The 72089-nt window shown below is 24.4% G+C and overlaps 1 protein-coding gene across 3 annotated transcripts; it reads right to left on the bottom strand.

Moving 5' to 3' along the window:
* Window positions 1-44203: 44203 nt before the first annotated feature.
* LOC145837848 (phosphatidate phosphatase LPIN1-like) lies at window positions 44204-64572 on the bottom strand. Of its 3 annotated transcripts, none has more exons than XM_082945308.1 (20): window positions 64462-64572; window positions 64104-64210; window positions 63490-63662; window positions 60717-60875; window positions 60133-60225; window positions 57268-57324; window positions 56836-56915; window positions 56077-56266; window positions 53663-53715; window positions 53274-53407; window positions 52112-52233; window positions 51315-51382; window positions 49664-49830; window positions 48892-49061; window positions 48643-48760; window positions 47525-47760; window positions 47091-47243; window positions 46570-46681; window positions 46227-46330; window positions 44204-45645 (listed from the first exon to the last, which is right to left on the bottom strand). In XM_082945308.1, the coding sequence occupies exons 1-20, from the start codon at window positions 64532-64534 to the stop codon at window positions 45489-45491; spliced, it is 2526 nt and encodes an 841-aa protein (XP_082801434.1). In that variant the 5' UTR covers window positions 64535-64572; the 3' UTR covers window positions 44204-45488. The 3 variants fall into 3 exon arrangements, with proteins under 3 accessions (XP_082801434.1, XP_082801435.1, XP_082801436.1); XM_082945309.1 differs by having other exon boundaries at window positions 51315-51379; XM_082945310.1 differs by lacking the exon at window positions 60133-60225.
* Window positions 64573-72089: the final 7517 nt, after the last annotated feature.

The raw sequence follows: 72089 nt of genomic DNA, 5'->3' as shown, positions 1-72089 counted from the left end.
TCTATAACTTCATCAAATATTCAAAATAAACCTTGTGTTTATTATTAGATTAACTAAAAAAACATAGTCAAGTTTTTAAAACAAAGAACTTAGAATGAACCAATTTTTTTTGATTTACTAAGATTATACCACTGTGTTTAAAAACTTAACTATCATCTTAAAAATATTATGCTAACACTTCGAAAACTATGTCATATTACTACGATCTTTTTAGGTAAAGCAAAGAAGTATAACGGATATATACGTGACTAATTTAGCAATCACTGATTTTATATTCCTTCTGATGTTACCTTTTTGGATAAGTGATTTTTATATGAGTAGATTGTGAGTTTTTAATTTTATGTATATGTATTTGAAAAACTCGGAAAAAAAGAGTTTTACTTAAAGTACGTGAGCCTAAATGTCTTCTAAACATATAAAATATTTTATTATGAATAACATAACAAAATTTAGTATTTAATTTTTAATATTTAATGATTTTCTGCTAAGGAAATTTACTTTAATACTATTGATGTTATAAAACAGGAAATTCAAACAAATTATATATTTATTTAACGCTGTGCCATGCTGCTCTGAGAAATAAATAACTTAAATTAAATATTTATGAGCTTCACTGTATTATGAATTAGCGTAGTCTATATTAAGATTTCGTTGAAGAAAAACTAAATTTCTAATTGTTAAACTAAAATTCTTAATTTTATATAAATACAAAATAAAAACAATAATTAAAAACGAATAGTAGTTTGCAAAATTATCGTTATTTTTATTTTAGAAAAAAAATATCCCATGAACTTAATTTTTATATATATATTTTTTTGTCTTATATTTGTTTTATTTCATTTTTCAAAAATTTAATTTTTTTTATAATACAAAGTAATTATGGTTTTAATATTGCAAAGCTGGATATTTGGAGACTTTATGTGTAAACTAGTCAGTACAATTACTCTAATGCACATGTACCTTGGAAACTTACTGGTTTCTATTATGGCAGTAGATAGAGTCACGGCTGTTGTATTTTATAACAATTATGGTTCGCTTAGGTTTGTATACTAAAAATAAATGTATACAATTAAACTTTTTCTAAATACTTAATAGTAAGTATTAAAATAGTTAGTTTTGATATACAGAATATTGCTCATTAGTTAAATTTATAATTAGTTTTTTTGTTATGAAATTTAATTTCAAAAATTTTAATTAATTTAAAAGAAAACAAAAGATTTATGATTAACTTGTAATTTTGGTTTATATAAAAACTATTTACAAAGTAAATAATAAAGTTATAAAAATTTTTAAAGTTATACAGATGTTCATTTTTTGTTATAATATAAATCAAGATTATTATTTTGATGATTGTGCTCAATAAGCTTTTAAGTTTAAAAAACACTTTTTTTTCATTTACCGAGAAACTTACTTATTTTTCAGGTCAAAAAACCAAGCAAAAGTTTTTATTTTTGTTGCTTGGATATTATCTGTCGGAATGTCTTTACCTGGAGGTATAAACTGTGGTGTCGATTCTCAAGCAAATAGTAAGTAGTATATATTATATAATTATCATACGCATATTTATACGTTTTATATACTTCATGCATCGATAAATTTTTTTAAACTTAAGTATTTTTTTAGGCATTTAACCATCGATTGTTGTATCTAAATTAATCAAAAGTTTTTACTGATCACAACTAAAGTTCTATTTATTGCAATAATAGGTTTAAAAAATTTGTAGATTCGAAAAAAAAATGTCTTTTTATAAATGTTAATTTATTTATCAATTTACAAAATCTGTTAATCGTCTGAAACTAATTTTTTCTAATATTATAAGCATTTATATGAAACAGATACATTTCAAGTATGTAGGTTTTCATTTGGCCCGGATGAAGCTATGTTTAAAGTACAAGAGCTGTTAAGGTTTGAATCAATTTATAGTATAATAAAATATTTTGTTGTAAAGTATTGAATTTATTAATGCATATATTCTTGCATATTGTTGAAAGCTATTTATAAAAGTTTAATGACAAGGACGTAGTTTTAACGTTTTACTTTTCTGATTTTTTATATTGTCATCTATCAGATTTGTATTTGAGTAACTATTTCAAATAGAAATCCGATTTATTACGAATAAATAAGAATACCATAATTCATTTTACCAGGTAATGAAATATTAAGTTATGAAAAACTAAATTTTTAAATTTATATTTTTATTGCGATAACAAAATTAATTATAATTTCTGTAAAGGGTGCAGCTCAAAATATATAAATTTAGATAAAAAACTTTGCTTTTAAAAAGTTTTTATGAAAACTGAAAAAGTATGCAAAAGTTAATTGATTTATGAACAAGATAAACTTCATTAAAAACTAAAAAAGCTTAGAACGAAAATAAGAAACATGAGATAAAGAAAAACAAGAAGCATTATCACAATAAATAAAATCAATCAAGATTGTTTAAACTTTATTGTTAAACATTCTGTTCTTAATTTTGCTAACTTCTAAAACCGAGAAATAAAGCTTGTAATTATTAAAAATTTAAGTAAATAAACTATAATGTCACTCTTAATGTTTTTCGACTTATGTACTTTTTGATTTTTATAAATTTTTAGATAAGTTATTAGTTTTACTTATACTACTTTTTATAAATAGATTTTAAAAACTGATAAAAAATAGAACCTAATAATATACATTTTAGAAATCTATAAGTATTATAGTTTTTTTGTGTATTATTAAAAATTACAAATCTATTTTTTAAATTATTCAAGCTTCCAAAACGCATAAACTTTTTTAATTGTTCCTTATAACTAGAAATTTACGTTCCAGGTACTTAAATACTTTAAAATATTAATTATTCTTTATGTTGATCTAAATATAAGAAATATAACTAACACGAGAATTCAATTTATTTTAAAGTAATTTTAGAATTAAACATCTAGTTTTATTTATAAAATAATTGAAATTAGTGATAACTAATTAAAACTTGAACTAAATTAAGAAGAAATTTGTCTTAAATTAAATTATATATTAATTCCTTACAAAACTTTTGTGATACTTTAGAATTAAATTCCTAAAACTAAGCAATAGGAAAACTAAAAACATAAGGTTAAAAATACTTTGCCGTATTACCTATTTGATATTTTTTGTTTATTAAAGTAATTATAATCGTTAGCTACTTGTCGTATTTTAAAAGTGAAAATTTAGAACATTTTTGTGAAAATTAAACTGATATACGTTAAACAATTGCAACTTATAAATTTAAACAGGCTTGTTCCAGGGTTTCTGATTCCTCTTGTAATAAATTGTATTTGCAGTGTATGTATTGTAGTTTACCTGAAAAATAAGAAAACTTTGGGACAGCAAACTAAAATAAGACAGGTAGTTTTAATACTATTAAAATTAATTTTATTTTAAAGGATTATCAGATATTTATATTTGAAATATAAATTTAATTATATTAGTATTACTTTATTTGCTTAAAATTTATATATAAATAAAACTACAATATGCTTTATAACAAAATTTATGTTTTAGTTTTTATTGTTTAATATATTAAACACAACTTATATTTAGTAATTAAATTTAAAATAACAAGCAGCAAACAAAACTTTTTTATTTGCTTAAGTCTAATATATATATTTTTTAATATAAAATAGTAACTATGCTAAAGTTTTTTTTCAAGTTTTATAACAAAATTTATAACTCATTTAATGTGCTAAAAGCTATTGAAACAATTTATTATGTACTTTATGAATTCTAAACAAAACTGTGTAATTGTTGTTATTTTTCGAACAACTTAAAAATTGTTTTCATTTCTTCTGCTTTTTTAAGTTTACTATTTTAAAAATTAGGTTTAAACATTTAACAAGTATAGGGTGAGAGTAAAAGATTTGAAAGTAGTCAAAACTTAACATAACTAAATTATAATTGAAAATTATCAAATAAAAACAAGTTATGAGTAAACTAAGCCGAAAAAATAAACAATATTAAGCTTAAGTGTTTTTACTTTTATAAAGTTCGTTTTATCTAGTTGTTTAGGTAGTTTTGAACACTACAAATGTTTAACGTTTTAAACTGTAAACAATGCTTTACAGAAAAAAGCAACTAAAACTGTGATGCTAATTGTTTTGTTCTATATTATTTGCTGGTTACCAAATCAAATCACACATTTTATGCATTTCTTACTACTAAAAGGATATATTAGTAAGTTTCTCTTATAAGATAATATGTATATCTTCTTTAATTTTTTTTGTTAAGATTTCATAAAGTTATATTTATATTTTAGTTTAGTTAAACAGCTTATTTTACTAAAGTTTTAAAAAGTTGTTTTTAATAATGTTTTAAATGAACTTATTCAAGGTTTATTATTAAAATGAAAGTATAGTTCAAATTATTCAAATAAAATTTAATAAATGACAAAAAGTTAACTAAAGCTTTAAACAGTAAATTATTTAAACCTGCTACATTTAAAAGAAAAACCCATATTCTAGGTCTTCAAGAAACTGAAACGAAGATTTTGTATTTAGCTCATATGTGTTGTGTTTGCCTTCTGTATACTCATTCTTGCATAAACCCTATATTATATGCTCTTATTCGTGAAGATATAAAAGTTAAAGTTTGTTTTTTTCTTGTGTTTTAACTCGAAGAAAAAAATAATTACATTCTTTTATACTCTTAAAAATAATATATTGAAAAGTAGTTTAAATTTATTAATTCAATCTTTGAAATTAAGTTTATTAATTTTTGAAAGACAAAAGAAATACTAAAAAAAAAACACATTCACTATTTTACATAATATAATGTTTGATAAGTAAGAAATGACCAACATACTCGTAAAAATCGATATGAATATTCAACTTATTTAGCTACATCGGAAACACAATCAATTTTCGTGCACAAAGTTCGTATGTGCGTACATTTAATTCATATAATGTTTTGTAATGTTTTTTCAGCAAACTTATTTAAAAGTTCTAAGAATTTTGAATGCATAATGTTTTGAAATAAAACTGTTTTATAAAAAAAAGTCTATTAATAAACAAGGTAGCATATAGTTACATAACATTAAAGCTTATAATTTTATGAAGAGCAACTTTATTGTACTTTTTGTTAAGTGTATAGTAAATTAATTCCATTTTTAAGAGAAAACATTGTTATTTGTAATTCAAAACACTTTTTTATAAACATAACATATTGTTTTTTTTAAGCTATATTATATACATGATTTTTTTTTCAACTTGATTTTTGTAAACCTTATAGTTGCACTGTGCGAAGGAATTTATGAGAAGATATCTAAAACATTTTGTAGTGGTTTAAGAATATTATTAATTTAAAAATATCAAATTAATTTTTTTTCCTTTTTTAGATTTTATATGTTTTGAGTTATAGAAAAACAGTTTTTAACGTAGTAAAACTTTACTATGATAAGTTTTTTATTATTTAGTAATACTAGTTTGTGTTAAAAGATGAAGCTTAATACAAAGTTTGGTTTAACTTGATTTCTTAAAAAAAAATTTTTTTTTAATTTTATTTACAACGTTGCACTATTTTATTTTACTAATTTTAGATCCTGAAACTTTTTGGTCTTTCAAAACGCGAACCAACCATGATATCACGTAAGAAAAGTATAAAAGCTTCGAAAAAGTTTGCTGATGAGTTGCAATTGAAACTTCTTATTGAAAACAAAATAAGTTTAAAACAACCAAAACCAAATGAGCTACAACCAAAGTAAATTAGTGAGGCATATACTTTTTAACAAAAAAAAATATTAACATTAGTTTAATTCTTAACCCAGCTTTTATACTTATTGGTTATTGGAAAAATAATATAAATAACACAAAAAACAATTTTGTGCAAATTAAGAATTTGATTGTAAATTGAATTATTTTAAATATATTATTAACTCTGTTGTTAACGAAGTACATTAAGGTTTTAAAATCAAAAACAGTTCACATGTAGTAAATGTTTTGCTACGTAACAAAAAAAAATCAGGACTATAATAAAGACTACTATTTTATATAAAACAGTTATAAACTTAACAAGTATTTTATTACAAATATAAAACTTTTTATTGTATTTTAAATGTCGTTTATTTGTAAATGTTAGTTTCTTTTGCTTTATAACAGGGGTCGGCAAACTGCGGCCCGAGTGCCAAATGTAGCCCTCAAAGCAAAAATCTGCGCCCCGCGAATTACTTCATAGTTAAAAACATACTTTTTAAATGAATAACAACTAAATGGTTGGAATAAAAACTTAGAATTAGGTTCTTTAGCTTAATTTATACTCTTTACTAGTTATTTATTAATGCCTTTTTTATCTTTTTTTTGGTCCGCGAATTACTAAAGGCTGCCGACCGCTGCTTTAAGAAGTAAAAAAAAAGTTGTTGCACAAAAAATCACTAGTTTGTTTAATAGTTTTAGATTAAAACTCTTAAACTACTTAAGTAAAATACTTGTTTCATTAAATTTTTAAGTTATATAGTTTATAAGTTGTCAGCAGTTACTAAAGCATAATTTTAAAACAGTATAACTAAAATGTGGTTATATTTTTAAAATAGTTTTTGCCTCTAAATATTCTTAATAATTGCTTTTTTTATTTTTTCAAATTGATGGCTGATTAATCCCTATTTGTTAAATATAAATTGTTTATAAGTTAGAAAAATTTACGTTTGTATCTTTATTTGCACCATAAAAATATTTAAAGTTTAAAAATAATACATTTATCGGTTTCTAAGTTAGACATTTAATAAGAAATTTGTTTGTATTTTTATTTATATAGTTATACATGTAAATATAATCTAATTTATCGAATTTGTAATATAAATAGACAATCAGTTCTGAATACTTTTATTCTTATACGATCATTAAAAACAAATTTTAAATACTCTAAACAGGTCACCACAATTTTGTCATACATTAACGACAAATTCAATTAACAACAACAAAACGTATTTAATCAAATAGAATGTCTACATGTATGCTGACTAAGAAATTGGTGAAAATTTCATAATTATTTAGAGTAAAAAATATTTAGTGACTTCTTTTTTCCGTTTCATTGACTATTTGAACATTCTTTTCATTTATGCTCTTTATAGTATTTTTTAGAATTTACTAAGCAAATACTTTTTTAGCTGAAAATATATCAGCGTCATAGCTTAAATAACGATTAAAAACAACTCATTAATAACAAAAAAAAGTTTCTAATATAATAAGTATCTAAAAAAACTACGTAACTTAAAATTGATAAGTTTAAAAAAAAAATAATTGGCAAAAAACAAAGAACTTTTGCAGCTTTAAACAGATACTGTTTTAAATATTTTAAATAAATACTAAGGTCTTTTCTAATTGATTTAAACTGTATACAACAGTATAATTTCTTTTTATATTTTAATTGAGTTTAATTTCTTTCTTCATTTAAACTTTTTCACTATTTCAATTTTTTTTCTATGAATAAACAATATTTTAAAATAATACAATAATAAATTCAATTCTATCAATTATAAAATACATAAATCAGTTTAAAATTTCAGCAACGTAATTTACCTTAATAATAAGTTTTTAACTGACCATCATTTAGTACTTTATTTTTTTTTTCAAAAGTTTCACAAAGGTTTTAGTAAATTGTGCTTTTTATAAAATTGTTAAAAAAGGTTTTTCAAAAACGCTAAATTTTTTATTTTATTTTTATGTGTTTTTTGTGTGATTTAGATTTTAGAAATTTATAAGTTGCTTAAACCTAAAGCTACAAAATGTTTACTTTAAAATTTTAAAATTTTAATGTTTTGTGTTTTTTTAAGTTAATTATTTTTAAGTTTCTAAACTAAAGTCAAAGAATTCTTACAAAAATTATAATAAATACCAAACAAAAACAAACTTGACATAAATAAAATTGATAACATTTTTATTGTAAAAAAATATTCTCTGATTTCTTATACTTATCTTGATTTGAAAAACAATTTAAATCAAATATTTAAACAATTAACTATAAGAAAAAAAAAACTTTTAATGCAAGGTGTCAATAAATAAGTAAAAATGTAAAAATGTGTAGTTTAAACAAAACTATTTATGAAAAAGCGTAAAAAACTTGGAGGACTAAAATTGCTGTAGATGTTTGCTGTTGTGTGTTGTTTGTTTATTACCTCATTGACTTTGTAAAACAATACTAAACCGAAAAAGTAAATATTTTACTTAAGCGTTTTAAAAACCAGGTTTTAATTTTTAAGATCTGCAAAATAAAATTAAAATGTTTCAAATTTTTTTTTTGTACAGAGAGGTACATAAAAAATTAGTAATAAAACGCTTCAAATTGTCATTCGTCGATTAATTTGGTTTAAAATTTATTTAAAACTAATTCTCATAAATTTATTTATTTTAAAACTAAAGACAAGGTTTATTTAAGAATCTTTGTCAAACTATTCTCATGTTTCTGTAAAAATAAAACCAATTTATTGATTTGTTTCAGAATTTAAAATAGATATCACAACAGTTTTTTAACTGTACTCTACGTGACCTATAAATTAATGCATTTGTTTAAGTTTCATAAATATACTAATAAAAAAAAAACAAAATTTGCAAGTAGATGCTTATTTTTAATTTTTTTTTAAACATTTATTATAACTGTTAAAATCAATACTTACTAATCTTTGTTTTAAACTAAGCATTAAAATTTAATGAGCTAGTTTTATTTACAATTTATCCGAACATTTTAAACATGAACATTTTTTATGTACTAATTTCAATGTTTTAGTAATTAAAACTACGTACGGTAAACCTTAATTGTTTGTTTTCTAAACTATTTATATCTTGTTTGTTCAATTTTTTATTGATCACATTTTAATCTCTTAACATTAAAATTATAAGAAATTGACTTTTTTTGTTTACGTTTCTTATAAAAATTTTTAAAGATAAAATAAACAGTTTTATTAAATTTGCTGGTAGCTGATTAAATATTCTAGTATTAACATTTTTTACGTTTTCAACAATAAAAACAAATGTGTTCTTATAAAAACTATAAACAGAGTTGATTTTTTAAACAAAAAAACTTTTATTGCTTAACTAAAACGTTATATAAACAATTGTTTAATTATTTATAGAAAAAAATTTACTAAATGGTTTATAAATAAAAACTTTAAAAAAAAACTATTTTTTATATCAACTAGTAACAGTGACGTTTCTTACTTTTTAGTATTTTAATTTCAAGCACAAAAGCAAACATTAATTCGTTTACTTTCCAAAAAAAATCATAACACTAATTTCAATCCTGATACGTGGGTAACTGTCAAATTTGCACGAGCGTCTAAAATTGCACAAAGGTAAAAAATACCACGAGGGCACAAAATTCCACGAAGATATTTTTGCACGAAGACACTTTTGCACGAATGGAATAAATTGCACGAATATATAATTGCATAAAAAGACAATTTTGCACGCAGACATTTTATTTCTATTTTAGAATTTTTTAATTAATTTTAATATTTTTTTACATTCACTGTTACCTTAACCCTTACCCGCGGTCGGAAGCTTTTTTTAATTTAGTTATTTTCATTTATTGTATTTTTTTTAATAATTTTTTTTGTTACTTAATTTTTTATTTTCAATTTTTTATCACTTTTACCTCTAACCCTTACCCTCGTTCAGTTACGTTTTTCTAATTTTGATTTCTTATTAGTTTATTTTTTGAAATTTATTCTTTTTAGTTTTTTTCTGTCTTTTTTTTACTCTCATGCAAAAATTACCCTCCGTACAAAATTGTAACTCGTGCAAAATTGAGACTCCATTCAAAATTGTCTCCGTGCAATTTTGCCCTCTTGTGCAAATTTGTCCTCATGCAAAAGTATCTTAGTGCAGTTTTGTGCGCTTGTGTATTTTTGTCCCCTCGTGCAATTCTGTACGCTCGTGCGAATTTGACAGCTACCAATGTATCACGATTAAAATTAATATTATGTTTTTTTTGGTAAACAAACAAATTAATGTTTACTTTCGTGCTAAAAATTAAAAAACAAAAAAACAACAAACATTACTGTTACTATTTGATAGAAAAATTAGTTTGTTTTTTTAAAGTACTTACTTACAAACTATTTAGTAAAATTTGACCCCTCGTGCAATTTATTAACCTCGTGCAATTCTGACCAATGCCCCTGATACATATACCCTATCTTAACTTTGACATCGGATTTAAAAAGATTAATAAGCGACTAAAAGAATAATTATCAGATCTAAACGTTTTCATACAACTTTACTAAGTATTTATCTATTTAAAGTGAAAGTTTTTAATAACTTCATTATTAATGCTTATTAGTATCGAACATAAAAACATAGAATTTTGTGGAGAAAAAAATTTGAGCTGTAATTAAAAGAAAAATTTAAAGATATTTATAAAAGTTAAACATAGTTATTTTCCTTTTTTTTAACTACTTATTTTTAAACATATTTACTCTTTTAAATCGTTTAGTTTAGCTTTTCGTTTTTTATAATTTTAAAGATGTTATTTTTCGTCAATAACGAGACGCTATGAAAATTTATTTGTTTGTAAATGTCAATATAAATTGAGCTTGTTTAGATGTGGTAAAAAAATGCAACAAATCGGTTTTAAAATTGAGCTGTCAACTTTTTATACGAAAATGCTTCTGTCTTTCTCGCACCTTTGATTTTTAAATAAATGAAGCTTGCACATTTATTATTACTTAAAATAAACTTTTAACAGAAACAAAAAAAATTAATAAAATCAAAATAATTGTATTCCTATTTTGTTTTTCTTATTTAACTTTGTTAAAATATCTCAAGAGTTTATTAAACCTATAGAAAAGAAATTTACAAATAACATTTTCTAACATTTACGTTACTAAAGCTTACTTACTTCTTTAGTTTTATAAAATTGAAGACTTTTATTTTCATATTTTGTATTTAATAGCGACTAATTTTGACTAGTTAATTTCGTGTTTTTGACTAGTTTTACCTAATTGTAATAAATGTTTAAAAATGTATTTCTTACTATTTTAAGTTTTTAATAAACAAATATTTTACTCCAATGAAAGTATAGGCTTCAGAAAAACTATTTCTTAAAATATTAAAATAATATGAAAAGGAGATGTTACTGCATTATTTTATAGTACTTACATTAAAGATTGATAAAAAATACAGTTAAAAGTTTAAAGAGATAAATAATAATTTTTTTAAACAATCTTTAAAAAAATCAAAAAGATTACTGTAGTTAGGTGTCAAACAACTAATTTATTTTTCAACTTAGACTTTTTCATTTTATGTGGAAAAAGTTAGTTGATTTATAAACATGATTTTTTTTTTGTTAAATTGAGTTGGTTATTTTGCTTCACAAATAATTGATTTTAATATTTTTTTTTCCATTTAAACACTTTAAAATCAATTTAATTTTACGTTTATTTAGAATAAAACGTTATTTGATTATAAGAAATAAATTTTTTAAAGTTCTTACAACTGAATTATCCAGCCTGTTGACTTTGCTTATAATTTTGATAAGTTTGGTTTAATAACCAAATTATTCACTTGTTATTATATTACCCATTAAGCATATTTTTAAAAATCTTAAAACAAAACCACAAAGCTTAAAGAAAAAATGACTGAAAAAATTATGTAATTACAGTCTTTAAAAACTTGTAACTAATTTATGCATATTTCTTAAAAAATAAAACAAAATAAATACTTAGTTTATAAATTGTAGGAATATGTATGTTTTTAAAAACATACTGCAACCCTATTGTTTAACTTTTTAACTTAAGCAAAAAAAAATTAAACAAATTAATTATTAAACAAATTTTATAATTTTTCTTATTAAATTAATATTAATATTTAAAAGGAACCGAAAAAAAGATCTTTTTTGTATGCTAACAAAATACTTAAGGTAACAAGTAGCAGTGCATATCAATTAATTTAAATTGTTTGTAAGAAATAGAGTTTTCATAACATTTTAAGACGCTCAACGACTTAAGACAGATTACTTATTTTTTGCTTCTTACAAGGCACCGCAAAAAAAACTCATTTATAATTGATACAACTAACTCAGTACATGTTTTTTAAAATAATTTAATAGCAAATAACATTATCGAATTATAATTTTGCATTTTTAGGAAGCTTAGCTGAAACTTTCAAAAAGCACAGAAGCTGACATTGAAAACATTTCTAAAATAAGAAATTAAATATTTTTACTTTACTCAACATTTTAGTTTTGATTCTTATTTATTAAGTCATATTTTAATACTTTATTACAAAATAACTTGGCCTTAAGTTTTGACACAATTTCGTACAGACTAGGAAACAAAACGAATTTTAAAATATTAATTATTTATATATCTAACTTTGACACACAAAACTCACTCATTGTCAGAAAATATTGATCATTTTTATAGTAGTTATCTGTTTTGCTTAAAACCGAACCAACTTGTATTTTTTTTAATTTTTTTTATTTCAAACAAAAAACTGAAACTTGTAATTTTTATAACTAAATCAATCTGTTGAATAAAAAACAGGTTGTTGAGAATTAGTAAAATTTAATGTTTTATGAAAAAAATTAAGCATGGAAAATAAATCGAAGTAGCAAACAATAATTTTAATATTTCTTTTCTTAACCATTTCTGACTAATTTTAAAATTACTTATCAGAAAATTATAGTTCACAAAATAACTCTTTCTAATTTGAATATACGTACAAAACGAATTGCGGCTTCAAAACTAAAGCTTCCACACTGAGTAGTTTGTGTTTAATCGTTTGTTTGTGTTTTTTAAACCACAAAAAATAACGTGAATTTAACTACTAGATATTGTACGTAATAAAGATATATAAAATTATCATTTACTTTTTTTTTTGTGGGAAGGTTTTTTAGTTATTATTTTGTATATAAAGCAAAAAATTTATTAGAAATTTTTTTCTACAGTGAATATTTAAAATTATAAGTAATGCAAATTTCGAAAAAATTTGCAATAGTTATCTAATTTTTTTTCTGAATCTGAATAAATTTTTCATACTTTCTGACTTAAGTAAAAACCTTAAAAAGTTTAATTATTACAAATAATGTTTTGTTATTAGAATATACTTAATACATCAAAAAAAAAAAAAAAAAGCATTTATAGGTTATTAGTTTGATAATAGTTTTTAAATCTAAATTATAAAAAACATAATGGAAGGTTGAAGAACTTGAACATTTTTTGCTAGTTTTTGTTTTAAATAATTTTATAATATGTACTTTTACTAGTTATTTTAGATTATCAAAAACAATTATTTTTGAACTTATAATAACTTGAGCTTTCGAATTGTAACAGTGATTGCATTTTGTCGTTTTTTTATATCTTGAATTTTTGAATTGCTTTGTATGTAAATGTCAGTCGGCTAATACTATAGTTTAGTATGGTAAAATAATATTACCACTCTTGTTAAGGTTTTACTTAAAATTTATCGTTTATGTACATAGATAACCATAAACAAATCTGAAAAAAATATTTTATTTCTTGCTGTTTACAAATTATTACAAAAGCGTTTTAGTATATGTTGGAACTATTTGTAATAACTATTTTAAAAGATAAAGCAAAAATTTAATTGAATCACGGCAGTGATATTTTCTGTTATTTTAAGTAAACTCTTTATTTATGAAAAAAATGACTTTTTTTTTCTTTTGAATCGAAACCAAATAAAATTTTTACAGAAGTTTGGTTGTATAACAGTTGTGAATTAATAAAAAAAATTTGAAGCATAAGAAATTTTTATTAAAGACACATTTAGAACGACTAGCTAAAACAAAAAGTTAAAAAGAGAAATAGGCAATTAGCATATTTATAAAAGTTTAGTGAATACTTTTCTTTTTGTCAGTGCATGTTAGTAGTTTATACAAAAAGTATAGGTTGGTAGATATTTTATGTTAAAGACAAATTTTAACCTATATTTTGTAAAACAATAAGAGCAAAAATTAACTTTACCATAAAAAATAATATATATCATTAATATTATTATATCAAGTAGTCTTAACACTTATCAAGAACGAACCAGGCTTTTAAGTTTATAATATTTTGGCTGTGTAAATGACATACTCATAATGTTTAAAACAAGGAAATTTAAACAGTTATACGAGCATTATTTCTTATAAACATTCCTAAAATTTCATTTACTAACTTTAAACTTTTAAAATAGTTTGTATATTCAAACTTTTATAAAACTTATGTAAACATTTTTGTAAAACTTTTTTATACGTTTAAAAACATTTCGAAAAAAAAATGAAACACATAAATCATACAAAAACATTTTATTTTTAATTTAATTACTCAAGAAACATTAAAATTTGATTAATTGATTTTACAATGCTTGCTACCATTTTATTAAACAATATATATTTCAACCTGTATTTTGTTCTGTAAATGTATGTCGAGTGACTATTGATATTGTAAACAATAACTTATACAAAAATTAAAAAGCTTAAATCATTATTTCAAAAACAATAAAACTTTTAAGTGTTACTTAAAACACATTCAAGTATTGGTCATAGTTAGAATCTCTAAGTGTCCATTATTAAAAAAACTTCATAAATAATCGAACAAGTTATTTATACATTTAAAAATGAGTAAGCAATGAATACCGTATCTTTATAAGCGGAGCATATGTTTTTCCGTAAGCTAAGGATTTGTAAAAATTTATCTTTTAAACTTTACGCAAAAACATGATCTAATTAAACACAAAACCCCCTGTTTATACACTTGGTTTTAAAATGATTTTTTTAGGAAATAAAATAATTGAAACTTAAATTTAACAAGCTGTTGACGTATGTTGATATAGCACATGTATATTTATATATTTAAAAAAAGGTTTCAAACTAGTGCTATTAGCCAATGCTCAGTAATTATTTAATAATTATGCTTCAACTTATAAATTAATAATAACTATTTTTATGCATTCTCTTACAGCTATCAACTAGCATAATTGTATGCCAATATTGATTTTAATAAAATATTAGATTAACCAAATTTAAGTAAAGATAAAATGTAAATTGAAGTAATTAATATTAAAATTGTTAAATTTTAACTGACAAACATTGTTTTTTTTTAATTGATTGCCCACTGAATCTAACAGCTTTGTTTTAGATCGCCTAAACGTTTTTAGAAAAAACAATTATTTTTAATTCAAGGTCACATTAAACTTACATAAGTAAGTAAACTTTAGTTTTAATTAATTAAAATTGTTATTTTGTTAATTAATGTGCTCTTTATTGGAATAAACATGTCTTACTTTATGAAAAATTACTTTATTTTGTAACAAAACTAAAAATACTTAGTTAGACAGTGTTTGTTAAAAACTTAAAAATTAAATGATTTAGTTACACAAAAAATAAATTTAAAACAAAAATATTAAAACAGTTTTCATCGAAAAGTGTGCGTTTTTTTTTAGAAAACTTTTTCTTACAGCTTTAAAACATGTATAATTCTTTTCTATACAACAACTGATTTTCAAGAGATTCAGCCATCAATTTATAAACATTTTGTACTAAACTTTAACATGAATTAAAAAAAAAAACATTTTGAACAGTTTGTAAGACCTGGCATTTACTAAGCTGAGAAAATACACAAAAATTAACCATGTATAGTTCATACTTTTATAATTACTTTGAAAATCATGTTGAAATATTAGTTTATTAAACGACAAAAAATGCTCAAAATTTCTGGTTCAAAACCTGGTGTACAAAAAAGCTTTTTCGTTATCAAGTTGCACACAACGGATGCCTTTTAACGTCTTGTCCAGGACAAGTTAAGTTTGGTATAACTAATCGTATAAAAGGATTTTATAAAAATAACTACGAGTTTATGTACACGAAGATTTAGAAATTGTATGGTTATAAACTTCAGTTTAATAACTGTAGTGGAATTTAAAACATATGTGATTTAAGTAAGATTGTTTTTTTACCAAATAATATGCACATTTTGTAGTAATAAAGTTTTAAATTATATTTTGCGTTTTTAATATATTTTTTTCCAGGTATTTTAGAATTCATTTAAAAACTATTTTCAGAAATTTTAATAAAGTCGAGCTCGTTCGATACGGTTAACAAATGAATCAAAACTTTTTAATTTTGAGTTTTCAAATAAATTTTCCGAAATACCATATGATGTATTAGTCTCTTCTATCAAAATTTTAAATTGTTCAAAACGGTTAGTATGTAGGTAAAAATGTTTAATAGTTTTAAGAAACAAACCAAAAATTAAAAAAGTTAAATTGAAATGAGCTACTTAAAAGTTAACACTTTGCTAGTTTGCTAAGTTAGATTTACTTTATTACCTTGTATTATAGTTATTGTTTGAAATAATCCCAATAAACAAAGCATGGTTAATCATGTTTAACTATGCATTATTTAAGCCTATTCTAACAAAATTTTATGTAAACTTTAAACAAAAACTATTAAATCAATAAAAATTAAGCATGATATGTTTAACTAATTGTTATTTGTTGAAATTTCTAAAAGTTTCGTAAATCTAACAAAAAACTTAAGTTTGCTAATAAACAGTATTAAGGAGTTGAATATTAACTGACGTTGTAAAATTTTCTTGTTGTATCATTTCACTCTGTATTTTATTAGTTTTTTATGTTTTGTTCACTTCATTACACATCAAAAGTCTGAATTTTTTGTGTGATTTTCATTTAAAAGGTTGATACAACAAACATAAACAATATTTTGTTTTTCAAATGTCAAAGAAAACGAACTTGAAACCTATGTAGTTTTTACTTTTTTAGTTTTTAATTTATGTTTCAATGTAACTATATAACTTTTGGTTAAAATTAACTGAATTGACGAAATAAATTTTAATTTAATGAATCAAAACAAGATAAATGGTATATAAGAATAAAATTAAACAAACATTTTCCTTAAAAAAAAAAAAAATTACAGTTGAATAACGTAGAACTAAATTAAAGCCTTAATCAATTATAATTTCTGATTATATCCACTTGTTATTTAATTGTGGAAAAACTTAGAATTACAAACCAAAAAAAATTTTCAAACGTTCGTCAAATATTTTTCTAACTTTTAAGAACAAATCCTCGTCAAAAGATGTTAGAAAACTACAATTTAAAAAAATTTTTAATTAGTTTGTTTAGAAATAAAAACAAACAGTTTATTTTAGTTCTGTTACTGTACTTTTTCAGTATATATATATATATATATATATACTCTCTTTTTACTTAGTACTAATTTAAATAATAAACATTAAACTTTAGTCTGAAAACTATAACAATAATTTTACAACTTAATTGTACATTTTTTGTTAAAACTAAATAAATTATATTTGTAGTGTTCTTTTATTAAACTAATAAACAAATGTTATTAATTTTACAACGACAAATGACTGCAACACAGTATTAAATGATGAGTATATTTTATTTATTTTCCAAAACGTTTAAAAAATATTCAGGTTAATAGACACTGAAAACTTACACATAGTAGTTAGACAATTATTTTAAATCAATAAAAGACTTAGCACACTGATGTTAGCAACTTATCTGTTGTTTGAAAAATTAATAAATCTTTAAAAATTGTACTGTGTTACACAAAACCAAGATAAATAATTACGAGCAGAAGAAAGAAAACCATAATTTTTTTGAATCTAATTTATTACTATCATTCTTGTTTTATTTTATAACTTTATTTACTATTAAAATATTGCTTTATTTACAGAATATACTACAATAATTTAGATACTAAAACTTATTAATATTTTAAGTTAAAAATGTAAAAAAGTACAGTAACTTTTATTCTAACATAATTGAAATAGAAAATAAACAAAAATAAATCCTTAAAGTTTAATGTTGACTGAGTTTTTTTAATTACTTTAATTGTTTGTTATAACTATTATAGTGTTTTATTTTTAAGTTTTAAGTCAACGAAAAAACTAAATTAAACATAATTTTTAAATTTGTCCGAATTTATTGTAAGTTTTTAGCTTTTAGTTTTAAGTCTCTAAAACATTTCTAAGAAATAAAATTTATTTTGTTTCTAAGTTTCAGTAATTCAACTTACGTAAGTAAATCGCAAACCTAAATTCTAGTTTTTACTTCACAACTTTAACTTTTATTTTGTATCATCTTATTCGAATATTTTTACTTTAGTTTTATTTATCCTTTATTTTGTTTAAACTGAAAAGTAAAATTGTAGCACGATTGAATAAATAAGGTGTTTTTTTCCTGTAAAATAGTATAAAATAATAATTTAAAATAAGGAAATTGCATAAACTCATTGAAAAAATATTTTATATTAATTTTCTAAACCTTTTTGTTTATTAAACAGCATTTTTTTGTTAACCCAGTAAAGTATTAAATTTATTTTGTAATATTATATTTAAAACATAGAAAAAAGAATTAATAAAGAAGAATGCATATTTTTCTAGAATTCATTTTATCAAATTAAAACTTAAACTTCTCTACTAACTATTTGAAAAAAAATAAAATTAATTAAGCTTGTGTAATTATTGAAAGTATTAATTCTTTATCTATTATTCATATTTTTGTTTTTTAAACAATAAAAAACTAAATACTAAAGAATACATTTTTTGTAGTAAAAATAAAAAGTGTTAGATTTAGCTTTAAACTATGTAAAAATCTACTACAATTGTTTACTAAATAAAAAAAATAATAAGTACGTTCGTCAAATATTGATAAATTATATATACATTTATACTAATAGTTTTTTTTTTAATTCTGGTTGATAGCGCCCGGCTATTTGAATTTGAGCTAAATATTCATTTCATTATATGTAAAGCAATAGGTTTACAATATTTTTAAATTTTTGTTAAACATTGTTTACAAACTTTAGTTTTACTGATGAGTATATGAGGTAATATATCTCATATACGAAACAGTCGTATAAACATATTGTTTTTTATATAATCAAATATTATATAGTATATATATTTTGCTGATAATTAAAATCAATTTTATTGCTTTTATGAAACGTAAATTATGGTAAGTTTAACTTAAATTTTTCAAAAAACTATTCAAAAACTCATCAAGTGGGCTCTGTGAAAAGTAATTAAGTTTATATAATCACATTATATAAATACATTTAAAAGTACCTATAACTTCTAAAAGTAAACCTGTTATTAGTGTGCTTAAAAACGATAATATTTTTTAGCAAATTTAAACTTAAATAAAATTAAACAACGAACAAACTTCTAAGACAATTTGAAATCTCTTTAAGCCTAATACGTGAAAGTTTTGAAATAGTATGTGACCTTTTTCATCGGTAATTTTAATTAAAAGTTTTATTTTTATTATTTTATTAAAAATTATTAAAAATTTGAACAACAATATTATTTTTACAGCTACAAACAAATAATTTTTACAGTTTAACTAATAATTGTAGATTTGTATATCTGTTAAAAGTTAAATTTAATTAAAAAACCTTTCTTTGTTGTCAGCACTTTTAAAATCTATTTGGATATTTATCATTAATATATCAAAATCACTTATACTGTAATCTATTGATAATAAATTTAAAAATTTACAATTTATTAAATAAATAAAAATTACATTTAAAGAATTTTTTATAAGTTTTAGCATTGCAAATAAATAATATTATCAAACTACTGATAACTTTAAGAAATATAGTCTGATTGTTTTGTATAATTAATCTAACGAAATGGACTTAAATGTTTAAGAAAGTAAATTGCTAATTTATAAACATCGACAAAAAATAAAATAATTACCTTTTAAAAAACATTGCGCTGAAATTTGGTTTGTCCTTTTAATTTTATTAAAATTGTGGTTGTCTAGAATTGGAGAACAAATAAAACAAATTGGTTTTCATATTAAATTGTCAAATGTTTTCTACAAAATAACAAACGGTGTATTTTTCCTTACTTGCCAATTTTTTCAAATTAAATGACGTATGTAAATTAATAAGTATTTACAATAAATTTAAAGTATTAAAACGTAAAACTAAAATAAGTTAGAAAAATCCTAAGCTGTTTTTTTTGTTTTATTAACACTTTTAATGTTATATATTTGTATTTTATTTTATAGAACTAATTAACAGCTTAGCAGCTTAATCTATAAACAATTTTTTCTTTTCAATAAATTATAAGTATATTTTAAATATTTTGCTCCTAATACATTTCTAGTAGTGACATAACATTAATTTATCCAAATTAATTTAAAAAATGAGTAATTAACAAATTTCAACTTAATGTTTTTATTTCGTTAATTTTTCCTAAAGTACAAAAAACTTAAATTTGTATGTTTTAATTTTAAACATCTAGTGCTGTAACTGTTTTTTTCAGTAATTTTGTATTTAAGTAAACTGTTCGTTGTTAAAAATTTAGTTTCTTTAACATTTAATCTTTTTTTAATGTACAAAAAAACAAGAGATTATGTAAACACACAAAAAATTGTTATTTCTGTAATATTAACAGATGTAGAATTGATCTCATTTGTCAGAAAAAAAACATTAAAGTATCAATTAGTACTTTAGATACTTCCAGTAATTAAGTTTATTGTACTTATTTTGAATCAATTTATACAATTAAGTTGTTTTTTATGATATGCAGTTATTATATGCAGTTTGTATATGTCACAAAATAATGGTCGTAATTTTCAATTAAGATGAATGTAATCTGTGTCACTATTGTTTATTAAACGACAAAAAAGTTCGCTAAAATTAGCTGGTTCAAATACCTGGTGTACAAAGAAAACATTTGGTTATAAAGTCGTACACCACGTTTATACAGTTTAACTTTATATGTCGAAATAAGTTGAATCACTATTAAATCTTTTACAGAGACTTAAATATCAAGTAAACAAGATTACTGTTGAAGAATCACTAAAATAATTGGACTTTTGTATTTACAAGACGTTTTGCAAATTCAACGCATTTCAAAATATATTTCTTACATGTCATGACGAAAGACCTCATTTATTATTAATAGGATTTGCTGTGGTTGAACTCTAGCTGAAATGAAAAAACAAATTACACTGTTAATTAAAAATACTTCATTTGTTTAAGTTTTTTAAATAATTTTTCTAAGATAAGCTTAGTGTAAACATTCTATAAACCAATTAAGTTAAAGTTTTTCTTTCTTTTAAACTGATTGTTATGTATATTTCTAACTCTTCTCTAGTGTTTTTACAACTATTCTTAAAAGTATTTTTTTAGTTTCAAAAACTATAATGTATAAAAAGTACTATATAATTTAAACTTAGCTAAAACAACTAATTAATTTAAGTTTGCTTAAGTATTAAAAAAAAGTAATAAAAAAAACTCTTCCATTAATTTTTCTGACTTAATAAAAAGTGTATTATATTTTTAAAATCTATCAACTAGCTCAGTTTATCTAAATTAAATAAAAGTTTGTGTTTTTTTTTAAATAGTTGATAAAAAACGTTTTTTTGTTTACCCGGACAAAATATGTATGCAATTAAAACGAAGACAATTAACATAAACAATTTGTTAAACTCGTTTACAAACGACTTATAAATTAAAAACTAGAAAAATACAACATATATTGTTTGAATAGCTAAAGCTCTTTTGTATGCATAGCACTGTAAATCAAAAATACAAACTTTTTTGACTTATTCAATAGGGTACATTTAACTTTAAACTATTAGCGCGAAAGCTTTAATATAAATATTTATATAAAAAATAAAAATGTTAAATAACTATATCTGATTTAAATATGTAATTTTAACGTCGTATTTTCTTTTTAATAAATAACAAAAGCAGTTGTAACAACATATATATTTTTAAACAACTTAAAATAGACTGTTTTTAAAGCTTAACAAATTCAAAAGAGTTTTATAATGAGAAGTTAATTTTTACTAGGAAACATTATTGTATTAATGTAATTTTGCTATATATATTTGGAATGGTTACAATGCAAACTGTCTTAATGATTATATCTGGTGTTTTGTGACTTTTAACTTTTAAAAAGTATATATTTTTAGTTGTCGCACCAATACTCATTGGCTGTTTCAGGTCATGGTTTATAACTTCAATCAAATGAATCTAATATACAACATTAATTTTATAAAAACGTATTTATTCAAGAATTTTTATTTTGTTTGTTTTACTAGAATTATATGTATAAGTCGTAATATGGTTTCGTACATAGTATTACTAATTATGTTTATTTTAAAAGTTTGATAAAATCAATTTTTCGAAGATAATGAAAAAAAAATGGTTTAAGTTTGATAGGGTAAACTTTTATATTAAGCAAATTTGATCTATGTTTTTTAATAAATTTAGTAAAAGTTTAAATTAAATACAATTTTTTTCAATAAACTTTGTTTTGCTTATTTAAAATGTGTGAACTTATTTTTCATCTGTAATTTATTTATACTTATTTCAAGTAGACTGAACTTAAAATTTTTTTTTGTGTTTAAATATTGTTTACTTTGTCAACTGTAAACTTGTTGATTATTTTTTCGGTTGTCAAGTCGTATACCACGGATACCTTTTAACGTCTTGTCAAGAACATATTGCTTACAAATTTACTTGTTTTTTAAGTGTTTAATTACACATTACTACTTTAAGCAACCTTTATAGTTAAACGTATCTGACTCTACTAAGATATTGGTTTAAAATAATTATAACTGAATTAAATTTTAAGTTTGACTCACAAAACTAACTTAACTGTAGACATATCTTTACAACAATACTTGTATAAACTTCAAAAGTTACTGCAGGAGACTCAAAACTTAACGCTTAGTTTTGGAATATTAGAATTTTTTTTTTCTTGTTTTTACTGTACTTGAAAGTTTAGTTCACACAGCTAAAAAGTATAAATCAATCTTAATTTTGAACACGAGAAATGTGAACTACACTAGTTTCACCTTCACTAATCTACTTAACAAAAATTTAACAACTCGAAAGTGATCTATCTATCTAGGAAATCGATTGTAATATTTACTAGCTGACTAACGGAAAACAAAATCAATTTTCGTTCTTAAATACCTTGTGTCCGTATTTTTATAACTAATTTTTTTTTAGTAAATAACTTTAATCGATATGCTACAGTAGTTTCAACTTAAAAAAGTTTTTATATCTTAAACAACGTTTTTATTTCGTGTAACTAAATAATGAAAGTTTATTTCATTAACTAAAAATATACAATCTGACTCACAATAACCATGTTTTGTTCTATTAAGCTTTTGAAAACCAGTAGCTTCTAATTTTAATAAAACTTTTGTTTTTGATATTTTCTATGACAGTGTTTTATTTAAAAAGAAAATTTAGTTATTTACATTAACGATAAAGAATGTATTTATACCGATAAGTTTTGATTAAAACATTTAACAGTTATTTACATGTTATACTTGATCTCCGCTTTATGAATATAAACTATTTAGATTTTTTTTTGCAATCTATAGGTATTATAATAATTGATGGTTATGTTTAGTAGTTGTTAACATTGTAGATACTTATGTTTTGTTGTAATTTTTTTATTCTAAGATGAAAAACATAAAAATAGGTAATAACGTGTTAAACATAAGGTTTATTCGTTGTCTGTTGTACTTGTTACATTACAAATTTGTTTCAAAATCATAAAAGTAAATGTTAATAAAAAAAAACTTTATTCTGCTTATTTAGTCTCCTCGAAACATAAATAAATTGATTTGAAATGTATATACTTTTACATTATTTTAGTACAATACTTAAAGCATTTTAGCCTGTTTTTTTGTACAATGAAATTTTCTAATAGCCAGTCAAACGAACCATTAAGTAGAACTGACAAAAAAGTTTAAATTTCAAGATAATTAATGACATCACAAGGACGAAAAGATAACATTTATATAAGATTCACTAACCTAATGCTTTTAACATACACCTCAAATATTGATATAAATTATTTATTATTTAACTCAGTGCGGTTCTATAAGAGAATTATATTTGGTGAGAATTTTAATTTGTAACTTTTAAACTATATATAGAAATCTTGAGAAGCAATATAACGTTTACAATTATTTACATACTTTAATAAAATTTAATAAAAATTTTTATTGCTACTTTTTAAACAGTTTTCATACCAAACATAAATAGTTCCTAAACTTTTCATTTTACTTAAATGTTCCTACGCAAAATGACGTATTGAATTATAAAGCTACATTAGACAGGTACTCCTGAAAACTACGTCTTATTTATGCTTCTTAAATCTTTATAATTTAAAGGTTTTCTCATACAAAGCTCGACAACTTTCATTTGATATTAAGCAGATTAAAAACGATTTATTTACATTCAGGATTTTTCTTATCAAAAAAACTAACTTGTTATTCTGAAATTTTGTTGTTATGAAATAAAAATGTACTATTCACGTTTTATTTGTTTTTAGAAATGTATCGTTCAAAAAAGTAAAACATATAGTGAAAAATTTCAATCTATGTAAAATAGTTTTTAGGACGTAATTTTAAAATCTAACCTTTAGAATTATTCCTTTGAACTTTACGAAAGGTTGAATTTTTTTATATCATTTATCTAATGATCATTTATTATTATATAAGTATTTTATAATATCAACATCTGTTTATTAACAAAAACCAAGTATATATACATTACATTTATGTAAAGTTGGTAGAAATATCTTAGAAATAAAAACTGTTTTTATCAAAAACAAGTTTGAATTTAAATTTAATTCAAAAAACCAAAATATATATTTATCAATTCAACATAAAATATCGAATAACGAAATAGGAGTGAGTAAGTAATCTTAGTTAAACGTTTAAATGTTAGATAAAATTTTGAAAACAATAAAAACACTTTTTTTGAGCAAAATTGTTTTTAAGCTTTATTTTACTAACTAAAGCTGTTTGAAAATAGTAAAATATGATAATAATAAGATGTACATTTTTGTTTTACTTTATAGAATTTCTACGGTTAAAAAAATTTTTTATCCAAAAAAAATATAACTAACCTTAAAAGCCCAATTAACTTAAAAATTTATTACAAATTTACATAAACATGCGTTCTGAAGTTTATAAAATATAAAGTATTGTTTAAAACTCCATTTAAATCACGTTTTATTTATTTTAGCTAAACCTACTTTCAAAAAACATTTACTAAATTAAAGTATATTGAGTTTATGTATAAATCAAATGTAATAGTAAAAAAGGCAGCCAAATATAAACCATAAAATGTTTGTTTAATAACCAAACACAATATAAAGCTTGAGCACCCTCAGTTTTTAATCAAAGTTATTCAGTCATGTTTGAGTTCATCCGTTTGAAACGCTGGTCACAAAATTATTTTTGCTTTTAATTGAGTTTGTAGTTAAGTTGATGCAACGATGTGGTAATCTGTTAAATTATTTTAATTTTAAAGATTTATTCCTTATGAAAGACATAATCTTACTGCATGCAAAGTTAAACGTTTAAGTGCTTTAAACACAAAATTTATTTTACATTGAGTTGTTTTGAAATCGACTTTTCTCTCAATTGTTTTAGCTTTAGTATGTTGCATAAAAATATGTTTCTAATGATTGTTTTTTTTTAGACTTTAAACAAAAACCTGTTTTAAAAGGCATCAATACAAAACAAACTAAATAACTTTGGGTTCAAAATGTTGTTTGTTTTTGCTAATGTTAGTTCATCTCTGTTTTCAGCTAAATAGTTCTTTTTGAACTGAACTACATAATCATTTGAATATTTCCGATTGCTTAAATTGTTGCTGCGTTCGTTTTTAGGAAACTTTATAAGTTTCAAAATCTAAAAAAATTGGAATTTAATATAATAAAAAAAATTAAGTGCTAACTATTTGTAAAATCATACAAATTAATGTATTTTGTCGCTATAGATTTTGCTGCAAACACAAAAAAAAGTTTTTTTTTTGTTTTTTAATTTTGCCATAAAGATTGTTTTCTTGAGAAAATAGGTTTAAAAGACAATCAACCTTATCAAGTTTAAATTCTTGATTAAACGTGTTAAAAATAAAAACACGTAGTGCATATGTATGAGTATTTATGCAAGTTAAAGTTAAGCAACTAAAAGTTAATAAGCATAAAAAAACCTTAACCAAAGTTTGATTTATAAAAAACTTAGTCTTTTGGCTAAATTTCGATAACCTACGAACTTTTTTTTGAGAAAATTTTTAAAAAGTGAACAATGTCGAATAAAACTATTTGTAAAACCTTAAACAAAAAAAATATCTAAATTGACTTTTTTAACATTTGTATAAAGTAGTTTAAAGTATTTTGAAAACTTTAATAGAGTTAATTTATTTTTTAAAAGTTAAAGAAAGTAAAAGATAATATTGTTTTTAAGATAAAAAATTATAAAAAAATTTCACACAGTCGTTTTGTATGAGCGTATAAAAAAATTCTTTGTTTTCTGTCAATGCTAACAAGATCTAATCACTATATTTATATTTACTTTCTAATAGAACAACTTTTAATAAAAGATTATTGTAATATACAATTTTTACAGTTCTTTTTTTTGTATCAAGTATTAAAAATTGTATAGAAAATGTTTAGTACTGTGGCACGCTTATTTCTTTAATCTTGTTTATTGAAAAAAAGCGCTCAAAATTTTTGGTCTAAGGACCTGGTGTACAAAGAAACTTTTCAGTTATCGTGTCGTACACCACATGCTTATAAAGTTTCTTACGAACTATTACACATAGTTTTTTTTATCACTCAATTATTTAAATGTTTAGTAATAAAACAATCAATTAAAAGAAATGAAAGAAATGAAAACTAAACAAAAATTAACTGAATTTTATTTTTTTAAATGTACTTAAAAACTTGTTTAGTAAGACTAGAAACTAAAGTAATATATATAACTTGAAATTAACTTATAAAAGGAGATAAGCAATACTAATAGCAAACAATTGAATACTTAAATGATAGGTTACAGCTTCGTACTAGAAAGTAAAACTGGAATATGCTAAAATATTTTTACGTTAATTTTTACCAGTAATTTCGGCTAAAAGTGTAATTTTAATTATACACAATTTTGAAAATTTACTTATTTATTTGTTTGGTTTTATTTTAATAAAAAGTTTACTAGACAGTTGTGCTATTAAAATCGTTAATTAATAAGTAAATTAACAAGTTATTTAAACATTTTAACAATTAACAAACTTTGAATTTGAAGTCCTCACGAATAAAACCATACAGAATTGGATTGATACAAGAGTGAGTGTAAAGAATACAAAGGCAACTCATATGAACTAAATACAAAATTTTCATCTGATATTGTTGGAAGTCTGAGTATTTAGAAATTTTTTTTTAGTTGTTTTAAGCAATAACTATTTATATACTTTTATTCTGTGGAAAATATCTTGAAAGATTTTACTAAATCAATTGTTTAAGCTTATAGAAAAGTATTTAAATTTTTAAAATAGTATTAGTATAATCAATAAGTATAAATCTTGTACTAGGTTATAGTATGTTACTAAGCATTTTTTAAATGTAATTAGTAAATAGGAACTTACGAGTATAATCTTTAAATTGTAAGAAATACATGAAATGGGTTATTTGATTCGGTAGCCAGCAAATTACATAAAACAAAACAATAAACATCACAGTCTTTGTTGCCTTTTTCTGTAAAATGGTAACAACATTTTTATTGCTTAAAACCTAAAAATCAGCGTTATTGTTATAAGTGTCAATATTTACATTTTTTTCTTTTTACGAATTTGAATATTTTTAAATTGTCTTGAAATCGTTTTATCATATGAAACTGTTTTTAGTTTAAGATTACCTGTCTTATTTTAGTTTGCCGTCCCAAAGTCTTCTTATTTTTAAGATAAACAATAATGCAGGCACTGCAAACACAATTGACAACAAGAGGAATTAGAAAACCTGGAATTAGCCTGTAGTAAAAATATCAAACGTTGTAAATTTGTAAAGTATGCATATTATCATATATTTAATATCTAATAACCTTGTATGAATGTGCCAAAGTTTCAATAAACTGAATTTTTACTTACAATTCACATGATAAAAAAAACTATGATTATCATAACAAGTTAACAAAAAGTATAGTTATTATGAAATCTAAAAATTGATTTTCTTACATATTAACATTTATTTTGATTTCAAGTTTTTTTTATTAATGTCACAAGTTTAACAATAATAAAATAAATGATATTTTAAGTGCAATCAGTTATTTCAAATTTTTGAATTAAATAATTCTAAATCAATCATCGTTAACTGTTTTAAACTTGAAACATTATCTTTTCAATATATTTTTAATAAAGTTCAAAGTGCAAAGTACAAAGTCAAAAACAAATATTTTTCTAATTCAAAAAAAAAAGGTTTATTTACACGTTAAAAAAAGTTTACAGTTTGTATTAGATAGATTTTAACTATTTAATATAAAAAATATTAAGCCTAAGTAGTTGCTAATATTTCTTTAAAACTTTACTATAAATGTTTAGTGTAAAACAAACCTTAAAAATGTCTGAACATTGAGCATAAATTGTTGTGGTCCAAATCTAAACCTACATACTCGAAATGTACCTGTATTAGTTTTATCTATTACGCAACAATTTAAACTAGAGACTGTGTTTATATATATAATAACAGTTTGTTATTAAGTTTAAAAACCATTCAAGTTAAAAATTGTCTGCAATTTTCTTAAGTTGTATTGTGGTTCGTTTAAATTTTAGTATACACTAAAAAGCCTGCACATAAACTAAAGTCGTATTAATGACATAAACTATTTACAGGTTTGTATAGCTTTGGTTTGTTATTTAATTTCATTTGAAAAATCAATTATCGAAAAAGCCACAGAAGTTAATACTTAAGTCGAACTACTTTTTCTATGAGTTTAAAAAAACTTTTACTACAGCCCATCAAAATAAGTTAAACTTTTCGAAACGGTAGTTACTTAAAACATAAAGTAAGTATAAGCTTTATATGAAAACAAAAATTCAAATAAGCACATACCATTTGCTTGAGAAAAGACTTTACAATTTACACCTCCTGGTAAAGACAGACAAACAGATATTAACCAGGCAGCAAAAACTAAAACCTTCGCACGATATTTCGATCTAAAAAAAGTTATAACTAGTTCATTATAGAAACTTATTATAGAAATAAAACAAAAATTACAGACTACAATTACAGTTTTAGTTGGATTATTTTATATGATTTAGTCTAAATTATAACTTTTAAAAATTATTAGCGAAGATAAACCCGAAAAACAAATAATTAAATATTTGTATAATTTGTTTTATGAATTTTTTGAGGTATATAAAACCCTAAGAATAAATTATTGATTAGTACTAATTTTGAAAAAGTAATTTATGCAAAAAACATCATAGAAATTGTATTTTACTCATATAAAGTGGACAAACCTCATGAAACCAACTTTTTTATAAAATACAACAGCTATGACTCTATCTACAGCCATGATAGAAACCAGTAAGTTTCCGAGGTACATGTGCATTAGAGTAATTGTACTGACTAATTTACACATAAAATCTCCAAATATCCAGCTTTAAATATTATCAACATTACTTATATAAATTATTTGATTTACTGTAGAAATTTAAACGTCAATTTAAATATAGAAGATTGCTATTTATGTAATGAACAATGTGTGTAAAGTATTAAATATTTTTTTAGCTTAAAACAAATAATTATAGCTAAGATTATGATTTTTTAAATTAGCCTTTTCATCAATTTAGTCATAATAGATTAAAAAATAAATAAATAAATATACACTTCTAAACTCACAGTCTGTACATATAAAAATCAGAAATCCAAAATGGTAACATCAGAAGAAATATAAAATCAGTGATAGCTAAATTCATAACGTATAGATCCGTTATACTTCTCCTTTTAGCCTGAAAATAATCTATATTTATTTATGATGTTTATACTTTTGAAAACATCACAAAATGTCTTTTTTTACGACAGAAATTTTAAAAACAAGGTTTTAGAGTTATATAATTTTTGAATGTGTTTAAAAACTTTTTATAAAGCTATACAAATTTATTAGTTTATTTTAGTTACTGCATGGTGGTATTCATAAAAATCGTAATTCAAAACGCTGTTTCATTAAGTTTAACGAGCTTTAATCTTATATTTAAAACAGCTTATTACAACAACTCGTTTTACTTTTATCATGACATAAACCACTGTGAAGTTTCCCAACAATCCTAGAAAACAGACTACAGACAGAACTGTTGGTATTACCCGGTATAGAAACAATTCGACAATTAATTTTGTGACGTCATTAGATGTTAATTTCTCAACTGAAGTTGCTACATTTGTCGACGTCATTTTACTTCTACAAGTTGACTGAAAAGTTTACTAGTTGCTCACAATTAACAAAAAAAATCAAAATGAGATTTTTTTAGTGATGCTTATTTGAATAAAAAGAATATCAAAATATTATTTGTTAAGTTTTTTATCTTACATTATTATTAACAAACACTGTTTGTTTAAAACAAGTATGTTGCAGATAAAATGAACTTGTTAAGTCACAATTCACCTACTTCATTTCGTAGAAGTTTTTCTGGTATGTTTTGCTTACTTATATGTTTAAGTAAGTTTTATATCATAAAGTTATTTTCATTAGAGATTATGGTGTTTCTTTAGTTAGTTCCAACACTAACGAGTTTTTAAATATGAAAAACTACACACTAAATACTAGAAAAAATACACATACTTAACAAGAAAAAAATTTACTTGTTAATGTGTATAATGTTTAATTAAAAAAAACATTTCTAAAAAATGGAATTATTGATTTATAGCAAGTTATCAAAGTTAAAAGGCATAGTACTAGTCTACTATGCATTAAAATAGTACTTATAAATCGATAACTTGTCTATTTTATGACAGTATTTAGTGTACTGAAATGCACTATAATAAACTTTAACCTTTAATGTTTTATAAAGCTCAAATAAATGGCTTTAGTATCCAATTATTTTAAAAGATTTTTTATCTTTAAGTCATATAGATTAAAGCCATTCAAATGTTACATTAAATGTTTTTTGTGATTTTTTTCTGCTTCGATAACAATCTTATACAAAAAGGTTATTTTGGAGATTTTTTTATAAAACATAAGAAACATTTTTAAATAAATATCTGTTTTAATGTTTGTTACTATTTGCAGTAAGATCTGTTAATTAGTTGAGAAATGTATAAGTTTTTATAATTCGATAAATTTTAGTTTAGATCAATTTAATAAAATCTATATAAAACAAAACATTTATTAATTAAAAATAAATTTAACAAAGTATTTAGCTCAATTTAGTACTAAACACAACTAAATCATTTTTACAAATAGTAATTTTTACATTTGATTAATTGTTTAAAATAGTTATTTAAACGTAAAACTAAGTTGATTTTAAAACGATATTTTTTTTTAATAATTAAATTAAATGTTGTTGAACAAATGGCAATTGGCAATGTTATTATAATAATAAATAAAAAAAAAACATAATTTCACTTATAATTTTGATAAAACTCAACAAATATTTCACAGTAAACTTGGTATACAATGAGTTATTTTTCCCTGTTGTATTGTTGACAACTTTTCACTTTCATTTTCAACTAAGCCGCACATTAGCGATTCTACGCGTAGTTAATTGACTTTCAATGCACGCTTAATATTGAACTTAGCTTTTTTATTGAGTTTTAAGTCCTTATTTTTATGTAATACATATAAGCACAAGTAATAAAATTAAATAATAGTAAAACTAGTAACAACAGTAGTAAAAACAATAAAAAGTGTAAATATACAATATTCATAAATTCAAAAATGTAGTAAGTTCATTTTCATTAAGTAATGCATTGTAGAACTTTTAGCATTATACTTAAAGTAGACTAATTTTTTTACTTTGCTTTCGACAAGCTATAGCATTAGAATTCATTTGAAATCAAAATAACATAAATTAAAATGTGTCATTATCAAGTTGAGTCTGAAAAACTTGCGACATGAAAAAAAAAGTGTTACAGTTAACATTTATTTTAACAAAGATTATACTGCAATTAAATAAAAGCTGTTCTTAAACTAAAAATACCTAATGTTGAAAAACAAACTTAAACCTCAAATTCTATTTTTGCCGTTATTTAGAAACATATGAAAACTACTTATTGCGTTCTTAAAAACGTTTACACCAATTGTATTAAGGATTATTATTTTTCGTTGTGTTTAATGATTTGTAAGAAACATAAAACCGTTTTTAAAATAAATATTTATCAAAAAACCAATTACTTTGTGCTTTTAAACCTAACTAAAATAGGCAATAAGTAGTTTTTTACAGTTTTGAAAAATTTTTTAAATTATGAACAATTTTGTTATTAAAATACAAAAATACAGTGAACTTCGAATGTTTGATTTTTTGGTAGCTAAACGTAAGTATTCTATTCGACTAATATCTACATGTTTGCTTTTTTCCTCCACTATCTAGAATATTTCAAACCTTTTATTAATGTTTTCTCTAACAACTGACTCTAATCTCTTCTTTCAACTTCCACGTTATATTATTTATGTATATTGCATGTAAGTAATCCTCTATGACCGATATATATAACTATTTTTTGTATGTGTTGTTAAACTTCATGAATTAAATATGAAAAAAAATTAAAACCAAGATACTTAAAAAATAAAAAATTAGTACCTAATTAATTATTAAAACAATTTTTTGTTACTTACTTCAAATTTTAACAAATCACTTGAGTTCTTTAATCTGTGTATGTATTTTTTAATAAATTAGATTTTTTAATTAGAAAAAAAACGTTTTTTTTTTTAAGTTTTAAATTAGATAAAGATGTGCAAATTAAATATTTTAATTACAACCGGTTTCAGTGACAAAAAATTGCGATCTCTTGAAGTAAAATAAAGAATTAGACTGCACATAACAATGTTGCTTATCTATATTGTTATTTAAAAACTTATTCATGCATAAAAGTCTAAAAAAAAATTAAAATGTTAGATATTTGAAAATTCAGGCTTATCGATGTATAATTAGGTAAAATTAGTATTAGTTTTTAAACGAAGTGTATTTAATTAATATAATGAGTCAAACAAAATTAACTGCATTAAAAGCTTATAAAAAAAATTAAAACATATTTGTACCTTGAAATTTATCTAAATGGAATTAAAAACTAACTAAAATTGGAAATTTAAGCCAGGTATCAACAAAACATTAACAAAACTCTAAGTCACTGAAAAATAAAATAAAATCTAATTTTGTTTAAGGTAATGTAATAGTTGAAATTTAAACGGATTTAAGGACTATCTAAAAAAAATTTAATTTTTTTATCGCTTTTTTTTTGTCACCGAAACGCGGTTGTAAATAAAATATTAAATTTGCACACCTTTGTTTAAACAAGGTGTTTAAATTTCAGTAAATTAAGCAATCTATATTTTTTATTTAAGAAAATAACTATAAAAGTTTAAAACTATAATTTATGTGTTAATCACCGAATCAGGTTTTAATGCTTTAAAATATTTTATTTTTTAACAGATATTAGTTAATCTTTTAAAGATTGCACTTCAAAATTAACTTTTAAGAAAAAGTTTTTTTTTTATGACAAAAGGTTTAGTCTGCTTTAACCTTAATACAAGTTCAACGAGTTGGTATAATGACTTCCACTGATGAAATATAGAATCTTTTGATAAAAAAAGAATTTTTATACAAGTCGAACTGTACAGCTTAAAAAGATTAATTTTAATGGCTGTTTCGAAATTTTAATTAATCTAATAAATAAAGATTTGTAGTTACATAACTAAACGATCATAAACTGTTGTGTAACCAACAATTAAATATTTATTGGATTACTTGTTACACTGCTGGAGTACATTGAACTGCTGTTTGAAGGTTTCAAATGTTGATTAATTTTATTTGATTTTAATTTATGTCATCAATTTATTATCTTCAAGTTAGTTAAATATAAATGCGTCACACTCACTTCCATGTGAAATTTTATAATTGAATTGACAACTTAGAATTACAAAAAAAAAATCAGTTCTACACCACATCTGAGTATAATTGATTCAATAATAAGTAAATAAATTTTGTTTACGTTATACTAAATCTGAGTACAATGGACTTATAAAAATAAACACAGAATAACAAAATTATAAAACTAATCGCTTCGCAATAAAAGAAAAAATTAAAAGTAAAAAAAGTATATCATCAACTGAAAATACATAACAACACATTTTTTAACTTCAACAGCTATTTTAGCGTGAAGTACACATCCTCAAAAATATTTTTATTGATATTAAACTAATAAAAAAATCGATTAAAAAATTCGGTGAAAAATTTTCAATAGTAAGGTTTTCTGTATAAAGTCGTAAATGAAATTTTAGTATGAAATTTTTAAGTAATTGGAAACTTCCATTTTTAAATTTTTTTTTTTGTTAACCCAAATGTTTTTATGTTTAAAATTTTAGGTTTTGGTAAGAAAAAAATAACAACAATATTTAACATTTGTTTCTTGTTTAGTCAATATTTATTATTATTTATAACAATATTTTTATTTTAGAATTTTCAAACATGCTGCGATCTAGTTCTAGCAATACCGTTTTTTTAAAACTGTATAAGTCTTTAAAAGAAAATCCTTTTCAAACGGTATAGAATTTAGTAACTCTGTGTCTTCTTTTTATTTACAAACTGAACTTTCCATCGAGCATTGTAACCGACTGGACATTTCACATCACACGTGTCTCTTTTGTTTTCTTCGATTTTCTTCGATTGCTTGAAGTAAATTTATTTTGAATAAAATACACGGCTGCCATTGCGAATTTTCACTCTTTATTTTTTTCAATACACAAAAAATTACATTAACTTAAACAACATTAACTTCTGTTGATAACATTAAAAACGATCTGGTGCCACTATTTGACAATGATATACACACAGGCAAATGGAAAGCAATTTACTTAATATCAACCAAATATGAATTTTTAAATTATTTCACAGTATTTTATACCTGTGCAGTGTTAAGTTAAAAGTCATTATGTTTATACGATGACTGCTACTTTGTTGTGATTTAAAAAGAATTTAAGTTAAAAAAAAACTTGATCAAGAAATAACTTGTTTACGAATATATAAAATACTAATTTTAATTTTTTATTCGATTTTGTTTTCGAAATTAAATTTTTTTTTAGTTTAAATTAGAAATTAATCGTTAATCACTGAATCAGGTTTTAAAGCTTTTAATTAATTAATTTAAAATGAAGCTGTAAAATAAAATCTTGAGAATAAGTTTGTTTTGTTTATAAAAAAAAATTATAGTCTGCTGTCAAAAATTTGATACAATTTCAATGAGTTGTTAAAAAGACTCGTATTGATGAAGTAGAGAATCTATCAAGAAAAAGCTAATTTTTAAACAAGTCAATCTGTCTGGATTAAAAAGATTAATTTTAATGGCTGTTTCGAAATTTCAATTAATCTAATAACTAAAGAGAAGTAGTTACATAATTAAACGAACTTGACTTGTTGTGTTATCAACAATTACATATTTATTGTGTTTCTTAATACACTGATGTAGTACATTAAACTGTTGTTAAAAACTTTAAATATTGATTTATTATCTTTAAATTAGTTTAATATAAATGCGTCATTACTTTGAAAATTTTGGCAAGAGATAAGTAACATTCAATGTTAAATTGCTAAATTGAATCGACAATTTGAAATTAAAAAGAAAACTCAGTTCTACACCACATCTGAGTATGATTAATTAAATGATAAGTAAAAAAAATGTTTACATAATACTAAATTTGAGCACATTTGAATTGTAAAAACAAAAACAGAATAATAGAATATTAAAGCTAAGCGCGTTGCAATAAAATAAAAATTCAAAATTGTAGATCATAAACTAAAAATACATAAAAACAATTTCTTATATATTTTTTATGTATACAAAAAGTTATTTTATTACGTAGACAGGTAATTTACGTTAAAGAACCCATTCGCAAAAAAGTGTATTTACTTAAAATGAATAATAAAAACACATTTTAAAACTTGGTAAAAATTTCATAATTTAGCTGTTCTGTACAAATAAATAAAACTTACAAAAATCGAAATAACGTTTTAAAAAGAAGTTTTTTTGGTATAAAATGTTTCAGTTTCTAGTTTGGTATTTTCTGTAGACTTTGATATGTTAAACTTATAAGGTTTTGGTATTACAAAATTTGAAACTATTTTTAAAGTTTTTTTCTAAATTTTCTTAATATTCGTAATGATTTTAAATAAGATTAGTACTTTAATTCAAGCATGCTATGATCAAGTTGTAGCATTATCGTGTTTTCATATTTGTAGTCGCATAAGCCTTTAAAAATTATCTAATCAAACAATATAGAGTTTAATGACTTTTTCTTTTTGTTTACTAACTAAACTTTCCATCAACCACAAGCAACCAACTGGACACTGTTGTACTTTCCAAACAAGTCACACGTTTCCGTGCTGCACCAGTCGATTTTCTTCGATTGCATGATGTAAAGAGCTAAAAAATTTATCTCGAATAAAAAAAACGGCAGCCATTGTTAATTTTCACTCTTTATTTTTTTTAAAGTACACAAAAAAATTGCATGAATTCAGACAACTTTAACTTATGTTGATAATATTAAAAACGATCAGGTGCCACTATTTGACAATGACATACACACATACAAAATGAAAAGCAATTTACTTAAAACCAATAAAATATTTTTTTTTTAATATCTAACAGTATTTTGTAGCAGTGCATTGTGAAGTTGAAAATCATTATAAATACTTTATCACGGTGACTGCTTCTTTGTTATAAGTTAAGAACAATTTAAATTCTTTCATAAAACTAATTTTTTGATCATAATTTGGACTTGTATATATGTATTTAAGTTTTTAAATAAATTCCAAAATGTATCATTCTAAACCATGGTTTCCTAAAGGGGGCCATAAGCAGCAAAGGGGTCAAATGAGGAGCATGAGTAGTAAAGGGGTCACAGGTAATATTCAAGTAAATTTAAACAAAGTCAGTAATTCTTCTCTTACGTTGGATCCTGCACGGGGCCGTAGGTTGTCCACCATTATGTTATACTCTATAAAACAAAACTCAACTACTTTGTCGTAAAATATGTTGCTATAAATTAAGCTATAAATCTTAATGTTATGCCTGAAAATTAACTTTAGCAACTTTTAACTAAACAAATATGTTTTTTTTTTGAATTTTGTAGTTTTTATTTCCGGTTAAATGAGTTAGCCAAAAACGTGTTTCCTGTACAACCCCTGAAAAAAAAAACTTAGAATATTCACTAAAACGTTGTTTGTTCATTTATTTTTGCTTATTTGCTAGAAATTTTATATTGAATTTATTACATATAAAAATTAGAATAAGAAACTTTTACATGTCCTCGAGCCAGCTCAAATAAATTGAGATATAAAATTTGATTTTGATGTGACAAAAATTTAATGCTTTATAGTTTCAGTTTTGTTAAAGAAATCTTTTTAGTAACTTGCTAAAATTTCCCTTAATAAAGTGCTGTTCAATGAAAATAAATGGCTGTTATTAGTTTTTATCAAACAGAAGCTATAATTTTAATTAAGAATGTTCAATCTAATAGTTGATAGTAATTGTTTAGTAAACAAAAGAAAACCTCGCTCAAAATATTTGGTCTTAGGACCTGGTGCACGAAAAACTTTTTAGTTATAATGTTGCACACCACGGGTTTTTTTTTTAATGTTATGAAGAAGAAAAATGTTTTATTGAACATAAACTATTATTTAAAACAAACTTTGTTGGGAAAACCACATTTTCAAACTACACAGCAATTGAAAATTTAGTTGAATATTGCAAGGTTGAAACACAGTAACTTTTCAAGTTTTGATTATTTTAGTTTTTATTTTATTGTGTACTGAATTGGCAGGTTACTGTTATTTTTTGATTAACAAAAAAAATTTGCTACTCAACTGAAAAAGTATCAGCTAAAATTCAATCCAAAGTTAAAATTTATTACTTGAAAATTTCAAAAAAATAAACACAACACAAGAATACATATGTTTTACAGTTTTAATTAAGCTAATTTTAATTCTTTTAAACGCATAACACTTTAGATTCTAAAGTCGGCAGGTCAAAAAGGGGTCGTTAGAATTAATTGATTGGATTGGAAAAAATTTACAGCATCGCCAGTTTTCTGGCCACATTTCATACTATTGGAAGGGTTGCAATATTTTAATTAGTTATAAACCACACGTATTAAAAATATATTTATAATCACTTTTTTAGTTCGAAAATTCTGGAAACTCCGTTATATGACAACAACCAAAAACTGAACAAAATGTTGGGGATTTTAAGAAATGGGCAGAAATTTTTAAATATACGTTTTAAAAATACCGAGCTTATTAAGTTCTGATTCGCCCGAGGTAACATTAATTTAATAATAACCCGTTTTGCCCAGTAAACTTCAGCAGAAAGTAAAAGTGCTTAGGACACATGTTTTCAACCTAATTACGCAACCATGTTCTTATCCTTTTTAATTTAACATAATCAATTTCGTTTATGTAAGATTAAATTTTTTATGCTAAAACTTAGTATTGTTATGTTTAGAGACAAAATGGACTCTGAAGCCGTGGTTCCGAGGGTACTCTGTTGGTATTGACAATTCATTGAAAAGTGAAATGGAGGTTATATTTGTTGGCATTTTTGTTATTTGAAGTTTTTGTAAAGCTTAGTTCATAGTAATTAAAAAAAAATATTATAAACACCTTTTAATTTACTTAGTTTGATTTTAAATTCTTGTTGGCATAAGTTCTTGTTTAAAAAAATCTTTCAAGTTGTTTCGTCGTATGGTGTGTATAAGGAACAAAGCTTTCATTTAAAACAACAATAAAAAAACAAGAAACATTATGCGTTAGTTTTATTTGTTATTTATCTCATGTAAACAATTTAATAGCAAATAGCTTAAACTCCGGACAAATCCTCGATTTACCGAACTTTGTGGATGCGTTATCCGCCAGTGTCGAAACTGTTGGATGTTAACAGGTATACAAGATAGTTTAGTTAGAAACAAGCTGTTGAAATTTTTTTTATTTAAAATAACACCTTTAATGTTTTTGTACTTGTAGTAGTAAAAACTTGTTTGAAAATTATTCAGGCTTAGTACAGTTAATTTTATCCTAGTGCTTTTATTGTTTGTTTATAGATTTATGATATATAGTGTATAACATTTCTAAAGCAAGGTTTAATAAATAAAAAGGACGTCTTTGCCTGAAGATAAAAACAAAAAAGAGAAGAACGCTTTTTGTTGGATTTCACATGATCAATCTATTTAACTCTTTTAGGAAGTGCAATTTTATATAAGTTCTATAAAGGCTTCAAAGTTATCTTTATCAAAAACTGTAAAAATGTTTATCTAAGATTAATCGGTTTGTTCATTAAAGTTGTTTTACATAAAGTAAAGTTTTTTTTTCAGAACGCTTAATTTTTTTAAATCGTAATATTTTTAGTCAAAAACTTTAAGTTGCTTCCTTTTTTTTAAATGGTTTAATTTGTCTTTGAAAATAGATGTATAAATAATAGTGACTTATCATACATGTTTATCCGTTTAGTATAGCCTACTTAGTCAGACTTTTTAGTTTAAGCTTAAAATTTGAGTTAAATTTGTATATACATAAGTGGTACTTTCCCAGTATACAGTTTTTCTGAAACAAATTAGTTTAAATTTAAATAAACTTTATGAAAACCACAATTTTTGTACCTACTAAACTAAAGTTCTTCATTTTTACGTATACTTTTATTGACTACAATGTGTAAACTTTCTAAAAATTTGTTTTTTTAGTATAATATACTGCAGCAGACTGTTTGGCAATAACTGATAATAAAGGCTGCGGTATCGATTATATAACATTAGGCATAATAAAATTGTTATTTTTTTTGCATGTATGTTCAAATATCCACAAGTTTTCAATGCTTAACCCTGTGGTAAAGGCTTAGTTTACTAAAACTAAAACAAGATTAGAGTTAATGATTTTAATTTAGGTTAGAAGCATTTTGTATTGCAGCACCTTTACAAGTACAGTAACCTCTCGCTTATTTACGCACATTGTGTCCACAGAAAAAGTTCGTAAAGATATGAGAGATCGTAAAGAAACGAGAGGTACCAAATATACTCACTATAATGGCTGTTTTTTAATATTGCTTCAAGTTAAAAGCAGACTGGGCACTTTCCCACTTTTAACTATTTGTTTACTTCATTTATAAATATGAAAACAACAGATAAAACTAGACATATATTAAAAAAAAGGATCTATAAAATAATAATAATACGAGTAGAAATAATTTTACTATTTCAACAATAAGTAGAAATTATCTTTATTTATATGTGACATTTATATTCTATTCTACTTAGCAAATTCAATTTATAATTAAGAATGTCTTTACAATTATGAAATGGTGTTTATTAATATATAGGGCAAGACTGCTGTATTATTTCTTTGTGTTTTAAACTCTCATTATTTCATTATACTATCATTATTAAACACAGTCATGTTTATTTCAGAATTTTGATTTATTCTCTTATTGTTAACAAAATTTCTGATATACTGAGGTATAACTAAATGTTTATCAATTAGTCAAGGAACATAAATTTACAAAGTCTAAATATATAGAGAGGTGTGTTAGCATTCAAAAACATATTTTAATTTAAAAATATACATTAAACCTAATTTGTGCAATATTAGAAAAAAATAAAAATTTTGTTTTCTGAATTTTATAGAATTCTGAAATGCGTAACTAAACGAGAGTGCGTAACGTCACGAGTGCGTAAAGATCCGAGAGGTTACTGTAAAACATTTTCATAGCAGTTCACTTTTTTAATATCTATTTAATTGGATTGGAAGTTAAAGTGTTTTTAATATATCCTTGTCTTTTTTTTTCCACCCTCAGTCGCCTTTCACTATGGTTACTTTTACCAACCAGGTAGCCTTTTAATGCATTGTAAAATAAAAAAATATCAAAGATTTTGCTCTAAATGCTTTGTGTTACTTGGCGTTATTGGTTGTCTAATAGTGGTCTAAAAATTAAACTAATTAAAAAAATTAAAATTACAAACTATTTAAAAGCCTGTGACAGGTGAGTGAACTTCTAACGATTAAAAAAAACTTTTTTAAAGTTGAAATTTAGCTTTTTAACGCGAATATTTTAAACGATGCTATTTGGAATACCATTTAAGCCTACCTATCAGTTTCAGTTTAGTTAGGTTATTATTTTACTGAGTGCAATTTCGGCAAGTGCATCGTTTAAAATTATCTTGAATTATATTTTAAAAATTTAATTTTTTGTTCGTGAAATGTAAAACTTATTACTCTTAACAATTAGCCATTACTGTAAACAGCAGGGTTTCCCAAATTTTTTTCATACAGATCCCTATAAAGAAACAAAACAAGTTATGACCCCTCCAACAAGGTTTCTTCTCTTTAAACTTACGTTTAGTACAACTCGAACTTTTAGTACATTTAGAACTTTTTTTTTTGCTCTTCACCATCAAATCCAGAATACCTAATATAATTTTCTAACTATGAACTCATCCCCCCCCCCCCCTTTGCTGATTATGGCTCACTTTGGGAAACCCTGGTTGGTTTAGAGTAAAACTTTTTGGAATTTTAAGACACTTAGTAATAATTCTAAATAATCTAAATTTATTTTATTTAGATCAAAATACTAGCTTCACTGAAAAACTTAAATAGTTCTTCACAACAAAGTAGCAGTCACCAGGATAAAGTAAATATAACAAGTTTAAACTTCACACTGCACTGCTACAAATGCTGTAAGATATTAAAAAAAAACGTATTCAGTAGATTTAAAGTAAATTACTTTTCTTTTTGTCTGTGTGTATATCATTGTTAAATATTGGCACCTGATCGTTTTTAATATTATCAACAGAAGTTAAAGTTGGTTAAACTAATGCAATTTTTTTTTGTGTTTTAAAAAAAGAAAAAAATTAAATTAACAATGGCAGCCGTGTTTTTTATTCGAGATAAAGCTTTCAACTCTTTATTTGCATCATACAATCGAAGAAAACCAAAAACAAAAATTACAAAAGAACAAAACAACAGAGACACGTGTGATTGGAACATGTACAATAATGTCCAAACAAGTTGTTTTATTTTTTATATATGTGCCACAAATATTAAATTGATAAAAACTTTAGTTAGTTTTTTAGATAAAATAACGATTCATGTCAGATTATGTTAATTATTAATTTAGATTATAGTTTGTTGAACAAAGAAAAAATTTCTCAAAATATTTGGTTTTAGGACCTGGTGTGGTGAAGTAGTCAGAAACTTTTTAACACCAGCAAAAATGTTTCTGACTACTTCAGCAACAAAAGTAAACGCTCGGAAGTATTTGACGCAAATGTTATTTACAAATACACCTGCCCTGCAGAGCAGAGCATCTTTAACATTGGAGAAACATCACGGGAAATATTCCGACGAATTACAGACCACTGCGGAACAGATAAAAACAGCGCAATATTTGAACATCTTTTTATTTGCACACCCTGTCAAAACTCTGACATAGTTCAAAACTTTAAAGTTTTGAAACGATGTAAGCAAAGCGAACTCTACAGCCTGGAATCAATATTGATTGAGGAAAAGCGACCTTATTTAAATACGCAAATAGCATTAAATGGAAAAACAAAATTATTAACAATCTATTTATAAACATATCTTTATTTTTACTTGCTAAATCTCTAAATTTTGCATTTATTTGAATTTATTCATACGTCATAATTTAAAGTTATTTTTTAAAGCTGTTCACTTACCAAAATATTTTTCAAATTTCATTTTTAATTTATCACTTGACAATGAAACTCGTATAGTTTTGAAAAGCTTTGTGTAATAAAATATAAAACAAAATGAATAATCTATTGATATTAAGTTGCAAATGGTATATAACACTAAAATAATGTTAATGCTTTTTTGTTGTTGCTTATACTAGAGTAAAAGTGGGAAAATGTTTCAGACAGTTGGTCGGAGCACTTCAAATTCATTCTACTCACGACAGGTACAGACTTAATTCGACTAAATACTAATCATACGTGACCTTTTTTCTTACTGTATTTAGCGTAAGTTTCAAATCTCCCGTAAATTCTTCTTAAGACCTTTTGTTTTTTATATCAAATCCAGAATATTTAGCGTAACTTGCAAAAAATGATTCAGTGGTCAAGTTTGTATTCGCAATTTTACCTTTTGCAAGTTGGTGACTTGAATTTTGTGGACCAGATGCAGCCCGGAGGCCACACGTTGCCCATCCCTATATTAAAATAAAATTAAAACACCCCTATATTAAAATAAAAAGTTTCAATGTTTTATTCTTAATAATAAATGCTATACACTAGTAATATAAAAAGCATTTTATACTTAAAGTAATGTACAAAATAGTGCGTCGTGCGGCCTGCAAAATAGAAAATATACATTTATTAGCATTGATAGAAAAAATACCTTTTACATACAAAAGATTGCCACATTTGGCCTGCAGAGTAGAGAGTTTACCACCTTCAACTTAGACTGGGGGTTCCAAGTTTTTTTTTTTGCAAAGCCCCCTTTGAAGTCATTTAAAAAGCGTTTCCCCTCTCCATTAAAATTTCATAGAAATATAGCGAGCGCAATACATTTTACTGTGTTATGTGGTAAAAGTTTCAAAACGAGAGAACTTTGTTTGCTTTTCATTCTGAACTACAGAATATCTGGCATAGATTTCAAATTATAGCCTTGTAAATTTTCTAAGATGGCCCAAACGAGGGCCGTACGACCTAACTTGGAAAAACCTGACCTAAATAATATGTCCAAAGAAAAATGAGTACAGGGTTTCTCAAAAGTAATCATTGTTACTTGTTGGTTCAACAAGTTGTCAACATATTTTCTTCTCTAATGGCGATTTTAGCTATCAAGATGCATTAATTGGTGTGGTAGCGAAAAGGTACATGAGGATTTAACGGTTAAAGGAGCGATATTTAACAAATAAGGACAAATATGCTTTTAAATTTCTGCTAAAGGGACGTGTATGAAAAGCACTTTGTTAACCCTAGTTTAAACGCTTGTCAAATATTATTCGAAATTCCAAGTTCTAACAACTTAAAACTATAAAAACTTGTCATTTTAAAAGGGAACACCCTATTTGAGACTAAATTATTTTATTTCACTTTTAAAAAGTTTAAAAAAAAAAAATTAAATGGTACCTACCATATAATTTTAGACCTAATCTAAAACTAGAATTTATGCTGGTGGATAAATAAATACTGTCAAAACATATGTTTTTTTACTAACTATCAAAAATAAACAAACAACAAAATAAAATTTAGACGAAAGTTTATTTCAAAAAAGAAAAACAGTAGCTCGTGAGAAATATTTACACTTTTACTTGAGAGCAATTAAAATGGATGGATATCGAATAAAGAAAGATATTTCAATTAAGTAAGTACGAAAGAACATAATTACCAAAATAAATTAACTTTATAAAGAATTGCAGAACGCATTACCTATTACTAACAATTAACGAAAAATTATCTAGAAACGCTTAATTAAATATATTAAAATATTCAAAATAATTAACTCATGTACTCTGTGGTAGATTTTTTATCAAAAATTTTAAGAGAAATTAGATTATTATTACGTATCGACAATCATTTAGTTTTTCTCTATCAAAATGACAAGATAATTATATTGGCTTTATACAGCTTTAAAAAAATAAGAACAAAATTTTCAAGCATAAAATTAAGAAAACATACGACAGTGTATAAGACTTTTAAACGGATTAGAGAGCATTCTATTACGAAATCACATCAAAAATATTTGGACATAAAGTATGGATATTAGCACAAGCCTTTTAATTTAACTTAAATTAGCAAGATTAGCAAAAATTTATCTATCATTTAAAATTAAATTAACTAAAGAATAATTCTGTGCATAGAACTTAAAAAGCTTTAAATTTTTTTAAATGGATGAAAGTAAATTGGAATAGGACTACAGAGATTATTATTAATTACTAAATAATAATCAATTAATAATTCTGAGTTTAAAAAGAAATATAATTTTGAAAGTGATATTTTTATGGATTGAAATAATATCAAAGCTGTTCTTCAAAACTTAAAATCGAAAACTTAAAGCTCTAAAATATAAACAAAATTTAAACTTGAGGATTCTTTTAAATCGCATAAAACACAGCAGTCTTTTTTTTCTTCTTAATACTAAAACAAATCATTTAAATTTGAACCTTAACAACAAAAGCCCCGTATTTTGCAGCAGACTTGTAGAAGTTCATAACTAGCCATGATTGAAAGAAAAATAACAACTCAGTCACAACCTGGATTAAAACAAAATTAAAGCTTTCCCACACTTTTTAATTTCTTTCAAAACCAGTTTAAAGTCAGTTTTTCCTAATTTAGCTACACAGCAAAGCACTATCACAGAAAAAACTCACTTATCTTAAAACATTTTTTAAAGCTTAAATTCTTAAAAAAAATATATTTTGTAGGAACCTATAAAACCTCGTCAAACACGCAAATTAGGCAGAAAGTTACAAAATTTTTCACAAAAACTTTTCCTCAATCTAAACTCGCATTTATTTTATATCAAGTTTATTTTTATAATCCCATTAATTTTTTGATTTCGTCATCGCTAATAGATGGGACGTCGCTCTTCCAAAACGAGAAGTCGGAATAATTTTCCTGGCCCAGGTTTGCTTGGTTAGGGCGCATGTACGGGAAGTAGTTGTCCACCACCAAGCCCAAGTCTGACAACCTGGGTGATAAAATTGAAATTTAAACTCAGAATTTATATTTAAAATACTGTAATTAAAGGTGTTACTGTTCTGATAAGTCAGTTAAGCTCGGAAAATCAATACTGTTTTCATGAAAAAATGTATTATCTATATTACGGCTTTCTACTTTTTAAGGCCGCTATTTTTCAAGTTTCAAAACTTGTTTTCGAAATGAGTACAAGTCAGCAACGTTTTAAGTTGTTTACACAAACTTGGTTTGTGAACATAATTAGAGTAAACAAGTTTCAAATATTTTATATTGTTTCAAGTATAAACTTGTTAGTAATTAATAAATAGTAGTGTTATTATTAACAAAAATAATAATTAAAAAATAATAAGTAATTAAATAAATAACTAAATTAAATAATAAATAATTAATTAAAATATTAGTAATCAGTTAATTATTGAAAAAAAAAAAAACTAACGTAGTAAGGTATGTGGGAATAATTCAAAATAATTCAAACATATAATATTCAAATGCTTATAAAGTAACTTAGTTGTTTCATTATATATATTCTTTAAATAAAAGAGTCAATATTTTTTGTAGAATAATTAAACCAACGTAGTAAGGTATGTGGGGATGTTTTCTTGCACCAGCTCACCCCTGTGGTTTATTGTGAACATTCTTTCCTTGGGTATGTTCACTGCCTCGTACGATATCACATCCTGGAAATCAAACAAATCAATTCGTATTACCACTTGGATAAGTAAAACATTTTGAAATTTTAAAATATATTATACTTTCTTTTAGTACTGAAAACAACAATACAAGGTTACATTTTTATCATAAAGCTAATTTACTTAAAACAACTTTGAAATGGATAACTCAACAACTAGTAAATGTAAATAAAACAGCATAACCTTAAGTCAGCTATAAACCACTTTTAAAAACAACGATTACTAACCGTCTTTTTATTACCGAATCCGGCATAGAAAGGTTCACCGATGGGAAACAAACTTTTTATGTCGTTCAAGCAAGCTATCTTGAACACTTCGGGTTTCCTTTCTATCACTTCTCTGTGGAAATATTTTTGTTGTGTTCAAATAGGTTATGCATATAAACATGCAGTCTACATTTTAGTGAAAAGAATTCTACAACTATACCAATTTACATCAGTAAAGAGAAAAACAAGCCTTTTAAAGGTAGACCTTAAAATTCTTGACGAAAACAAGTTATAAATTAGTCACTGTGTAACTGTAAAACTGGCATAACTTTAGTCTGATAGAAACTATAAAGTATTTTAAACATTCTAATTAAAAAATAATTATACCACAATTTAAAAAAAAACTTTTAGTTGACAACTATCTAAAATACGTAAACATTTTAAATTATGCTTTCTAAACAATAGTGAAATACCTAAGAGTGTAAGAAGTCTAGTGAATTATTTGTATTGGAACAAAAGTATTGCAAAGCACATCAAATTACCTTTTAAAAGCAGTGAGTAGTGAAGATGGGGAGAGTAGCAACGGACCCGAGGGTAATGTAACGCCGTGCTGGTTCACCCAGTTCAGATAGTCCTTCGTCATCGATGCCTGGCCTATTGCCCGCGCGCTCAAGTATATGAACTTGTATCCGTTACTGTGAGTGATCAAACAATAAGTAAACAATATATTAGTTTAGTAATGGAAAACGAAATGAAAAAATATTTTAACACAAAGATGAAAATTTTTATTTTCTCCTGATTCACGTCCCAAACATTTCAAGTTAGGGTAGATAAAAAACTAAACTAAAAAGCGCAAAACAAACAAAAAAAATTAAGAACGTTTAAGATAATTTTCACATTTAATACCAGATGTGACAGTAATCACTCTAAAGTTTAAATAAAACCACTAGTTTTACTTTACTATCAAAAATACCACCTGCTGATGTTGTGGTACAGCTTGGCCACCCCGCCCTGCGTCCAGTCCTTGCCGACGACGGGCAGTATCTGGCCGAACACGTCGCTCTTGGTGATGGTGCCGTCGATGTCGCTGACGACCACCTTGTCGCTCCACTTCCACCGGTGTATGTTGGCGTGGCAACGCTTCGTCCCCTGGTACTGCGTCGTCACGCTGAACGTGATCGTGTTGGCGCCCTCCTTCAGCTGCAGGTCCGCCTGTTGGTGAATATATTTATTTTTAAAGGACATAATTTTATTTTATCTTTACTTCTAAAAAATTATTTGTTGTTTTTTTTCAGTCTCGTTTTAACGTAATTTCAATATAATTTTTTACAGGCGAGTTTTAAAATTAAAACTAATCTAGTTACATTTGTTTAGGTTTTTATGTCTGAGATTTAAAATTTTTTCAAGTAGTTTTTTTTTAAAGTTATATGAGTTTGAATTTTTTTTCTAGGTATTTATTTTACTTGTGATATATGTGCATAAGTAAATTTTATTTTTTTGTAAAATATTATCTGATAGAAAGTATTTTTTTTTTAGAAAAGTCATGGGTTTTTAACTGTTTAAAATCTAATTAACTGTATTTACTGTATTAATTGTTTATTTACGGGCAATTGCTTATAATAAGCATTTAAACAAGTTGTTGTTTAAACAATACACCAATAAAAAATTAATATTTAAGTTCTTTAAAAAAGATTAAAAAATTTGAAATTGTTTTTAAACAAAACATCAGTTTTTGAAATTAAAATAACTTTAGATTTATACATTTTGTACTTTAAACTTTAAAATATTATTTTTTTAAAGTTGTTGTGTTTTTGTAAATTTAATAAAATAAATATTCCAAAATCAAAACAACAAATACGTGACAAGAAAAAACAATGAATTTTTCTAAAAATTAAAAACCACAATCACACGATGCCACCCACTTTAGCTAAAAAAATAAAAACAAATAATATTTTTTTCCATAAAGTATTTACGAAGTCAGATAAATCAATAAAAATAAAAAAACAGTTATTTTTTTATTAAAAACAGCTACTTTCAACATAAAAATTCTTACAATCTATTTCTTTATTTAATAATGTAATAAACAATAAGTACCAGCTGCTGCGGTGTTAGTCTTGTTGTTTTCATCAAATTTTTATTCGTGCTCGCCAGCAAATCTTCCATTGTCACATTTTTTTCATTTTTAGTTTCAATGTTTTCCTTCAACTCGTCACTGTCATTAAACGTTTACATACTTAAAAATACAAAGTAAAGTAATAGCTTAGACCTAATTCAATTTTTTTTTAATAAAACATATTTTAAAAAATTAGTCAGTCGTCGAAAAATTCTCACATGACAACGAACCCGTTAATTTCGGTGGGGTCCATTATGACGGCGACCTCCGTGTCGTCCTGGGCACCCGATGAAGTGGCATCCCCCTGCTGCCGGGTGTCCGCCTGACTCCTGAACCCGAACCACCTGCTCCAGTTCTTCTTCGGCGGCTCCGTCGGTGTTTGCGCCGGCGACACCGACTCCTGATTGGTCAGAAAAAAATATTAGTTGTTGGTCAGTTTATATTTAAAAAATTAAAAAAAAAACAAAAGGTAACCTAGTTGTAAGATAGCAAGTGATCTATTTTAAGTAAAAAATTTAAATTATAAAAATAAACTTATTTTGATCTTTTACAGATTAGTATAAAATTCCTTTTAAGGATAAAATAAGTGTATTTTAAATGCTTTGTAATATTAAATGCAGTAGAAGGAAATAGTTAACGAAATGTTGTAAAAATGCATAAATGCAAATCACGTTTAAAGTTGCAATTTACTTTGTGAAATGAACTTTATCTATCTGATTAAACTAATTGCTGCATGTTTACTTTACTGGTAAAATATTAACTAAGTAGCATGCATTCTAAAGTTAAATTAAAAAACTAAAAATATATATTCATCTGCTAAAAATTGACTCTTTTTTTTAAACCAAGTTAATACATTTTCTTCATTTATTATTTATAAAGTTTCAAACTACCAAATAATCTGAGTTTAAAACAAAATACTAGTTAGTAATATAATCAAGTTTTAATTATACTTTATACAAAGGTAAAAAACTTTTATTAAACGCAAACAAACAACCAACAAACCTCGGGTAGTTTCTGTTTGAACAGAATGAGTGACAACAACAAAGGTTGCGCCTGCTTCCAAGTGTAGTGCTTGTCGTTTATTCTAACTACCAGCTTGTCATTGTTCATGTACGACATCGGGTCTTGCTGGAACTTTTCGAACGACAACAAGTCTGCTTCGAACTTTTCTGTATGGAGAATATGTTTGGTTTAAGAGCGTTTTAATCCGATAAATTACCTTAATTTCATTGCAGTTTTATGTAGTAGATAAGGAGAACTGGCCGTCTATTTCTCGTGAGAAAATTATTGATTAATCAATGAAAGCCTGTAGTGCTTTGAGCTTTTTTATTTTACTTTTAAAGATTTTGTGCTTGAGATTTCGGTAAAACAAAAAAGGAAAAAAAAACTTAAACAGTTTGAAATAATTGATTGGAAGTTTTTAAATAATAACAAATCTGCGTGTACTTACTATTCTTAAAAGAGAAATATATAATATATTAAACGTCATTCTTATAATCTGAATACTTTAAATTAGCTACAAAGTGTGAATAGGGAGAGCTGGTAATTTTTCAAGATAAATCAACGAAAATTTGTATGTTCGTGTTTTAAAATTTTCATATTACAGATTTTGTGGTTGAGATTTTTGTAAAGCAAAAGAAGGAAAAATTCAAACAGTTTGTAATTGTTTAAAAAACCTCTTTTGAAATAATTAACTCATTAAGTTGCTTTTTATTCGTAAAACATAGTTTGAATTTCACTTTTCAATAAAGTTTTAAAGGGCAAGTTTTTTATGACTTTTGTAAAGAAGCAATAAAAATCAACCGTGAAAATGCCAATCAAGTAAGAGAAAGTAAAAAATTTTCACTGCGTTCTTTACAACCCTAAAAGTTCAAATATACACACAACTATTTTTGGTGCTATAAAATTATTTTCATTAATCACGTTTTGTGTGCAGCTAGTTAAGAAATTGTCAATCACGATAGATTTACTTAAGAATAAATAACTCGCCAATCAAATGTCTTGAAATGTAGCGTGATTTTTGTGAGTCACTGAGATTAGATGGCAAACAAATAAATCTGACTCATTTTTTAAACAACAGATTATTTCAGTTAAAAAAAATTAAATTGAAGCTTGGTTAAGTTTAGTCTTCGGAACAATAATTATACTGGCTCTAATGCAAAAATATAATTCACTTTAAGTTTCAATTAAAATTGTTAAATTTTTTATTCTCCCGTGTTAATTTTTTTTTCCTACTTTCGCTACTTTTCATGTGGTTCAGACAGTAAAAATTCCCATTATTTTAAACTCAAAATACACCACGTGCAATACAAAGAGTTTATTATAAATTACATCATTTGAACAATTTATTCATATACATTTCATATACTTAAGCACTAAAGCAAACACCAGAAAATTACAGTAATTTTTTCCTCATGAACACACATTATACAATAAGCTTGATTGTTTGAATAAAAGTTTCCTTTCACTAAACTCAATTCACTACTAAAAAGTAAAGCAAACAGCAAAAACCACATTAATTTATTCCTCATGAAACATAATACAACCAGCTCAAATATTCCTGTAAAAGTTTTTTATTCCTAAACTCAACTCGGCATTACAGCTGATGTCACAAAACCGCAGCAATTTATTCCAAATGACACAAATTACAAACCTTCGGTTGTTGGCAGACCGCACATCGAAGCCGAAATGTTCATCTGATCGATACTGCATTGTTCACTGCTGTTGAAAAATATATTTCAAATTAATTTGTGTGAATTTGTATCGGAATTTATAACTGTAATACAGATCATATATAACGGGCACGTTTCAAATTAGCAGTACTGGAATAACTTTGCATGGCTTTTAACACGTGATAATATCTAAAAATAAAGTGTCAATTTTCAAATAATTTAACAATAAATCAAATTGATAAACAGCTTTGAAATACATCTTTAATAGATAAGAGCAATATGGTAAACTTAAAAATTTATCACTTTTATCTACTACGGAAAACAAAAGATAAGAATAGAGATTGTAGCTATTAAAAACATATGGGTTAAAGAAACATTAACGGAAACTGTGTTAAAAAAGATAAATAAGTTTATTTTTCACACTCTTCAAATTTTATTGTTTAATAAGTGAACTAATTTGTTTTTTCATTTATGTTGAACTAAACTGAGTTATCTGCAGTCCATAAGTAAACTGTCAAATATTTCCGTTTTAAGTTAAGCAAATAATTAACTAACAGCAAACAGTTTCAATGCAACTGTTCAAATCGGACTAATCCAATAAAACCATGTATATTATTTAATTATAACTTAGTTTTATCTAGTCAATTGGTAACGTAAATATTAATACAATTTAGGCAGTAAATTTCAATAAGATTGACATGAAATTTAGAGTGCTCTCTTTAATAAGAAAAAATTGTTTAGAAATTACAGACAAAAAACAAATTCAATTTTAATTTACTTTTTGTCCCAGTACTCGGTATTGTCAGTACCACTGTCGCTACCAGGACTCACTGCCCTGACAATTTGGAGGTTCTTGTCCGTGAGTTGGTTTGGTGGTTGCACTGGAGCGTCCTTTTTTACCTGATTATTTTTATTATTAGTTGGGTTTAATTTGTTTTTTTGTTAATGCTGTTGTTTTTTATAACTAAGTGCACTTTTTTAAACATAATATTAATTTTACAAAAATAGGCTCTGACTAATATTTTCAACCATAGGTCATGTTTTATAAATAGCTTATTTTTAAATAAAAACTAATCATTGTATTTTTGTTTTTACAAAAAGAAAAATATCTAGATTTAAAAATTCAAAAAATATACAAGTTATTTACCATCATAAATTTTTCAAGACATGAACTTTTTCGTTTGAAAAATTAAAAAGTAAAACTTAGTACAGTTGAAATTAATTTTTAGAAATTAGAGCGTAATTATTGATTTATAAACCTTTGCTTAAATTTACTTTATTCAAAAAACAATCAAGTACAATCAATATTTCAACTTTTATATAAAATATAAACTTGAAACGTCTGTCTAATTTTAGATAGTATTTAAGGTAATTAGCTTTATTGAATTTATCAGGGGAACTAAGCCACGTTTTTATTAAATCAATTGATACCATGTGGTCATTTAAACTTGAATACATAATTTAAATAACTTGTAATTTTGGACCGATAAAAATTTTGGTTAAAAGAGATAAACTAATAAAATTAAAGTATTGTAAATTAATTATTTCAATTGTATATTATAATCCGGATAATATTGCCTAATACTTATCACGTTTGACCCACAAGACTAACTTAGTACAAAGCACAATATTTAGATAGAGTTTTTCAATGAAGTTGAGTTTACAAATAGTTTTTTTTTTCACTGTAACACTTATAATGTAGATACATTGTTGATGTTTTTAGTTGTCTTTTTATACCTACTTAAATATTATAAACAAGTATTTTTATACCAAATATATAAAACATTTAAAAAAAAAAGTAAATATAGCCACTAACTACTATCATAATTTTATTGAAATTTTTCTGAGCAAATATTTTACAAATTTAATTTTTCAATAGTAATTTTAATTTATTTTATATTTATACTAATATATTTTTTTCAAAGTATCAATTGACAAACTTTCAAGTAGAGATCGGCTTGGTGCGGCCCCAATTTATCAATTTCGTCCAAATAAAGAGGTCCCGAATCTTTCCTCTCTCTTTCCTCATCCAAAGTCTTTGTGAGAGTCTTCATATCATTCGCGCACCCTCCGGCTGTTTTGAAAATAAAAGTTTAAAATATTATTTTTTTCTAATGTAAAAATAAAAATACACATAAATAAATTGTTCGAAAACATGCAATTAAAAAAAAACATTAGAAAATGTTATTCTAACTCAGTTATTTTAATCTTATAGTAATTTCAATGAAAAGTATGAATTTATTTTATAAGTTGCTGTAATTTGTTACGTCAGTTTTGGGAAATAAGCGTATGAGTATGCTATTTTTGTATATATATAAATGCAACTTACTTTCTTCACAATTGTCAGCCAGTTTAAAATTATCCTCCTCTGAAGAAAGACTTCTAAATATTTTAAAAATAGTGTTAGGACTATGTAGTACATACTTTTACGTTATTTTTTTAATAAAAGACTATAATTTTTGAGTAAATTGAGAAATGTTGAACAAAAAATAATAACATAAAAAGGCTTATTCTTTTAACTGTTAACGGAATCGTTACAAAAACTAAACACTTTTATTTTTAAAACTTCTACTGTGGAGCTAAATGTCGTAAAACGAGCTTTATTGGCAAAGTAGCCGTTACTGCAATTTTTAGTAAAGAAATATATAATGGTCACTGAGTACTTAAATAACCAAAAGATAATTTTGCTATTTTCTTTATCGTTGCATAAGTAAACATCAAAACATTGGAAACTTTTTATCATACCCATAAATGTACTTAATGTAGTTGTAAAAATACGTTGGTCGTGTAAAAACCATGTAAGACATTTCAACAAATATTTGGTTTTAAAGCGTCTTAAAACATTTGTTTTGCTAAAAACCTACGTAAATTCGTGTTAAAATTGTGTACATAAAATACTGGTAAAAACTATTTGCATTTCTTTTGGACATAGCTCCAACTAAAAAATTTTTTATAGTCAAACTCAATTTTAAACCAGCAAAAAAAAAACTTTTATTGTTTGCTAAAATTCTATAACCAATGAAGTGCAAAGAAAAAGTTGCCACACACAAAAAAATCAATATTAGCCATTGGAATTTGCGCATTTATCAGAAAAAAGGCGTTTTCTGCTCTGAAACCGCTTTAAATTCCGCATACAATTTCTGCATTCGAGTATGATTAATGCTGGAAAACTTCGTGTTTCGCACGGTTGCTATTTATAGAAGTTAGGAGTGCTCTCGATACAGTGCAATAAAATAAACTGCAATGTGCGGTTATTATTTGCAGTGGACGTTGCAGAATTTTTGAGTTCATGGAAGTCGCAAGCCTTTTTGCAGGACGTTCTCGCACTTTTACTGGTTATGATGAAAATTCCAAAAGTTTTATTAATGCAATACGATATACTTGCAAAAGGTTGCAGAAGTTTTTAGTTCATACAAACTAGTTTCACAAAGCTGTCTCGGGTTTGACAGTTTCTGTTTGTGAATTTTAAAATGTTAAAAATTCCACGGCGTTTTGCTATCTTTTGTTTTCAAATTTTAATAATGCAATACTATATTGCTCAAACAGATGAAATATCTTTTTGAGTTCATATAAATTAATTTTACTGTCTGGTGTTTTACAGGTTTGTTAACAAAAACTTTTTTAATGATAAAAATTTTGACCTTTAAAACACAAGTTTAACAGTTTTATTTGTAATATGATAAAAATGTTGGCTGTTAGAAAAATCACAAGCCGATTTATTGTCTTGTGTTCTACAGGTTTATTAATAAAATTCCATCAAATAAAATCACAAGGAATATTTTGTTATGTCTCATGTTTTCCTTTATAATGAAACTCCAGACCTTTTGTAATTTATTTAAAATGTCATTTTACAACAGTATGATATGTAAATTTTGTTTTTATTGGTAGTGTAATAAAAATTTATAGTTTTAAGATATAATCACAAGGTGTATTGTTTTGATGGTATCTCATGTTTTTCTTGAAAAAATAATTTAAAACATTTCCAGCATTCCATACATCATTTATCAAAATTTACTTTGTCAACATAAAAAATATACTCAGGTTTCATAATTCTCCAACTATTTTATAAATATGCCATACTAAAAGTTATATTCTTTTTTTTTAAGTGAGAACTATTTATCTTTATTATAATTATTAATTAGCGTAAACTTTAGTAAACTTTTGCAAAACAAGCTTTACAGTTGAACGCATATGAGTCATTATTCGTCAACGCTGTTTAAAATAACAATTTTATAACGTAAACAAAATAACATAAACAAATTATAACGACACACAAACATTCAACCATGTTCAGTAAGTTCTCGTAAAACAGAAATATTTTGCCACAACACTTAAATATGACTCTAATTTCAATAAACTTTATCCTATTTTCACTTAGCCTAAATAACTTAACCTTAAGCTATATATAGTTTTTAACGTGCTTTTTGACTAATGCTACTTTTAGTAATACGTTTATTTAATTTCACTAATGATATGTTATAACTTAAATAAAAGTCATTTGCTCTAAAGTAACCTATGAATAATACCTTCATGTATTCTTAATTGGTTTTATAAAAATATTTAGGAAATAAAACAACCATTTACAAACTTACTTCGTTGCTAATTATAAATTTTAATCAGCGAACATTAAGAATAATTTATGACATAATTGATCTGGTACTTAGTAGAAAATGCAGACTACTTTAAAGTATCAATCTAAATTAAATAATTTAACATTACAACACTTGTATAAGCTGTACTAACCTGAACTGATCATTTGGTTCATTCAAGTTGATCTGATGCAATTTATCAGCTGTTTCATTTACATTGCTTGCAGAGACAATATTTTCAGTGACATTATTTGCAGTGACAACATTTTCAGTGACATTGTTTTCACTGAATTTATTTTCGTTGACATTATCGTCGCTACCACTAGACGATGATGAATCTCTGGCTGTTATATAAAACGTGTATGATAAATAACATAAGAATACAACAAAAAAACTGTGTAGATGTTGAAGATAATGAAAATAATAAGAAATGTTGATTACAAAAACAATGTTAAAAACTTTTGTTAAAATTTGATTTAATTCTGAAAATTTATCAGCGCAAGTTATTGTTTATAAATATCTTTACTTGAACTTTATAAAAAAGCTGGAGTTTTTAGAGAAGAAAAAAGTCATTATTCACCTGAAGTTTATACTGTTTTTATCTAGAAATAGTAATTGCAGCAATATAAAGGTTATTAAACTTTGAAAAAAAATAGTTACTGTTTGAATTGGGTAACACTTTGTTTTTTAAACTTGAACTCACCTTTAATAAAAAAAAAACAAATGTTTTCTTAAGAAACCTCAAAACAAATGTTTTGCAATTCCTTGGAAACGACGAATACTCAAAAATTTAACAAAAGGTCACTTCGGTTCGGAAAACAAATTTTCAGTCACTTCAGACAAGTTACAAAAGACAACGAGTTAAAACGAGTTCGAGTGAAAAAAACCGCGAAATGACAAAACGAAAACAAACCATTTTCGTCGGGAAGGCCTCCCCACCCCCACTTGTACTTTCCCGCCATCTCATTGGACGATATTTCCTCGTCACGTGACCTGTGAAATTTATTGTGGCGTCACAACACTCGAACTCGACTGAACCGAGTTTCGTAATATTTTTTTTGGTTGAAACTCAAAACAAACATTCTTTAAATTTTGTAGTATTGGAAAAATTAAATGTGTGTTGCATAATTTTTAGAACACAACTTAAAGTTTTGACCATAGAAAGCTTTTATATACATAGTAAAAATCATTTGGTTTCTATATAACTTGCGAAATTTTCAAACATAGGGACTATTTTTAATGTTTTTGTAATCATTGTTATTTTACAGTCCTAATAAAAGTGGTCGGTACATTTAAAAGCATTTTTAAATACTTAGTCACTTTAGATTAGCTCTTTTAAAATTACCTGTTATTTTGTAGCTCACTGTCAGAGAAAAAGTTTCTTTGGTCAGTATCTTTACCACTGTAAAAAATAAACAGTTAAATAATTAAAAAAACTTTATGAACTTAATAAAACTAATAGAAAACTATAAGCTTTTTGTTAAAAAATTATATGAAAAGGTAATTAGTTTCATCAAATACATATAATCTGTCATTAAATTTTTAGAACAGTTTTATTTCTTGTATAAAGGGATTAAAAACCTTGTTTTATTTTATTTCTTGTGCAAGACGCAGAGAATTAATTGTAACAGTTGCCAATTTAAAATAAACCTCTGACACACCTTTAATTAAACTTCAATTGCTTTTAATTAATACAATTTATATGAAAAACCAAGTTTTATTTGAATTAAACAGTGGGTCAAACCTACATTTTATACTTATGAAGTATATTTTAAAATAATGATTATATATAGTAAAAAATGTATAATGGGTTATTTTAAATCTCATTTTTAAGACTAGAATTGTATACTTTTAAATTAAAATATTATGTTTCAAATGATCATGCAAAAATTTACATATATTTATTACGTTTATTTAGTGAAAACAAAAGGAGGTAATAGAAAATATAAAATACAAAATATCACAAAATTTATAGTAATGTAGACACAAAAATTCCAGATATTTTGCTGAGTGAATTAGCTGGAAAAAAAGTACAAAAAATCTCTCGTGAAAATAAATATTTGTGCTCGAAACTTCGTTTTTGCGTTATGTAAGGATTTTCTACTAGCCCTCCTTACGTAACTGAAATACTATAGCCTGGGTGAAAATTAGCGCGAATTTGTTACGTAACCCAGTTACTGTGATATACTGCTGTTATGTAAGCTTATATTGTGTTTTCCACAAACGTTTGTCCGTTTGATAGTGGTAGTAAATAAGTTGATTTGGATGAAAAAACATAAATCATTCTTTTAGGAATTGCTGTTAATAAACAAAAATTATCTATTTAATTTTGAGGGATTTTTTAACAGAACAATTAAATAACTATTTGAAAATGCACATGAAGTGATTGTAGTTTTAATATATATTTTTTATTAATGTAATAGATTTTTTTTGTAAAAATAAAATTGTTACTAAAGACAAACAGAAAATAAATGTAACAAGTGCAAATCGAGTGCAATATATGGTTCAACTATAAACAAGTAATGAGGACGTATAAAAAATATTTATGCAAAACAAAAGCATCTAAATAAGTTTTATAGTTAAAGCTCTAACTGCAAATGTAACTGCAACTGTAACATTTCAATTTTTAAAGTAATACTAAGATGCATTCTGAGATCCTGTGCAAAATTTATTTTCGAAAACCTGATAATTTTTCTTTATCTTTTTTGTTACAATAAATTAATTTTCTGCGTAAATTGTTTTCAATCAACACCTAAGTGTTTTGGACAGTAACAAATCACAAGCAATTGGTTACGTATAATCAAAAAGGAAAGCAATAAATATTTCATTAGGAAACTGATGTTTCTATCTGTTACCTAACTGCAACTTTTTATACTTGTTCTAATACTGCCAGTTGAACAGTATTGATTTGTTTAGTCAAATCCAAATTTGAAACAGAAAAATCTAATATTGATTAATCAACGGTGATTTTACATAACTTTTACGATGTTTCGTGATGACATTAAACACATGAAAGGCTACATTATATTACATTACTCAAATGCATATGATTAAAAAGAAAAAATATTAAATGAAACAGATTTCAGCTGCAAAAAAAAACAAGTTTTTCAACATGATTATTCAAGGATTAATTTGTTTTGACAATTTGGAATAAAAAAGAGCTGATATATTAAACATTAAGCCTACTTGAAACGAAAACCAAAAAGGTTGGGTTTTACAACAACTAAAGTAATTATATAAAGATATAAATCTCCTTACAACTTCAGGAAATTTGTAATTTTCATTTGAAGTAACTGTTTTGACATTAATAATTTGAGTTATGTAACTCAAAACAGCAATATCAGAATATAAGATACAAATGTTATTAAAACAATTATCAATTAAAGCATAAAGTATTTTAATTTAAAATTGCATTTAATTGCAGTTTGTCACTATAAAATTAAAAAGAAATTAATAGCATAATTGTAGCTTAATTTAAATGCTTTGAAAAAGAATAAAATTTTAAACACAAGTTTAGAAAAGTGTAAAAATTTTAAGGACATATAATTATTACTAAACAAATTATAACATGCAAATTTAACTTATAGTTATAAAGTAGTGAATTAACTTTAGAAATTAATAAAGTAATCAAAACATTCTAAGTATAATTAAGTTGTGTAAATCGAGTTTTCTACCAATGAGCTAAATAAAAGTACTTCATTTATAATACAAGCAAAAATACAAAGCATATTTCCCATTCTACTTAGGAGTCCTAACATCTTAATTGTTAATTTTACAAATAAGCAAAACTTTGGAAGCCCACCAAATATTCAATACTTTCATATTAACTAAGAAAATAAAATAATATTTAGAAGGCACAAACTTCCAGAAATTAAAATCACAAAATCGTTAAATTATACTATGTCTAACTAAAAGTAATCTTTAAAAGCTAATAAAATTCAAAATTTAGCCCAAAACATTCAATTATTGTAAAAAGCACATTTCTCTAAACTCACGTTCATATCAATATAATATTAAAAAAAAACTTTAGTTCCAAATTGCACACACACTATAAGCTTCAAATGGTATTCACAACAGTGTATTATTTTTAACTTGAAGCAACTCTAATTCTAACTAAAAGCAAAGTTATAGAAACCCAAATTTTCAGAGTATTAAAACTCAAATAAAGTAAATTATCAAAGCTTTTCTTGCTTCACGCTTTTAAATTCACCTATAATCGGTGCTCTCGCTGACATGCCTGCTGTCCCGGTTGACTATGACGTCATAGTAGGCTTGGAATAAGGCTGCTGTGTCCGCAGCACCTCTGTGTGATTGTGACGTCATTAAAGCATGAACAGATTAGCGTGATAAAGATGTTAAAAGGACAGCTTTGCAGTTGCAAGCCAACTTAACACGTGGCAATTTGTGCAATACAATCACTTAATGAATTTGAACTTTTACAACATTCATATTGGTATTTACATTTTAATTGACGGCTAAGCTTGTGAACTTAGAAGCCTTATACATATATATAGATATAGTCTATAATTCTCTAGTTAACAGACTTTTTATTTAACTTTATTAAATATTGATGATGTAAATTTTTTTTTTTATAAAAATCAATAACTGACAGAACACTAATACATTTTACTAAAGAATTTTTAAAATTGCATTTACCTAAAAAGCCTAATACCTAAAACCTACTTACTTTTTACTCAGTCATGAGGTAAAGTAATAAGCTGTCTTTTTAAAGTAATAACCAACTAAAATAGATGAATATTTTTATCAGAATATTTTATTTATAAGCACACCAACCCGTAGCTGTCACTTGAACTCTGGCTGGACGTTCTGTTGTCAATTTCTGGCGGCATTTCAACTGTGAGGTCATTTTTCCTCCTTCTTTTCTTTCGCATCCTCTTCTTCTTGCAATCTCCGTCGTGATCCTGGAGACTGCAGCACGATGCCTCGTCATCACTGTGTGACGTTATAATACAATTAAACACTTTTACAACTTTTCATATATAATAAAACTTTTACACAATTTAAGTTTTTTAAACTAACTGTTTTAACATACTACAAAAGCTTTTAAACAAGAGCTTAAATTTTACAATAAATTACTTTTGTTAATATTGTAAATGTAATTATTCTAATGTAAAACTTATTTTTAAATAAATTTTATATGACAGCTTATTATTTATATGTGGAAAAAAAAAAGGAAATAACTTAAATTTTTTTGTATATAACTTTTTCTAGTTAATAACCTGGTAGTATAATAAATTCTTTCCGTAAAAATATATACTCATTTATTTAATAATATTTAATGTACTTCCTTGTACTCAAATTCTGACTTCAAATTGAACTCAGTTGGCATGGAATAAAATTTTTATTAGATGGCATCAAATATATTTACAATATTTAACTTAAGAAGTTCAACCAAGAACTTTTCAATTAAGTTTTATAACATAATGTTTGCTTTCATAAGCAGCGAAAATAAGCTCAAGTTACGACCTCAATTTAAAACCATATGTTTACTTTAGTAAGATTTAAACACAATTTAAAAGACAATTAAAATTCGTCTTGTCATCTTCATAGAAACGTAGAAACATTTTTTTTAAATTAGACATTTAGCAAAACAAAATGTTATACTATCTTTTTTTTCACTTTATTCAAGTAAGTTTTGTACAAGGTAATTAAATTAACTCAAAAACTTGTTTTTATAATTTCTAAATATACATCTACATGTTAGAATTGACATTTTTAAATTATCCAATGTTTGTATGCTAAATGCAAAGCAAATTATTCCTGAAAATTACAACCGAAAGCGCAATTACGATAGTGTTAAGAGAAAATTGTAGCTCGCACTCGCTCAAGGTTGCCCACCGCACATGATAAGCTTTTATATACCTCGTTAAAACTTTTCCGATAACCAATAGAAACGTTTGTTTGCACACAGTTTGAAGTTCAAGTTCATTGGAATTTTTGTTTGAACTGCAGAGTGTAATAAATGCGTTGTTGTTTGTACAGTACTCGCCCGTTAACTGATATTTACTTGTGTTTGTGTGTTTGTTTGGATAGGAATTTTTGTATAGAAAAAAGAGACACATGTTAAAATTTTATTGCTCTATTTTTAATTGCATTTATTACTTATTTTTGTTTATTTCTTTATTGCTTGGGTTTTATTATGCTTATATTATTATTTTTCCAAAAATTTACTTTGACAACTTTGTTAGTTTAAATTATCATTGACACATAAAATTATTGGTTAAAATGTTGTTCTGTAAAAAATAAAACTTTAATTTTTAAAAGCTTAAAAGTAAAATTGTATTTAGGTTACTATTGATATAACCATGTCACGTGCTAACAAGCGCATGAAAAATTCTTATTCACTTCCTATATGATAAGCTTACAACTAGCGCGTATGAATGAAAGGAGAAAAATTCATCATAGTGCAGCGTATCAAAGTCACCCCACCAAATGTTAAGCCAATCAGAGCACTTCAAACACTAATGAACTTTAGTAACTTCGAGCTTATCATAAACGCGTGGTTATGGTGAAAATATGAGTGGTTTTGAAAAGATGTGTTTCTGTTAAATACTGTAACCATAAAGAACATAAAAAAGTCATATTATTTTAAGCAAATATTTTTGTTAATTCTTGAGCAAACATGTAGTATACTGTTGCGTGATAAATGTTTTAACAAACAAGTTTGAAAATGTGGTTTTAAAGCAAACATCTAAATTTCGACATTGGAAAAAAAAATAACACAAAATTTGTTTTATGACACAAAATATAATTTAAATTAGCTCATACCTTATTTTAATATATAGTTTTTGGCTGAAAAATTCTCAAAAAATTGTTTTTCCATAATTTAGCTTAAACTTAAACTAACTTTTTTGAAACTGCAAACTAAGTTAAATTTCTTGGCTTCTAAAGTTTATTTTTGATGAAAGTTATTTTTGATTACTTCACAAAAATGTTGATTTTAAGCAATGCATATATATTCAAAAACAAAGAATTTAAATACTAAGAAAAATTAACTTGATAAAACCATGTGGAACTTAAAGTTTTAACATTTGAATGTAAAAAAATTTTCAAATAGAAAATATATCAACCATAATAGATCATTTTTAGTAGAACATTTTTAATAGTAAAAAAATCACTAGTTATTGGTTAATGAACATTTTAGTTAAGTTCAAATTTTAAAATACAAAAAGTTATATATTTATAGGAGAATGCAACATAAATTAATGGTTAATTAAAATATTCCAAAAACTAAAGAATTATTTATTTACATGATATATAAAACCCAAGTATTGTACTAAACTGAAACTGATATTTAAAGAAACTTATATAATTTTATAACTGTCAGTAAACAAGGATGATGTCTAATGAAAAAAAAACACTTTGATTTATTTTAGTATTATCATAAAAATTTAAAGAACCTATAGGCTCTTTGCAAACAACTCTATTTATGAAAATAGTTTTTAAACTTTCTTGAGTTGCCATAAGCTTATTGGAAAGCTCAGAGATGAAATTCTCTAATCCTCCTAAAACCAAAAAAGATTAAAAATATACAAACTCTCATCACCTCTTGTGTTTCTTGCTGGGAGTGGGGGGTCTCGATGGTATGGGAGAAGTGACCAGCTGCGGAGGGATCTGATCCACGCCGTTGTCCCCCTCCATCACGAAGAACGCCTCCCCCTGCTCCCCCAACTTCATCTTCAGATCCTCAACTGGCGACCCGTTGATTGAAATGTTCACCTGATGAGTTTGAGTTTGTACTAAAGATTTTGGTTTCAATTTATGGGTCATTAAAACCACAAGGAAAAGTTGTTTACAGCTTGGTTTTATTTATTGATTTTTAATTGCTTGTTGAGTTTAAAAAAATAGAAATAGGATTCAAAATATAACAAGTCAAAGCATTAAATGGATTTTTATAACTTCCTTTTGAATAAAGAAACAAATTTTTTATAAGACATTTTTCCTCAATTGGCTCAAAGTTTAATTGCATATTTAATGTTCTACAATAGTATTTTATAGCTTATACTTGGATTTTAACAATGGCAAATATTAGTTTTTACAAAAAATAGACCTTTCCCTTTATGACCTTTAAAGTGTCTGTTTAAAAGTAAATTAAACTAATCATAACCAAAATAAGTTAAATAACCATTAACATTCAATAACAAAGCTTTCAAAACTAACAACTCTGGCACGGGGTGCAAGAACTCCAACTTTTCCAAACCTGACATGAAACGGTGAGGCCACCAGGCTGCCATCGGGCTGCTCAACTACTATGATGTCTATTGCACCTGTGTGGGGAAAATTATTGAAAACTTATTTGTAAAGATACATCATGTGTATAGTAATTAGTATAGCTGATTGTTTCAATTAGAAACAACAGTTTGACAAAATACTATAAGCTTGCATGTTTTTATAAGACTAACAAAATACAAGACAAAACTTATATTTATAGTAAAATAAAATTGTAGAATAAAAGTTAATGGTGGTCTGATATTTAAAAATTATTATCATATTCAACAACTGCTGTACAATAACTAACCAGTAAGTGTTGCTGGATTTATTTGATTGTAAATGTTTTTCAACTTTGAAAGACTTTTGTATACAACATTCATCGTTGATAATAACTTATTTATAAATATTTATATAAGCTATAAAAGTTTGCTTATTATTACAACTACAAAAACTTTTTATAATAAGAAAAAATCACATTAATTGCTGACAGTCTTTGTTGTATAAAAAAATACATTTAAAACATTTAGGTATATCAAATAGATTAGCTAACATATAAAAGGAGTTTTATTGAATTTAATAATGAAAAAAATGACTACAAACATTTTACAACATTTTGTACTTTAAAAAAAACTGTCTACAACTAATTAAAAATTTGTTTTTACAAATAATCCATACGTTTACTTATGTTAAAATTTTTTATTAATACATAAATATAAAAGTTTTTAATTTAAAAAAGTTTCTTAAAGTTGTTTTTTTTTAATTTACTTTTAGTTGTTTTTTTTAGTCTCAGTTTTTTTATTAAACAAACATTAAAAAAATAATAAAAATTATCAGGTCTTAAAACATTTATTGATACTACAAATTCAAAAATAAAACTACCTAAAAAATTTACTGCTTTAAATTTCCAAGTAAGCAACACAATCAGTGACAAAATAAAGCTATAAAAAATTTATTTATTAAACAACACATATCAAAAACTTATTTACAAAATAATATGTTATTATTATTTTCAATACACATCAAAACTTTAATCAAAACAAACAAAGTTAAAAATTAACTAGTCTAACTCATGCCAAATGAATGGAAGTGAAAATGGTTTTACTGAATTACTGTTTAACAATTACTCAACCATGCCATACTCAGCTTAACATCATGCCATTAGCATTCTATGAAAAAAAAAATTCGTTTATCATAGTCTAGCGGTTGAAGTTTCAATAAACTTTTATTTGCAATAAACAACTAGCTCATTTATAAAACATGAAAAAAAAAGACTTTAATTATTTTAAGTAAAATTTTCACAAAACTTTTTTAATGTATACATTTTAAAATTTAACTTACAATTTTAACTAAATTAAACTATTTTACGTATTATATATTAACTTAATTAGATAATATTTTTAAGCTATAGTTTATTCAAAACCTAAAAATAAAGGCTTACAACTACAAGTGTAAACGAACTGCCAGATTTTAAAATAATTAAGCTTCTAAAACCTCAAATGTAGAGTAATCTATGAAAATAGTTTTGAAAATTGTTATTTAATCAATACAAATTTGAAGTTTTGTAGCCGTTTTATAACTTTAATTAAAATTGCCGATAAAGTATAAAGTGTTTAGTAAGCCTAGTGTTTTAAGAAAGATGCTTTTCTTTCTTTTTTTTAAATATCAATAATAAATTTTTAAAGCGTAAAACTGTTCAAATAAAACTTATTAAAAATTTTCGTATTAAAATTAAATCAAATCTTTTTTTTTCAATTTCTCGTTTACTGTTTAAGATTTAAGAAAAAGAATAATACTCGCCTAATTCTGTTAAGTCATAAAATATTTCAAAGAACAAGTATAATAAGTAGTTATAAGTTACGAACCTGTTTTTTGATAAGACAAAATATAATCTAATTTTAAAAAAACCTTACCGTTTAGTAGACATAGATACATCAATTGAAATATTGTTATATTAAACAGTTTAAGTTTAGGTTTTAGACAATCATTGCTTCAAAACTTAGGTTAACCACACCTTTTAGAAAATAAATATATTAAATTAAGCTAATTAAAATAGATACACAGTTTCAATGATTTCTTTATGGACTTTTTGATAGCTTAAACTAAGAATTTCAGGCTAATTAAGTATTTTTCTTACACTTAAACTAATCAGATATACATTAAAACAGCTTAAATGTTTTTCGCTGTTTTAAACTAAATCTATTTCAAATTTTTTTACTGATAAAGTTTTAGTTTTATAAAACAATACAATAATTTTTTACTAATAAATTTATACACAGGCAGCTCAAATAAAATCACGAATAGTTTTATATATTTTGTTTGTTGTAAGTTATTTTCGCTTAAAACTAAACAACCAACTTTTTGGTTAAACTATATACTGCTTGTTTCAAAAAAATCTCATTTTTTAACAACATTAAGTCTCCTTTTAAAAATCAAACGCTGATATACTTTTTTCAAAGACTGTGAAGAGAACAACATTTTGAGTTTTTTGATAAAGATGAATCAAAAAACTTTTGAATCTCAAATCTAAATTACGTATGGTAAACATAATTTAATTTTATTAGATAACGTTTTTGTCATTTGTATACAGTTCAATTTAAAATTACTACTTTTAAAAGCAGAATCGATTAAAAAAATTATTAGTTCTATTGCAGTTTTGAATCGTATGTTAACGTTTATAGGTTGTTTGAGTATAGTCTTGCTTGACAAAATAGTTGCAAAAAGGTCAATCAAAGTTTTAAAGTATCTTACTTAAACACGTTATCTTTTAAAACAGAATTTCTAATTTTGTTAATTATTAGAAATAAAACGTTAACTTTATAATTAACATTATTTGAAATTCTGTTAAATAAGATTACGTGTTAAAGTAAGATACTTTAAAACTTTTATTGTGCAATTAACTTTTTTAATAATGCAGTTTTGCTAACCGAAGGGGTTTTTAAACATTTTAAAATTAGGTAGAATTTTTTTTGCCTAAAAAAGGAATACTTTTTATAGTTACTATTAATAAAAATTTGTTTAAAGGATGGAAGTATTTACTAAAATGTTTAAGAATCATTTTTTGTATTGTAAGTGAATATTTGTAAAGTTAGTAGTAAGCTATGAATTACGTTTTTTTGTTAATTATCTATAATTATTCTTTTCTATCCTTTGTAATTAATTTTTTTCTTTAAATAAGCTCATTAGTATAAATTAACTAAATTTATAACTAATTAACTAATTTAGTTTAAATAGTGTTATAAGTTATACTAACTATTAGCTAAACTTGAGTAGAAACAAAAACAGATTATAAGTTTATAAGAACTTAAACAACCTTAATTTATTAATAATAAATCGACAATAAATCAAGATTTCTTATTTTAATTATTTTGGTATAATTATGAAAATTAAAATTTTACTATAAAAATTTAATAGTTTTAGTATTGATAAGAACAAATTATTTTTAAATGATCAAATAACACGAAACAACTTAAGTTAAGTGCCAACTATAAAAAAAAAACTAGAATTTTCACTTTATGGATGTCGTGGTCGAGATGCGGAATGACATGGTAAGTTTTTGTAAACCACATAATACAACACGGTAAAAACAAAAATGAAAAATGTTAAAAAGAAAGTATCATGCTGAAAGATGTGATGGAGTCTTTTTAATATAACCCAATTTACAATTATTCTGTATTAAAAATAAATCCTTGTTTCAGATTTTTTGTAGTAAAAGTGATTGTAATAAAATTATAAGGACTATGTAAGTAAAACTTAATCGCAATAATTACTTCAAATAAAATTCTAAATTAAAGTCTAATCTAAACCATTAAATGAAGTGTCCTTTTACAAATGCACTGTCTAAAATTATAATATTTCAATGACACCATAAAGAAATTCAAGTTTAAAATTAATATCAGCTTCTTTTAATTAGCACACATCTTAAAATCTAAATCTTTTTATGATTATAATAAATATTTGCACACTGTTAATGCTTTTGGTCACTAAAGCATTTTAATTTTTCAACATTGAAAACTTTGGAAAAAAAGCACAAGCAAACCTACTAAAATAAGTAAAAGTTTATTTTGAAAACCGTTTTCGTTAAATAATTAACACTTTATTTTTATTCTTCAGGGGTCGCTCAGGCTCCGAAAAACTAGTTTGAACACGCCCCTGATTTGCTAAAATTAAATATGTTGAATTTTGTTTATAACTTTTATCAATTCTTTTAGTTCGGTCCTCAAAATTGTAACTTAAATCCGATTCAATGAAAAATTTCAATGGACTTTTGTAAACTTTTGCATCTTTGTTTACCAAAGTGCTTTTTATTTTAAATTTGAACTGGCTGAAGATTAGAGACAATCTTTTTTGTCTTCATGAAACATATGTCCCAGCATTTTTAAAATCGTCATTTCAATAAATTGTATACATATATATATAATTTATTGAAATGGCGATTTTAAAAATTCTGGAACATATGTTTCATAAAGCTTTAATTTTTCATAAAGCTTTAATCATCAGCCAGTTAAATTCAAAATAAAAAGCACTTTGGTAAACAAAGATGCAAAAGTTTACAAAAGTCCATTGAAATTTTTCATTGAATCGGATTTAAGTTACAATTTTGAGGACCGAACTAAAAGAATTGATAAAAGTTATAAACAAAATTCAACATATTTAATTTTAGCAAATCAGGGGCGTGTACTAAACAAAGATACAAAAATTATGCAAAAAAACAAAAAACAGTATGACGTAATATTGTACATTACAAATATTCAGTACAAAAATCGATCTACCTTCTAACTAATCAAACAACTAAAATTAACGAAAACAACAGTTAATTGACTATAAAATGCTTCAAAATTTGTTGTGTTTTAAGAGAAGCTTTTTTATATGTCGACAAGACGATATAAATTCGCTCCTCTTATTTAAACAACCTTCCTTTTTTAACGCATACATAACGGCTGTTGATTCTTTTAAGCACAGCCTACAAACAGGGTTGTTACCATCTGCTATTGGCTGTGCTCTTTTTATCACCTCCCAAGTTAATTTAAAATCAATGTTTTTCCGCTTAAGGCCGCAAACATACTTCGAAAGCTCAGTTTCATTTTCGTATACACCACCTTTAAAAGATTTTTTATGGTTGGCATACCGAAATCTGAATTGAGTGGAGCATAAGCCGATGTAAGGTCAGAGTTAACTGTTGCCTTGTAAATAATGTTCTCTGACCGGCAATTGCCCCCCTTCAAATTGTATTTACAGCCACCGGCGCAATTACACTGATTTTTGATTGAATTACTTTTTTTTAAAATCCTTTGATTATGTGACTTAATTAATCTCTCCAAATTCGCCATACATGAATAACTGATTCGCATATTATGTTTGTTAAATATCTTTGATAATGGGTTATTTTTGTTGTAATGGTTGAAAATGTGAAAATGTTGAAAATGAAAATAAAAAAAGGAAGGTTGTTTAAATAAGAGGAGCGAATTTATATCGTCTTGTCGACATATAAAAAAGCTTCTCTTAAAACACAACAAATTTTGAAGCATTTTATAGTCAATTAACTGTTGTTTTCGTTAATTTTAGTTGTTTGATTAGTTAGAAGGTAGATCGATTTTTGTACTGAATATTTGTAATGTACAATATTACGTCATACTGTTTTTTGTTTTTTTGCATAACTTTTGTATCTTTGTTTAGTACAGTGCTTTTTATTTTGAATTTAACTGGCTGATGATTAAAGCTTTATGAAAAATTAAAGCTTTATGAAACATATGTTCCAGAATTTTTAAAATCGCCATTTCAATAAATTATTTAAAAGCCCTTCAAGTGGGCTCAGTTGAAAGTGTTTAAGTTTAAACATTAACCTTATTTTATATATATATATATATATATATATATGTTTACATAATCAATAGAACATTTCACAGTAATACTGCCAATATTTTTACTTGAATACTAACAGAATGAAACGCGTTAATGTTTGTAGCATTGTAATACAAATTGAAAAAAGTAAAGAATAAATAACTAATGATGTTGCACTTATATATCTCTATCAAATTACGATTTTAAGATAAAAGTTAGCTAAGATTGAAAGTTTTTGACACATAATCCCTTATGTATAATTTCACTTATTTTCATTTAGTAATCAACTCTTTGAATTTGCGTGAGGCTAATGAAAAATTGATTAAGTTTACACAAAATCAGTAAATTTTTAGATGCTATTGTAGAGTACTAGTTATATGGGTAAGGTTGGTTAGGGACTGATTACTTAATAATGTTAGAAATTTTAAGTCTTTCTCAAGGAAAACATGTTCACAAATGTGTAGGAAACAATTTTGTAATATATTACTATACTTTAGAAATTAAGTTAAGTCCATTAATTGGAAAGCATTTCATGATGAAAAATATTCGAGTGTGAAAACTTAAGATAAAACAACCGTTTATTAGATATTTATCGTTTAGTTGGCATAGAAAAACTACCATTCTGGCACATTGATATATATGTAATACTTTAACCGAAGCTAAAACAAACACAAAACAGTTTTTTTGAACTTGACTTTCAGAAGAGTTTTAAAGTGTCTCTTTTGTTTATTTAAGATTATTAGTTACTTTTTATTTTGTGCTAGCTGTTTACAGTTATCCAGATAAAAGCTTAACTACAAATACCAATTAAAACAAAGCTTATTATAAAAAAAATGTAGATAAAAGTGTTAGCAAATGTTTAACTTTAGTTTTATGGTACTAATTTCCAATTGTTTAAAGTAAACTATAAAAGATCATAACATATTGTGATAATTTTCTTTTACAAAACAAAACTAATATTTTTTTCTTTTCATGGCTGTTTAGCGATTAGAATCATTTTGTTATTTTAATATAATTTTAGATTTATACTATATCATAAAACAAACTAACTTTTATACTTGTTTTTTTTATTTACATTGAAATTAAAAATTACATTGGTGTAGTATTTTGTATACTTACACAAATATATTTTGTCACAAAAAAGAAAAACTATCATGCCACTGAAAAATGAAATATTTACTTTAAAATTTGTTATAAGTTAAAAATCAGAAATTTGTAAAACTTAAACGCTGTTTTATAATTTTGCCAGATTTTTTAAATATGCTTGATCTTTTTTATCTTTTTCCATTCATCAATCTCGCTTAGAATTACTGTAGTTTACGCAAAAAACATCTTAAGCGGTTTTTATTGCAATCAAAATTTAGTATTTTAATGTAATTTAATGTAAAAACTGAAAAATACGCAGATATAAGTTTAAAGTCAAGTTGATTATTTCTTTTTTAAAATAAAAATATGTTTTCTCTTTTATGAATCACAGAAACAGTTCTAAACATTCAAAACGACTTGTTTTGCTCTGTATTATTTATTTACATCAAAAAAAAAACGTTCCTTTTTTTATTTATTGTCTTTCAGCTTTTTATACTTTATTTAGCAAGATCAAGTTATGCAATGAACAAAATATTTGATAAGTTAAATCTTAATAATGCGCGAAACTTGAAAAGTCTCTTATTGACGCAAATTTAATTTTTTTTACTTAAAGTTCACTAAAAACTGTGGATGAGATCTATAGAAGGGTGAAAGTAGTTTTTATTAACTTTTATTTACTTGTATTTTAAGAATAAACTTAATAGGAATTTAACTTGACTTAAAAATCGTAAAACACTATTTTTTTGTATTTTAAAAATGTTTATAAATTACAAATACATATTGCAAGACAAATCGTTTATAACCTTTTGTTGCTTTGGGTGCACGACTATTCAAATTCCGACAGTTCAAATTCTTATTAAAAAATTGAAAGGGCCACAACTAAAAAAGTAATGCATATTTGTCAAACATAAATAATTCATATATAGGTCCTATTAATATCTACAAGCAATTTTTTTCTTTTTGCAAAGCATTAAATATTTTTTGAGATATGGCTTAAATAAAGTAAAAAAT

Source organism: Thalia democratica, chromosome 6 (genome assembly GCF_965202585.1).
Source record: "Thalia democratica chromosome 6, ktThaDemo2.hap1.1, whole genome shotgun sequence".
Lineage (NCBI taxonomy): Eukaryota > Metazoa > Chordata > Thaliacea > Salpida > Salpidae > Thalia > Thalia democratica.
This window is presented reverse-complemented; position numbering and strand designations above follow the sequence as displayed.

Bases quoted from the DNA above. Each gene is read 5' to 3' on its own strand.
- LOC145837848 (XM_082945308.1), bottom strand. From the start codon at position 64,534: ATGAATGTTGTATACAAAAGTCTTTCAAAGTTGAAAAACATTTACAAT. The intron at 60,226-60,716 runs GTTGGTGTGCTT...ACAATCACACAG, and splicing joins AGTTCAAGTGACAGCTACGG to AGGTGCTGCGGACACAGCAG. The intron at 57,325-60,132 runs GTGAATTTAAAA...TATTTTTTACAG, and splicing joins AGCGAGAGCACCGATTATAG to TGGTAAAGATACTGACCAAA.